The sequence below is a fragment of the Lutra lutra genome, chromosome 3, assembly GCF_902655055.1.
Source record: "Lutra lutra chromosome 3, mLutLut1.2, whole genome shotgun sequence".
NCBI classification, from domain to species: Eukaryota; Metazoa; Chordata; class Mammalia; order Carnivora; family Mustelidae; genus Lutra; species Lutra lutra.
The window spans coordinates 87075708-87147796 of NC_062280.1; positions in this window are offsets into that span (position 1 = coordinate 87075708).

Here is a 72089-nt window from a genome sequence, read left to right on the forward strand (position 1 = left end):
TAAACAACAAATCTACAGAGCAAAGAGCTCTCTGCAACCTCACAAACAAAAAAGACTCTGGCATGGGAAACAGTTTGCTTTCTGTATTTTGATAATTTAACAGTCAGCATGGTCACAATTTTGAAATTAGTCTGATTTTCCACAGACTGGAATGTTTATCTATAAATGGGGAGTTTCAGAGAGAACTTGATGGAGATAAGAATATGCTAGGGAAACACCTAGTTCTCGTGGGGTGACCAGTAGGGGGACTGTTTCTAACTTCGAAGAAATCATCTAATTAGAATTTTAAAAATTCAGGCCCATTGTCAGAGAGCCTGATGTGATAAGTCTTTTTATTCCTTAATGTACTTTCATGGGAAATACCATGGCATGACACACAAATACACCCCATAAGCATTGCCAGATAATGCCAGCTCTCCACCCCTTTTTGTCACATTATAGTCTAGGTTGCTATTTTCATATTTACAAGCAAATTGTTACCTCAAAATATGAAACGCTGGCATTTGGAGAAATACAGAAATTACTCACTTCCCTGGAATTCTGCATGACAAATGAGTACTATGCCTTAACTCTAATAAATGTAGCTGTAACAGTTTTCATAAACATTCTTGAGATGTTCTTCTGGAGTAGCTTTATTTTGGCACCCTACTTTTCCTGCTTAAACAAATGAAAAGGTTGGCTGATATTGTCAAAATACAGCACTTCTGGTGAACCAAGAGCCATTTATTAAAATAATGTATTGATGCAGTGTCATAAAATACAAAACCATATTTCTGCAGGAAAAACCTATTACCCTAAGCCAAGATTATTTTATTTTAAAAGAAAAATTATTGGAGTTGTGGATTCTGAAAGTAATATGATGTGGCTCAGACCTTGGCCTTTCATGGTGGCTTTGAATGCACCATCATACGTTATGTAAAAAAGATACCTGTATAATTAACAAAGCTTGTCTTTGTAGACTTGCATCAACTAAAAGTAGATTCTGAATATCGTGTGACTTGAAATTACTAACTTCAGAACACAAATGTGATTCTCTCTAGCTATAGTAAGGTTTTAAACTAACACACAGGCAAGTGTAACAACAACCAAAATACACACACACACACACACACGCACACACTCCTTTTGCAAGTGTAACAAGTAAAGCGCGCGCGCGCGCACACACACACACACACACACACACACACACCCCTCTTGGAGGGTCAGGGATCTCCAGAGCTGACCATTTTCCTGATATCATTTTAATCTCGTCCTTTGTCACAGCACTGCACTTTTTGCTCTAAAGGTTTCAGCACTAAAAAGTGGAGAGGTGAAGCCACAGTTCAATTCAATTTATTTTTATATTGCCTCTCATACAAAATCTCTCAAAACGCTTTACAGTAAGAGATAAAATAATCATATAACACTTGCCCATATTCGAAACAGCAGCGATCACCCAGATGGCAAGGGGGAAAGCTGTGCACAGTCATGGGTCAAAGTCCCTGGTGAACACCCCTCGTTGAGAAGCCATATAAATGAACATTGCAGCAGAGTGACGTGGCTATATAATATCATCCTTGGGCCCCACATTCTCCAGGGAGAAGTAGGAGGCTTCATTTTTCTATTCAAATAAAGCATTATCTCTCCTAAACCTGTGGTGATCACAACTAGTTGACCAGTTTCCCCTCATATGCAAAACTATAGAGCCAAAGCACAGGAACACGCTTTCTTTCTATTGGTGCCAATTACTTTAATCACACATGATTTATGGCTTCCTGGAAAGCAGTTATTCTGGGGCACCTCTTTTCCTTGTCTGTGTTCCATATTTTGGCCCCGAGAGGTAAAGGAGAAAAGCTGGTGGAAAGACTAAAATGGGTGGTCTTTCTTTTAGTCAACCTAGAGTGCACGCGTGCACACACACACACACACACACACACACACACGCAGGAAATGCTTGCACTTGAGACTTGAAAACTCAGAATGAATCAATGGCAGTATGGGGCAGGAAGAAGGAATAAGGGAGGATGATGGAGAAAGAATTTTTGCAAGATAAGGCAGCCCAAATTAAATAATAATTCCCACTGGGGGAAAAAAAAAAAAGCCAAAACGAATGTCTGAAAAGGATAATGAAAAAGCCAATCCTGGCAAAAGGAAATTAGGTCAAATCAATATATCAAGTTTGTGTAGCACTTTTAATTTACAGAAGGGTTATTCTGGACTTGATGTAAGGAAATTGGAGATGTTACTATTCTCTGAGAGTGATAGAGTTATCCAGCATGGGAAGAAAGTGCAGTCAGCAGTTGAAAGCTACCATATTTACAAAGATGTTCTGTTACACAGCAAATAGCAGTTTGAAATCACCAGACCCAGTGAAAGTAATTCTCAAAAAAGAAACTTCTCTTCCAACCCCACGCTACCAGCATCACATAGTTCTTTAAGTAGGGAGACACAGTGTTCTCTATCAAAAGAATCCTTTTTTTTTTTTTCAAAAAGTGCAAAAATCAAAAGAAGCCACTGGCTTCAGGAGAAATTGCAGTATTCATTTCAGTAAATAATCCAAAATTTGTTTAGGAAGCATGTCTCTAGAAGGATATGAACATTTTCTATCCTCTACTTCTTTAATGGAGTCATATCTTTATAATACATAATAACAAACAGAATATATTGTAACTCATTTCTTGACCTTTTAATATTTCTGTCACTGATTGTCAGAGTTGAGAACTACTCTCTATCCTGATGTGATGGATTATTTAATTAACCATTGACCTTTTCCCAACATTTGTTGACAATGAGCACAGTCCCATGAAAGCTGCCCGCTTTGGATATTGGTCAATTCTGTGTTGTTTATCAATAGGGGAATGCCATTTTTCATAACTTAGATCAAATAACTAGAATTACTTTTTGCCACTTATTTGTCCAAACCTATTTTCAAACGTTCTTATGTCTCTTTCCTTTTAACTATCTATTGGAAAAGAACAATAGGCTTATTATACCTCTCCAAAACAAATCCCATGTCAACAAGCAAACATGTCTGATGGAATTTAATTCGGTCAACCTACCAAAAAATCATGTTTTCTAGTTATGAATCTTTTGGGCAAAGTTGCAGCAGTGATTCATTGCTAGTGATATACACCTCTCCAGGTTCCATTTTTTCCTAGAAAATAAGATCTCCCAAGAGAGTAAGGCAGACTCTTTAGAAAATTCATATAATTATTTACAAGTTCCATTCATTTGTAAGGGAAATGTTCCTGCATTTTTCCAAGAGCTATTTTTCTTCCTAGAAGGTCAAAAATTTTGTGGAAGATTTTGGCTAATTAAATACTAAAATTTAGAATCTTTCATTCAAATGACTGACTTGTTTCTGTATTTGTAGTAAATAGCATCTTCTGGACCCTTTCCAACAGTCCCACACCTATTAACTTTTCTTCTAGAAAAGCTTTATATCTTGGATGCAGGACTGAAATGAGAACATTGCAAGCCCAGGACAGAGTTTTCATGGAGAAAGTTTCATGTCTGCATGGACTCCTCTAATCAATTTGACTTGTCTAAAAAGTGGTCATGAATCATACTATAGGCCGAATGTTAGTTTTCAAGAAAAGTTTGAATTTTTTGCCCTAAAAACATATATTCCAAATATATACACAAAGGAGTGAAAGAAATAAGTAACAAAATGAGTTTATTGTACTAATTTCTTTCAAAGAATTAAAAAAAAAATGTTTTACAAGTTTTCTCATCTGTACTCCCACGATCAAGTAATAGGATAAGAAGGGGAAAGTTTTCAGAGGGTCCAGATTGGCCATTTTCTCTGTTGGCCTAATTACTATGTATTCAGCTCTCAAAGATTTGTTTCAATCTTAGAAGTTTGATTGAGGGCATAACATAGTGCAAAGGAGTCCGGAGCCAAATAGTCCTGAGCTTCAAATTTTAGTTCTTTTCCTTTCCTAGTAATATTGTGCACCTCTTTTATTTTCTTGGTGCCTCCATGTCTACATCTATAAAATGGGAATAAACACAGCCACTTCCCTCACTCACTGTAAAATTGAATGAGATAATAAATGCAAAGCTCCTTGCAAATAATAAAAACCCAATAAAACAAGGCTGTTCTAATGTAATACTGAATTTTCCAGTTTGTCATGTAGACGTGGCCATTATCTCTGCAGAGTGGAATACGATATATTAGAGATGTTTCAGCAACAACTAAAGTCCATTTTCATCTCCCTGGAGTCTACAGTGTTTAAAGACTTGACATTATGGAAGTATATTGTCTTCATTAATTTATGTTAATTTTTAATGTTAGTGTGGCAGTATGATATAATATATACAAAAGCCTGTGTGTGTGTGTGTGTTTGCTTATATATACGAGCACACAGGCACATGCACAGATATTGCAGAGGGAAAGAGTTCTGACCCTAAGAAAGCAGACTTTTGTTAAAGCCTAAACCTAGGACATAATATAAAGCATTAATTGTAATAGCAGCTATTTTTTTTTTTTTGCCTGACAAGAATAAGAATTCTTAAAATGAAAAATGTTTTGAAATTAGCAAAAGTCTATTGTATCTATTGATCTTTTATGAAAATGTTACCCAGAATTAAACTGTAGAGCTTTATAATTATGTCCAAGGAAACAGCACATGCAAGCTACATTTGCGTTGCTTTCTTATATATCTGTTAATCGTGTTACTTCCCTCTGGCATCTATCAGTTTCCCTTCGACGTCAAGAGCTTATCTCCTGTTAGAACAGAACTATATGGGCCTATCTTCAGATATCTAGATGGCTCAGTTGTACATTTGATACATGGGTGACGTTAATGTAATATTATGATGGATATCTATTAGCACGTACATCATGGAAATATAGACTCTCTAACGTCTTTGACAGTGGCTGCCCTTTCCATGTCAGTGTCAATCCACGCCAGAATCACAAGAATGAACAAATGTGACAAGAGAGGCTGTACCAATTATAGATGAAGGGATACTATCTACTCCCACCATTTGATGTGATTTATTTGGCGGTCCTTCTGCATTTGTAGGCAGCAGATTGTAGCTGTTTATGAAGTGACAAATGGTACTCAATGACACTGAATGACTCCTCTAATCAATTTGACTTGTCTAAAAAGTGGTCATGAATCGTACTATAGGCTGAATGTTAGTTTTCAAGAAAAGTTTGAATTTTTTGCCCTAAAAACATATATTCCAAATATATACACAAAGGAGTGAAAGAAATAAGTAACAAAATCAGTTTATTGTACTAATTTCTTTCAAAGAAGTTTTTAAAAAAATTTTTTTACAAGTTTTCTCATCAAGGATTTTCCTTCAGAGAAGTTTTTTTTTTTAATTAATTTGAGAAAGATGCTCTTTATGTTGGTCAGTTTTATTTTGGGGAAGGGGTAGCCCATGGTTGTCTACATAAATGCATAATTCCCTGGTGGAAAAGTAACACAATTTAATTGGAGTTGTCAGTGAAATAATTGAGGCTGTTATTATGTAAAAAGCCTTTGGGCCTATGAGTGCAGATATTGACTCAAGTTCTCAATTATTTTTTAGCCCTTTTGAACAAAACTATTTTGGTCTAAGTGATTTCATTGATAAGTTTATTGAATTAATTATAAAATTTAAAAAAATAATTACCTCTTCCTCACAGATTTGATCATACAAGCAGAAGTCATTTCCCTTAAACACTGGAGAAATATAGAGATACATGCATTTTTAAACTTGCACATGCTTTTGTCCACACATATAACTAGTATAATGGAATCAAGTAACAGGCCCCGCTAACCTCACCCAAGTGTATTTACATATTTATTTCAGTTTATTAGACGTAGGTAGTCTTTTACATACTTAATTCAAGCCACTACTGCTATAAGCCAAGAATGATTTTTTCCTATCTCTCTATTATTCAAATTTATTAAACAATATTTCACATTTGTTTGACACCATGTCAAACTCAGGACTCCTAAAGTACGGCTGCAGCTTTGGAACTGTTATGCTTTCTCGGACTTTAATCATTTTTGGCAAGGCTCCACTTCCTGTCAGAAAGTGAAACAGCTTTGGAATGTCATTTTCACGAAAGAAAACAGAGAGAATCCGAGAGGAAGTTCTCCTCCACTCCAGATCCCCTAAGATACTCAAACACGCTCGCAGGAGGGCTGGAATACATCAAACATGAGCGGAGGGAAAAGGACACAATTTTCCCACATTAAAAATACATGGATAAAGTTGAACTTCTGCTAAAAATAGTTCCCATGACTAATCCTATTAAGTTTAAAAAATTGGGCAGTATCTTCCTTGAAGCAGAATTCCTCTCTGCCATCACACTGTGCTGCTGCCCGCACCCCCAAAGCCAGCACCCCTCAGTGTTAGGCCCTCATCTTTCCCTTTGTAATCACATTAGGGGAATGAGGGAGAGAGAAAGAGATCAGACAGTGCCTTTTATTCAGGTCTCAGATATCAAAGGAAACCAAAAAGGAGATATACAGCTCAAAATTATCTCAAGATACCAAAACTTCTGACGAGCAATAGACTGTCCTTATACATCTGCAATGTTTTCCCACTCACTCTTGGATGCCCTGAGTGTCCCCCGGGACCAATGAGATTGCAGAAACAAATTAAGATTGCTTTGAGTTATGCCACTGAGGCCTAGACAATGTTGGATGCAAAAATTGAGCTGCAACTGGTGAAAGGTCTGTACCATTTTAGACGCGCAAGTCCCTGGTTTTGGCCTGATGTGGCAAACAACGTTCATAAGATAGGGATTGGAGAGGACGAACACGGATCACAGGAAATGCCTGACAAAGCTGCAAGATTCTAAGCCAAGCATGAGAGGGGAAGCCATCAATGCTCCCACTGTCCTGCAGTTCACACTGATAATCAATGCTACTTTAGGGTTTTAGAGGGGAGGTATGGGAATATAAAGTAGTCACTGCAGAAGGAGTCATTACGTACCGTGATATTGGCATATGTTAGCTAAGTGATTAGCAATGGTGAGGTTCAGCTGCAATGAAACCTAAACCCGGCTGACGCCATTAACACGGTGGATCTAATGAACCCCACAGACCACATTAAAGCAGAGAAAGCAAAACGACAATTGGAGAATGGCTTTTAATGAAATCATCAATCCAAAAAAGAGGGGGGGATAGATGTCATTTAAGAAGCCTTTGTAGAACCACTGGACAATCACTTACTCAAGCACTGGTTTTAAAGGCCAGCAGGTAAACTATTCTTGATGATTCAGGAGATACTTTGGACATCTTTTTTTAAAACAACTGGTCCATCTTTTTAGCTTTGTATTTGTAGCAGAAAATGAATTGCCCAGCAGATTTAGATTTTTTCTACATTGTTGCCATAATGTACAAAGGCCTATAGCTACATAAGTCATAAAGAAAAGATCCTTTGTTATAAGTTTCTAATCGAATTGTTCAGGCCCTTAAATATCGGATATTTCCCTGTATAGATGAAGTTCTTTGAAAACTAGGATCTAAAACTCCATCTATGTGTAGTTCTGCCCAGAAAGGATTCATTCACTTTCAAGCTAACCATTTTTCAGTTTGCCTCACACATATAAAACGTTCTAGCATAATAACTACCAAAGAAATTAAGAGGGAAATTTTTGTGAAGTTTCCCAAAGGAAAGTAACTGTCAGGCTAACAAGCAGAACAGTGAGTAGTAGAGAACGTGGGTGCCAGAGCCACGTGGCCTGAATTTCACTCTCAGCTCTGCTACTTACTAATTTTAAAGTTGTAATTTCTGGGGCAATGTTGGGCCAGCAGAAAAAGCAAAAAAAGTACATAAGGAATTAAGACAGACAAGGAACAACCGAGAGTAGCAAAAAGTGTTTTTTCTTCCTCTTTTGAGCATCAACCCTATAATTTCCACAATGCTGAACTTAATATCATTAGTTACTTACTTACTTAGTGAGTTTATGAGTTAATGAGTTTTAACCATGGCCTTCAATGGATATGCATGGTTTGTCCTCTGCCTGAACCATCTAACAACAAATCTGCATCACTGCCCCCCCCCGCCCCCAGGGCCAGCAAGATACAGAAGGCTATGAATTCAAACTTTCAGAAACTGTGTACAAAGCTTATATGTCAACAAACAGCAACAATTAGCAAGGATAACCCATTATGTTTTAAAGCAGAAACATTCCACATCTAGAAAGTTACAATTTTATAAGCCATTTATAAAGTTTCAGGGCAGCATGACCCAAACTCAGAGAACTCCAGGTTCCTATTTAAGGAGACAAGTTACAATAGATATTTTAATTTTAAAATTTTAAATGGACAAAGGAATTGTCATTTTAAAACAAAGAGTATAAGCCCAATCTCAGCATGTGTGGTTTCAAGGTTTCTCTGTGCCATGTGAAAATATAACCCTATTTGTCTAGATTTAGGGGTTCAAGTTGTGATTCAGATTCTTATGTTCTAATTCTATTTGGCCATTAACTATGTAGCTACTTAGTTAATCTCTCTCTGCTTCAGTTTTTTTTCCCCCATGTAAAATCAGGACAGTAATCATGGCTACCCCATGAAGTTATCATAAGAACCAAATGAGATCATACACATTGAGCATGTAAAACACTGCCTCCTACACACAAAACCCACAATAAACATTAGCTGCTGTAATTTGTTGTGCTAGATAATACTGTACATGTTTATCATGTTATGTGAAACACACTCAATTCCAGATTCCTAGGAATCAATTCTCCTTCCTTTGTGCCTATACCCACATCAGCTAAACTCTGTTGCAAATTCCAGCATGAAATATTCTTCTTCTGGGACCCTTCCCAATTCCTCTGCCTCAGTAATGGCCCTAAATCTTAGGAATCCAGTGAAACCATCCTCTCTTGTTCTTCTCTTTCCTACTTGCTCTGTCCTGATTCTCTTCTAATTCCTTTGGTGACTGACTCTGAGTCATGGTGGTCCCTAAACTCAACAGGCCTTACAACCTAGGAGAACGTTTCCCACACGATGAACTTGCTCAACTGAGTCCACCAATAGATGATTCCAATGGTACTCTTAATTTTTCATGGTTGTTTTAGTGTTGGCTTCTCTACAAGCCCAGTACACGGCCTAATCCCAGATTGCTGAAGAATGCCTGTAGGGGAACAGTCACCAAAGATGACTCTGATGAACAGCTTGCTGCAGCTCTAATGGTGAGACATATAAAATGCATCATACATTAAATTTAATGTTGCCTCATTAGTCTTAATTAGATTCCTACATTACACCAGGATTATGGTTTCTCCGTGTTTATGTTTTCTCCTAAAAATGAGTCTACCCTGGATAATACTTCAGTGTACTTTTTAAACCTTTCAATAAAAATGTCCAATAATGGATTAATATCAATAGTACCCTTGATCTTATAAACATAATATCAAAATAAAGGCAAACTAAATTATTATGTGTCTAAGGAGTTTCACGTCTTTCATAAAGCCTATAAAAGAAGTCTTGTAACTCAGGAATAAACCTAAAAACTGCAAACATTTGTTCACTAAGAAAAGTAATTGGTCTATTATTTCCTTTATTCCCCTTTCTATCATTATGCATAATATGGAATATGTTTTTTTTTCAATCAAAGAATAGTTGTCTCCCTCCTCCTCTTCCCCCATTTCATAGTTTAGTTTCTTCTTTTATTGGTATCTACTGTGAAGACATAGAACACTCGGTATCATCAAATAGCTATTAAAGAAGAAAGGGACCTGAGAAACCATAGAGTGCAACCATTTTTAATAATAAAGAAGTTGTGGCTTAGAAATTTTGAAGATTTGTGGTGGCATAGAGATAATGGTAGTTCCATGACCAGAAGTCAGGTTTCCTGGCCCAAAATTCATCATATTTGTGATCAGCTCCATAAGGCATCTGAGAATATACTCTGCTACCATGGTGCCAATGTAGCCTGCAGTGCAGGCCTCCTAATTCCTGACTCTAAGTTCATATGGTCATGTAGCTGCACACCTCGCCTGTTGTTTGGGTGCATTTTACCAGTAATCACACACGCATAAGATGAAAAACCAAGGGAAATACAATGTAGGTCAGGTCTGTCAAGAATTCTTCAGTTCTCTGTCACTGGATAGTAAAGGGGTTGGTGGTATGGAAGTCTTAAAAGACTACATCTCATCGCATCTATAAGGAAGTAATTTAAGGATCTTAACTGACATTAAACAATGGATTAAGAAATCCAGTCCTGCTGTAGTTTTGCTTCCTGTTGGAGATGGACAACATTATGTCTCATCTTGCTCTCATCCTTGTGTCTTTGGGTTACCCGCAACTACTCCCCAGCAACTGCTGAGATCTGGTCAATGCCACTGCACAGTGAGGTTTCATCTGGGAGGAAAATATCAAGCACGGAAAGTATTAAGATTCAGGGGCTGAAGAAGGAAATGAGAGAGTGATGAGAAGAATTGAGAACCAAACAATATTCTTGTACAACTTGAAAACACTCAGCTTAGCATGGAAAACGTTTAAAGTTTGCTAGTCCCTTGAAACTGTGGGCATGAGGAACAGTTAACCATGGAGAGAGCTGGGAGGCTTGGAAAGAACCAGTGAGCAAAGCACATTTTAGGCCAAATAGCTTTCAGATCATATCTTTATATTCATTTCTGTAATCTACAAAATTTGGAAATAAAGGCCTATTTGCAAAACTAGCAAAGTTATCTATATGCTTATCCAGGAATTATACTTGACAATCATGGGTCACTTTCCATCATTTTATGCTAACTAGTTGTTAATTTAATGACCCTTATAATAGCCCCCTGGATACATATTCTAAATCCTGGAGTTCCTTAAAGTTTGAGTATTTTTTTTTTAAGATTTTTAATTGATTCATTTCACAGAAAGAGAGAGAGAGAGTATAAGCAGGTGAAGCAGCAGGCAGAGGGAGAAGCAGATTCCCCACTGAGCAAGAAGCCCAATGCAGAACTCAATCCCAGGACTCTGGGATCATAATCTGACCTGAAGGGAGATGTTTAACCAACTGAGGCACCAGGCATCCCAATCCTGGAGTTCCTAAAAGGATTTTAAAACTACTTCCAAATCAATGTCAACATTTTCAAGTTAAATAAACAAATTGTATTTTGGTGAATAAATCTGCTGATTAGATAGTGGAATATGAAGGTAAAGGATATCTGAATGTTTTCTGAAATATAGAAATTTAAAGATGAGGACATATGTGGTAACCACTCATGATCCAAAATTATGTCATTCATTCTATAGTCGTAACACTTTTATTGTTCATATTCTACAATATAATTAAAAAGTTAATTGTTAAATGCTCAGGAAAAAAAGTCTCGTGAACTTTGAACAAATTTATGCTAGGAGAGCCAATTCTATAGCCATGCAATGAAATGGACAGTAGCTCTGCTATTAAACTTTTGGTTTAGTAGCAAGCTATCAAGCCACCCACAAAATGTCAAAATATTCTATACACCTCTGAGTTAGAGATGTCTGACTCTCTATGATTTATGGAAACATTATTTAAAATGTATTTTCTGTTCGTTTCTGTCCAGAGCTGCACCTTTTATAAACCTACTGATTAATATCAAACAGTGAACAAATCTGACAAGCAGGATTACCAATCTAACAAAACTGTTTATAGTGTGAATGAAAAAAGCACACCATTTCCAGGCAGTGTACTTAATAATAAAATCCTGTTGTACTTAAGTGGTGAAGGGATTACTTAACTGTCAGAGTTCCTTTAACTGTTAAGAGTTGCCACATTAAAGACATGCTATTCTAAAGCACCAGAAGAATATTTCATGCCAGTTTATTCATCATTATTATATTTTTATATAAATATAACATAATTGATGTGTATAGAAATAAAATAAATTCAACTCTTTGAAATTAAATTAGCTTCCCCTAAGACATTTTTTATGGTAGAGAATAAAAAAAGAATTTTCTTATACAGATTTAAACTTACTTTTTATAAATATTATATAATTTCTGTCAAATAGTATGATATCAGTATATATTATGGTTTATGTTTGAACATTTTTCCTTAAAAAAAGAGCTTTTATATCATAAGCCTCATAACTTCTGTGAGATATTTCACAAAACCTTTTCTTTAATTTTGAAAAGACATTCTAGTCTACTTCTTTAGTGTCTTAGGTAGAATTATAGAACTTCAGTTTATAGAAAAAAATAAAGTTTTTAACTCAAGAATCATTAAGAACTACTGGTAAGCAATAAATAATTTGTATGACTAAAATAAATTATCAGAAACAAACAAGTCTGATAGACAAGTGAAGAGTTTAATGATACTAGATTAAAACTCTCTAATACTATAAAATTCCCAAAATAACAAGAAGAAAATCATCACCCTATAATAATTTCAATAACATGATAATTTCAAAATTTGTTCTTGTTAGTATAAGACTAGACATTTTTTAATTTCATTTTAACATGACTATTTCTGTTAAATTACTTATTTGCTTGTTTGTTTGTTTGTTTGTTTGACAGAAAAATAGAGTACAAACAGGGGGACTAGCAGGTGGAGGGAGAGGGAGAAGCTGGCTTCCCACTGAGCAGTAAGCCTGATGTGGGGATTGATCCCAGTACCCCAGGATCATGACCTGAGCCGAAGGCAGATGCTTAACCAACTGAGCCACACAGGTGCCCTGTTAAATTATTTTTAATGAACTTAAATGTTAAGTCTGTGGAAGTAAATGAAGCTATAGGAGCTTTAAGAGGCCAAAGCATTAACTATTATTTCACAACTACATGTGGATCTTGAGCCTATGCACATGGAAATCATAAGAGAAAAGATTTCTGTAAACTGCTACAGTAAGAAGCAAAAAGGATATGAAGAAATAAAATCTTAGGGCTTAATTCATTTTCTCTTAAAGTGAATAAAATAACAGCTGGCAAGGAAGAACATCACTAAAAATGGTGGAGTAAGGCACTCCATAGATCCATCCCCTGTAGAAGCAAGCATTAAGTTGGCAAAAAGTTTCAGAATCAAATCTTCTGAAACTCTGAATACAAATACAAATCTTACAACAACCAGGGAATACTTAATGAACATAGAATCTGCTAAATTTTGGCATTTAAGGAAATCCCTGTTAGGTCACTCGTGGATGGTTGAGATAATGAGACAAAGACTTCAATTACCACACATGACAAAGGATACAGTCTTACAAGAGTAATTTTGAAATTTACTAAACAAATAGACAACTGTGGTCCACAACAAGATATAATAGCAAACTCTGGGGAGAGAGTAAAATCCAGATTTGCCATATTTTAATATGCAATGTTCAGTTTTAAGCCAAAAGTTATGAAACATGCAAAGAAATAGGCAAGTATGGCTTACTCACAGGATAAAAAGAATTATGCAGAAACCATACATGATGAAGCCCAATGGTTAAACATACTAGAAAGAAATCAAATTAACTGTCTTCAGTGTGCTGAAGGAGTTAAAGAAGCCCATGGACAAACAACTAAAGGAAACCAGGAGAATGATATCTCAACACACAGAAAATATCAACAATGAGATAAACATTCAAATAGAATTCAAATAGAAATTCTGAAACTGTGAAGTATAATAGCTGAAATATAAAATTTGCTAGAGTGATTCAACACAGATTTGAGCAGGAAGAAGAATCAATTATCTTGGAAATATGTCAATTAAAATGTACTAGTCTGATGAACAGAAAGCAAAAAGAATGAAGAAATACCTGTGGGGTGTCAACAAGTACAATATATACAATATGGGATTCCCAAAAGAAGAAGAGAGAGAGAAAGGGGCAGAAAAAAATACTTGAAGAAATAATGGTTGAAAACCCCCAGTTTGATGAAAGATGTGAAACTATACATCTAAGAAGTTCTACCAATTCTAAGTAGGATAAATGCAAGGAGATCCACACAGAAACACTTTATAACCAAACTATTGAAAGGCAAAGAGAGACTTCTGAAAGTGTCAAGGGAGGGATATGACTTGTCATGTACAAGGGATCCTCAGTAAGAGAAGGAGCCAATTTCTCATCAGAAACCATGGGGGCCAGAAGGCAGGGGAATGACTAGTAAATGGCTTAAAGGAAAAACAAAACAAAACAAAAAACCCCTGCCAGTCAAGAATTCTATGTCTGGCAAAACTATTCTTGAAAAATAAAGGAGAAATGAAGACATTCCCAGTTAAACAGAAGTCAAGATGGTTCATCACTAGTAAATATTTGCTGAAAGAAAAGTTAAAGGAAGATTTTCAGGCTGAAATTAAAAGTCATTAGATAGTAACTGAAAACCATATGAAGATTTTTTTTTAAAAAACGTCAGTAAAAGAATGCTCAAGTTTCATTCTTCTACACATAGCTGTCCAATTTCCCAGCACCATTTATTGAAGAGACTGCCTTTTTCCACTGTATATTTTTTCCTGTTTTGTTGAAGATTATTTGAACATAGATTTGAGGGTCCATATCTGGGCCCTCTACTCTGTTCCACTGGTCTATGTGTCTGTTTTTGTCCCAGTACCATGCTGTCTTGGTGATCACACAAAGATAAACTCAAAATGGATAAAAGACCTCAACGTGAGGCAGGAATCTATCAAAATCCTAGAGGAGAACATTGGCAATAACCTCTTCAACATTGGCCACAGCAACTTCTTTCAAGATATGTCACCAAAGGGGCGCCTGGGTGGCTCAGTGGGTTAAGCCGCTGCCTTCGGCTCAGGTCATGATCCCAGGTCCTGGGTTCAAGCCCCACATCGGGCTTTCTGCTCAGCAGGGATCCTGCTTCCTCCTCTCTCTCTGCCTGCCTCTCTGCCTACTTGTGATTTCTCTCTGTCAAATAAATAAATAAAATCTTTAAAAAAAAAAAAAAGATATGTCACCAAAGGCAAAAGAAACCAAAGTGGAAATGAACTTTTGGGACTTCATTAAGATCAAAAGTTTCTGCACAGAAAAGGAAACAGTCAACAAAACAAAGAGGCAATCCACGGAATGGGAGAAGATATTCGCAAATGACACTACAGACAAAGGGCTGATATCCAAGATTATAAAGAACTCCTCAAACTCATCACACACAAAACAGATAATCACATCAAGAAATGGACAGAAGACATGAACAGACAATTCTCCAAAGAAGACATACAAATGGCTAACAGACACATGAAAAAATGTTCATCATCACTAGCCATCAGGGTAAGTCAAATCAAAACCACATTGAGATACCACCCTACACAAGTTAGAATGGCCAAAATCAACAAAACAATAAACAAGAAGTGTTGGAGAAGATGTAGAGAAAGGGGAACTCTCTTACACTGTTGGTGGGAATGCAAGTTGGTACAGCCACTTTGGAAAACAGTGTGGAGATTCCTCAAGAAATTAAAAATAGAGCTACCCTATGACCCTGCAATTGCACTACTGGGTATTTACCTCAAAGATACAGATGTGGTGAAGAAAAGGGCCGTCTGTACCCCAATGTTCATAGCAGCAATGCCACAGTCGCCAAACTGTGGAAAGAACCATGATGTCCTTCAATGGACGAATACATAAAGAAGATATGGTCCATATGTACAATGGAATATTATGCCTCCATCAGAAAGGATGAATACCCAACTTTTGTATCAACATGGACTGGACTGGAAGAGATTATGCTGAGTGAAATAAGTCAAGCAGAGAGAGTCAATTATCATATGGTTTCACTTACCTGTGGAGCATAAGGAATAACACAGAAGACATTGGGAGATGGAGAGGAGAAGTGAGTTGGGGGAAATTGGAGGAGGAGAAAAACCATGAGATACTGTGGACTCTGATAAATAAATTGAGGGTTTTGGAGGGGAGGGGGTAAGGGGTTGGATGAGCCTAAGGAGGGCACGTATTGCATGGAGCACTGGGTGTGGTGTATAAACAATGAATTTTGGAACACTGAAAAAATAAAATAAAATAAAATTTTTAAAAAATCAGTAAAGGTAATAACATAGGAAAATATAAAAGCCAGAATTATTATATTTTTGGTTTGCAATGCCTTTTTTCCTATGTGACTTAAAAGACAATACATAAAATAATAATTTCAAATCCATATGAATGGGCACACTATGTAAGAAGACTTAATTTTGTGACAACAACAACATAAAATGAAAAGGAACAGTACTATAAAGGAACAGAGATTTATACGTTATTGAGGCTAAGTTAGTATTAATGCAAATTCAATTATTAAATATTTAAAAGGTTAAAGGCATTCTCAAGAGTAATCACTAAGAAAGTCACAAAAAGAAACAAAAGAAAGTGAGAAGAAAATCAAAAGAGGACATGAAAAAAAATCAACAAGAAACAAGGCAATAATGGAGATATTGAGGAGCAAAAAACATGTAAGGCATGTAAATATCAACTTAAAACTGGCAGAAATAAGTCCTTCCTTAGAAATAATCACTTTAAATGTAAATGGATGAAACTCATCACTTAAAAGGCAGAGATCAACATAATGGATGTTTTTAAAAAGGAAGCATGGTCCAACTATCTGCTATTTACAACAGACTCACGTTAAATACAAAGAGAAAAGTGTTTTGAAAGCAGAAGGTTAGAAAAAGATATCCCATATAAAGAGTAACCAGAAGACAGCCGGAATGGCTATATCAATATCAGACAAAGAAGATTTTAAGTCAAATATTGTTACAAGAGACAAAGAAGGACTTTACATACTCATAAAAGTTCTAATACATCAAAAAGATAAAACAACTGTGGACATTGCTACAAGAAAGCAGAACTTACAAGACCCACATTTCTCTATTTAAAATGCAACATTAGCTACCATTTTCTTGATGGCAGCCCCAAAATTACCAATGTGTATCATTTAGGAATGATTTTCTGTTTGTGTAGATCTGAAAGAGGAAGATCATTTAGAGAAACAGCATTTCTGCTTTCTTTTGTTTTTTTTTTTTCTTTTTTTTTCTCAAGACTTATACCCCAATTTACTCCCAAAGGTATCACCAGCCCCACATAATCCTCTAGTCTAGAATTCCTTGGTAAATCTACCCAAAGAGTTGACTGATTGTGACAACTGAGGTTTTATTTAACTTATTTCATGATTTTTTTAAAAAATTGTTCTACTTTAGTAAAAGGCGAAAGATTTATGCGATCTGAAGAGAAACCAGAGTATTAAGAAATTTATTATAATATTGCCATATTTACTAATTTTGATCTCTGTATTTATGCATTGATAACCATAGAACTAACCTTCATACAATTTTTAGCATAATTTGTCTAGTAAGTCATTCTATACTTATTAGTAGAATACTCACAAGTGGATTAATCTGAACAAATATACATAAAGTAGAGGATGTAATTAAATTGTTGATGAAATATTACATCTCAGTTGAATTGCCAATTAAAGGAATAACTTAGTAAACTTTTTTTCAGTGATGTTTACCTTCAGTCAAATTTGAAGTTTGCTTCATTGTTGCTCATCATTTTACAATAGATTCATGAACATTATATTACTTGATTTTGTCAAATTTCTTGGACAAGTTACCTGACATTTTATTTCATTTTTTCTTCTTTAAGCATACTCATTAAAAACCTCTTGTAGATGATTAAAAGAAGAATAAAATCAATCCCCACCCCCAAAAAGAATCATATTGCTTGAGGAAATATTATAATTTAAATTTGAAAGAAAGACTAAATTTTTCAATTTTAATTCTCAAATGTTTGGTCTACCTCTCCTTTTCAATGGAATATATAAATGGCATTTATAGTTTGCCAGGTTCAGGGTTGGCAAATATTATATTTTGATTAGTTCTTAAACTTGTCTTAAATAACCTCAATTTTATAACTTTGAACACCTCAGTAATGTAGACTATACTAGTCAGTATTATATACACAGTAATATGCAGTAGCCAAAACTACTTGAAAATCAGATCACACAAATTAGGATTAGAGACAGAATGTGGCAGAATTACAAAGGGATGGATGAACTAATCTACCACAAAACAAACTAAGTCCACACAAAATGATTCAATTACATTAGGAAAAAACAATCCAATTAGGAAACAAGTTACTGAATTTCAAAATTTAACACAAAAACTGAAGGTGGATATGTTACTGAAATTTGAAAAAATTGTCTTGAGAGATTAAGTACAGGAAATATCTCAAAACACAGAAAAAATCAAAGACATGGAAATCCTAAAGAAAACTCTAGCAAACTTAGAGGATTTCCCCAAGAGATATAACATACAGATAATGCTATAAAATATATTCCATATGAATTAGAAAATTTAAGTGTAAATATAAAACAATAAAAGTCATAGAAAAAATTTAGAATGCTATGCATTTTACATAATGTTAGGTCAAAAGGATAAAGGGGGAAGAATTTGACTCTGCAAACTTATCTTAGGTTACATAGCAAAAGATAGCATGATGAAAGCCAATATTCACATGTTAGAGTTGGAAAACGATCTGCAAAGAATATGAAAATTTATAAATAACCAAAATGTAGTAGTTATTAACTAATGAGAAAAATTTAAGAACCCTACATATAGCAATTATTTATTGTTGCATAACAAATTGCCCCCCAAATTAAGCTTAAAATAACTTTCACTTTTTTTTAGTTTTTGTGGGTCAAGCATCAAGCAGTGCCTTAGCTGGATTCCCCTTGCTCTAAATGTCTCATATAGTTGCAATAAAGCTGTTGCCCATTACAGGCTCTTGAATTCTCAGTTAGGGAGGACAGCCCTGCATTCGGGCTCATTCACATGGTTTTTCGCAGGTTTCATTCCCTTGCTACATAGGCTACTCCATAGGGCTGCCTCCTGGCATTACAACTGACTTCCCACAGTCAATACAAAGTGAGCAAAAGAGAGCACTCAGAAAGAAGACTGCAGCCTTTTGTAACACAATCTCAGAAGTCACACCCCATTGCTTCATCAGTATTCTATTTGTTAGATGCTAATAACTAAACCCAGCCTGTATTTAAAGGGTGAAGTATACATGAGGATGTAAATATCATGAGGCAGGAATCATGGAGCCCATCCTAGAGGGGCACTTTCCACGCTGTAGAAAGATGGGCAAAGGAATCATGGAGAACTTACAGAAAAGTGAATCCAAATTGAAAAATAAATAAATATATTGTATTATAGATATATAAAGATTTTCAAAGTGCTAATAGAAGAACTGTATATTTAAAGTATTTAATAATGAGTTATCACTTTGCACCCATAAAATGGCAAACATTTTAAAAAAGAAGTGTAGTTCCTACTAGAAATTTGAATTTTTATAATTAAATATTTTTAAAATCTATATGTATCTATCTATCTTTCAAACAGAAAGTCCACTTCTTATATTCTATCTTGTTGAAATAAAATCAACAGTAATTAGAGGAGTATATACAAAGACATTATTTGTAATAGCTCAAACCGAAGGTTGTTTGGACTGGGAAGAATGATTATTTACAGGAGCAATGGCTAAATAAATTGTGATGCATCTTCTCCATAGACTATTAGGCAGTCTTTTAAAATAATGAGTTAGGGGAGCATCTGGGTGGCTTAGTCAGTTCAGTATTCTACTCTTGATTTCAGCTCAATTCATGATCTCAGGGTCCTGAGATCAAGCCTTGTGTCAGGTTCCATGCTCAGCGGGGAGTCTACCTGAGAGTCTCCCTCTCCCTCTTCCTCTGCCCCTCCCTCCCTCTGAAACAATAAATAAATAAATAAATAGTTAGATATGTACTAGTTGTCCTGGAGGGATGTCTAATAAAATGTTATACAAACAAGTAAACATAATGTGATTTCATTGTTATAAAATAAAATGCAATAATATCAATTATTATATAATTATATAAAATTATACATATAATCATATATAATTATATTGTACATAAATTATATAATAACATAATTGTATTATAAATTGTACTATCATATAATTATCATAGATTATATAATTACATATATTTTTAAATATATTTATTATATGAAAAGGGAGAAATGTATGGATGGATAAATACTAGGTTGTTTGCACTGGTAACTCTGGGCTAAAAAAAAAGTTTTATTTGGAAAAGAGTGGGGTAAAAGCCGAAAAAAAATAGCTGTATTTTATATGTATATTTAAAGTCAATAGAAATTTTATATGCATGTAAGTATGTACATATTTAACAGTATATATTTAAAGTTAACAGAAATTTTAAAGGTATGTCTGTGGTTACATTTATATAAAAATAGAGAGGCACAGATAGATGCCTATGTATTTATGCATGTATTTGAATGTGTACATGTACATAGAGAAATAGATGAAAGGATGGACAAAAATAAAACAAGAACATGTCACGCTTATAAGCTCCTTAGAACCTAAAAAAGAAAAAAGAAAGTTGCTGTATCTACCACACTGTCAGTCCAGCAGCCCTTTGTGACAACACCTTAAGCAGGGGAGTTCAACCATTAATCACATGTGCACACTCCATCAGAGCTAGTACGTATTGAGTGGGCGAATCATATCTGAGTAATATGGCTGAGACACCTACAGCATAGATCTGAGCACTTTGCCCTTTAGCAGATGAGAGTTACCCACAGTTTTCTGCTTTCCTTTATGCAAAATCACTCCAGTGTGTTTTGGCTTATGAGCCGACTGATGATACGGTTTTTAGAGTAAACCAGACTTTGATAAACAGGAAAATTGAAATAGCCAGAAAAGGTATGTACTGGATTAGGCAAGCAAGAAAAGAAAACACAAACAAAAATATTTCAAATCTGTATTGTTGCTTTTTTTCTGGAGAAGTAAAGTGTTTTTAAATCATGGGTAAAAGGAACCAAGATAATCCACACTATATAGCGTAGGTCTTCAAAGCCCAGCCATAAGTAAAAAAGACCTAACGTCCTTATGTTTCATATGAATTAGCAAATAAACACGAGCCACTTAAGGGATAATACCAAAAATTTCTTTACAAAGCGTGTGAAAACTTAAAAATAAACAAGTAAAAGTGAAGGCTGTTTCTAAATAGCAATCTAACCTCAGAAAAGTTTCCCTGAACACGTCGCCTTCAGATCATCTCAGCCATCTTTGGAGAGAGGCTTTGAAAACCACAATGCTGTAAAACACCGAGAAGTAAATAATATTTTAGCATCCAGCTTGCCATTAAAAAAGAAGATTTCCATCTTAACATATGTCAAACTCCCATCGACTCAACTGAAAAGGGCCCTTTTACTGGTGCTATTGTGGAAGCAATTCCTGGGTCTCAATTCATTCTTGAGCACTCTGCTCTTACGTGCTTTTACATTATGCTATCTTCTTTCAACACAGCCTATTTACAATAGAGACAGAGCATGGTAACCAATTCCTGAATCTTTCCCAGAGACAAAACACTCTCTCTAACAGCTTCCCCTGCACTTGACACTACATCACACCACCATCTTTAATGACAGGCCACACCTAACCCTTTCCCATAGACTGCGGTTCCATTTGAATTACTGTTACTTCACACTGTGGATGAATGGAAGAGCTAAAATTTATACACATTCTAGACACCACTTCCTATGCATCCATTCTTCAGGAAGGCCTCCAGAGTTGTTAAGAAAGTCTAAAATGAGTAAGTATTGACCATGTAAAAAACTTCATTACATACGTCACGCACTAATAAAAGAAAAGTTCTAGGAGATAAGTATAACCCAGAGAAAAATATTTCCTGAGTAAATGGAAAGATGACTAATTCCTAAAGACCTTGCAAACTTAGAAAAATATCCATCAATGATTAGGAGATTTAGAAGCACACAGCCTAAGTAATAGAGGGAGGAAAAAAATTAAATTTACAGAAGTATGGTTAAGCACAGGTATTACTAGGAAAAAGGATTTGTGGTACATCAGAATGGAAGATGAACTTGTAAATAATGCTTTATTTATAACATTGTCTAGATTTTTTAACACAACAAAAAGAATACAATATAAAAAACATTATAAAATATATACAGAAAATTCTTTATTGAGAAACAAATTATAGAATATTAATTCTTAGTTTTGAAGAAATCCTGGGAAGTGCTGAGAATTGAGCCTTGAAAATGATAAAAGCATTAAAAATGCCATACAGGTAGCAAATCACAGAACTAAGATTCAAATCTATCTCTGCATTCCATGCTCTTACCCACTCTTTTAACTTGCTCTGCCCTTTGGGTCCTGCCAACAAATAAGTTGCAATGTAGTAGGAAGATAAAATATGGCTATTGGTTTGGATTTATTAATTTGAATTTCTAAATAAAGGAGGAATAATAGTTTAGGAGAGTTTTAGAATTTTGAGCCTGGGTGAGTGAGAGAATTATCATTCCCTGAAAGGATAATGGAGAAAAAGAAGTGATTTGAGGTAAATGGCCACCTGCTTTTTCCCCTAACTTTGCATAGGCCCTCTGCTCCCTCAAATTCTGGCAATCACTTTTATACATTCCACGTAGGAGAATAGAAGTTATCTCTCTGGGAAATACACCAACTCACAAAGGAAGACCTGAAGATTCTGATATTGTGTTCCCCAAAGAAATGTCCCAGCCAGATATACAGAAGGAACCACAGTCAACAAATACCATCCACATGCTCAGAGCTTTCTAGAAACAATTTAGTGCCACATTATGGAATAATAGCAAATAATTTAAAAATCTGAACTTCTAAAGAAATAGTCTAACATGAGAGAAACTGAAATAATAACAGAGATAAAAGGTGAAAGCACTTGAGATTTTATGCAAAAGAAACTTTTTTTTAAAAATTTCTAATCAATATTCTCAAAAAGATAGGAGATTCTGCATTCATGAAACAATAATAAATAACTTAAAATATTAGGAACATTCAAAAAAGGAATATTCTGATTGAAAAGTGATCTTGAAAATTAAAAATGTGATAGTAGAAATTAAACAAAAAAGTGTAGAAGATAAAGAAATTTCTCAGGAAATAAAAAAGGACAGAAAGTAGGGGAGAAAAGTGAGAGAACTAGAGGGTCAGTCCAAACGATCCACTATCCAAGTCATCAGAGTTCCAGGAAAAAGAGAACAAAGGGAAGAAATTATCTTCAACAAAATATTCACAAATAGGAGACATGAGTTTCCAGATTGAAAAGACCTACTATGTGCCCACCATTATAGATGTCATTAAATACACAGTAAGGCAAACCACTATACTACAATGGGAACCAAAGTAAAGTTCTAATCATCCACTTAAAAATTTTATCACTAAACTCCTCATTGAATTTTCTGCCCTGAAACTGCATACAATGGGTAATGAATTGCTTGGGCATACTATTAGCACAAATAAATGAAATATAGGCCCAGTTTATAATCACTTCAATTTATATGAGCCTCAAACCAAAAACCTTGAAAATCAAAAGAACTCCAATACTTTAGAAACTGTAACTGGTGTGAATTGTACATAATTTTTATTTTAAAACATTCCAGGAAATTGAGAGTAACAGAATTATTTCAAGAGGGTAATTAGAAAGATATAATAAAATGTTATTTGAGTAAAAAGAGAAATGTATGCTTTTAACATTACTCAAACTTTTATAAACTCTTGATGGATTCTAACGGCAGTCCTCTAAGATAGAAGAGGCAAGATAGACACCCCGCAGCCCATTTATGGATAGTTTTCCCTCTTTGCCTGAGGTCCTTGGCTGGTCATAAGAGCCAGAAGAACCAATAGCCTGATTCCCAGCCCAGAGCCCATACCTCTCATTAAATAATAGACTTTTATCCAAATTTCCAACCAAGATGCTTTCTCTATTCTCTAAAATATGCTATAAATTTGGAAAACAGAAATATAAAAAGCAAGAGGATGGCACCAATTTTATTTTATGAAAAACTATGATAATATTAATTCACTAATAATGAATACTTAATAAAATAAACAGAAAATAGAAATTAATAGATAACTGTACAGTATCCAGTGGTTCCATCCTTAGTAATATCATAGAAATACAAAGAACACAAAAGATACAGATTAAGTGGGCTCAATATTTCATACATGTATTTAGTAAAGTCATGAGAGTTTATATACATCCAAAACTAATATTCTCCACCTTTGTAACCATTGACTCTCACAATGACCTATTATTTTTTCTGGATAATAAATTTTTATATGGAGAACTGCATTACTTTAAAGAAATTTAGTATTATGTGTAAAGATAGAAAACCACCAAAAAAGCACATATGTCACCGATTTAAGTATATTTTTGTCTTTCAGAGAAACTTTAATTCATTTTAACTTTCTTTAACTCAAACTGGTTTAGTATTCTTTCCTTCAGCATATGCTTTTTTGAATTAGTAAAGTGAAAGCATAAGAAAAAGAGCTTGATATGGTTAAGTATTTTGAAAGTAATAGCATTGATCATTTTAGCAATTAATAACCTACATTTCAACTTATATTATCATATTGCTTTCCAGAAACAACTCAATCTCTAGAGACTTAGAATGTAAAGGACACTGAAGAATTAAACTATAGTATAAAACAAAAAAAATATTTCAAGAGAACATTTAAAATGTGTTTGAGGGGCTTGATAACTAATCAATACTGTTAATTCCCCATATTTGGAATTTCCCCCATACACACACATATGCCTACACATTTTTGATAAGCCTTTACTATGATTATTGCACAACAGAAATTGTAAGAAACAAAAGAGTAATATCAGCGAGAGAGAATTTCACAGAAAATACTGATTACATTTGATATGGTTTGAAAACTGGCTTTGAGTGAGTATCTGCTTAGAGAAATGCTTGGAGAAAGAATGTCCTTGGGAACAATCATAAACGGAAAACTCTATAGACTGGATTTACAAAGAAATAAATATATACATAGTCTATAAAGGCAATGTCTTGAGAGCTATGCTGGCAATTTTCCAGGAGCTCTGGGAACATGCCTAATTTCCATCTAAATTTGCACACATCTTTATTGCAATCTCATACCCTGTGAAGATTTACTCACTCTCATGTCCTTTGGCACAAGGGGAGAAATGAGATGTTTCTCTCTTTCTCTCTCTCTCTCTCTCAGAACAGTCAAATCAGTGATGTCCTTGTAGACCATCAGGAGTCTAAATTGCATTCCTTAAGACCTCTCCTCGGTATCACTGATATTTAAAAAATGGAAAAAATTCAGTCACTGCACAACTGGGAATGACTACAAATAATCTCCATCCTGGGAATTGAACTGTACAAATGAAATACTGAATGAGACTACATCCATTGTAATCTCTCTGTAACTCATCCCACCTGTGCATGAAAAACCCATATTATCAAATAATTTTGTGATGAGGTTGCTAAAGTCGACATTCCTTCAAATGGATCACTTCTTGCATGTCCATTTGAAAGTGCATTCCATTCAGTTACTCCTAACCTCTCTTCTGTTTTCTTCCTCTCAGAGTCCAATTCCCAATTCTAGAAAAACCCTCCTGGACTAATCACCATTGTGTCACAGCCCTCTGTTCTCACATTTACTGCCAATTTTTGAGAAAAACTTCAGGGTTTCTTTCTCTACTTCTTTGACTCCTCCCACCCTCTTGTAATCTGTTCCTGTCCCATAAAGGGTGGAAACTACTACTTAAATGTCACCAAAAACTTATGAGTCATCATTCCAAGGGTGTCCTTCAACTCTTATCAACAATGATGATGGTGAAGATCATGGTGCTGCTGATCACAATGACACTGATGGCTAACCTCACTGAACAGGAACCGAATGCTTGCCACAGCGCTCAGCACTTCCCATGTGTTAGCAAATTTGTTCCCACAATAACCTTTCCCTTAACAACATTTTTTTAAGCAGCATCTTGAAAAAAAATTGCACCTTCAAGAAATGGACTGATTTTCCCCGGGGTTGCCCAGTAAGTACTTGACTGCTTTGCAGCATTTTGTATAGTTTCCATTTTCATGAATAATTCATACTTTCTTCCTTGTTGCCCTCTTACCCCATCCTGCCTGGCTGTCCTCCTGGCTCATTCTCCCTTAGTTAATTCCCTTCTTCCACGCATCATTCTCATGTAGGCTCATCCACCCCTTGATATGATCATTTCATACCATATCAATCATCTACTCCAGATGACTTCCAGGTTTTGGATTCTGGCCCAGAGTTTCCTCCTATTGGAGGGCATATGTGGCAATGGTGCCCTTTTTCTTTTCCCTTCCCTCCATAGATCTCTTGCTCTCTCTCATCATTCCCAGCCAGTCAATCTTGGAAACACACAGTTTCTGTATAAACACAGTTTACACTATGTCTTATGTGCTTCTACCTCCCTTTTCATTTCAGCTGTCCAATTGAAGAATCGCAGTTCCTACATGATACGAGAAAAAAATTAAAACCAAGAACTTAGAATTAGAAAGTCCTAAATATGAACGATGGCTTGGGAACTTACTGTGTGTTCTTGAACAAATTATTTTATCCTCGTATATTTTGGTTTTCCCCTTGATAAAATGCAAATAATACAGTGTTGTTGTGTGGATTAAATGAAATCATAGATGGAGCTCAATAATATAATGATTCCCCCCAAAAAAGCCTTTATTATATTATTAACCTCAATTCTTGACCCCGGATTCTTCCCCAACCCACTTGTCATAAAGCAATTCAAAAAATTTTCCTGATTTCTTTTCATGACTAACTTCCCTTAAGCTTTCATGATTTTATTCTGGCCTTCTTCTCTAGGTTTACTTTCCATTATAGTGTCTATCATTTCTCCATCCCACCACCAATGCTTAATCCCTATGGCTCATTTGACACAACTTTTCTTATCCCTCCCAGGATTTTCTTAAATATTTCTCTCTCCTCAATAGTTCTTTCAATATACTTTGAACTTAATATTCACAAATCAAAATTCAATCCTTCTTTTAGGATAGAGATAAAATTTCAAACAATCTAAACTATTGTTTCCTAGAATCAACCGGCTAAGATGAATGTGTCCTCTATGTCCACATACCAGCGTAAGTTCTATTTATCAAAATCTGCCCTTCATTGGTATTACTTATTTAAGAGTCCGTCTCACCACAGACAGGAGGACACAGGCCCTGCTGGTCCTGTTTCAGTTCTCTCATTTTCCCTATCCAGTGCTCTGCACAGAGTCAGCCCTTGATAAATATTAGGTATGTTTAAATAACTCAAATCCTTTCAGACTTAATATCCTCTACAAGTAGTAACAGGGAAAAGTTTCAATTTTCTTAATATCAGGGTCTCCTGCAGGAAGACCTTGGTCTTTCTGGAAGGTCTACTTTGCTGTGCTTATTGGGATGAGACATCCATACAAGGAATATGAGACCCATAAGGGGGCATATTTGAAAAAAACAAAAAGATGGTCTAAAAAGTGCTTCCTAAAGATAGTTGGTTCAGCTAATTGCAGCCTTTGTCAATGATTGAGGCATATGAACTTGAAAAGGGAGCTGAATTTCTTAGGACAAGAGAGTAGACTTGAAGGAAAGATGGTTTGATGTTGAGGGAAGACAAGGAATCTATGTCTGTGGGAAAAACAAAGATATCTAATGGGCATTTTCTTCACATGTTGCCTGGTGCAGTCAAATATAAACTACCTTTCCAACATGCCCCTACCCACCCACCGTGAAATTGTCAGTTAAATTCTACATTGCCTTCAAAGCACTGTAAAGTTCAAACTGGTTCAGGAAGGATATGTTGAACTGAGGTCTTCTTCAAAATGGACACAAGATAAGAACTTGAATGGATCAACCATTTGGGGATGATATTTATATAATATTCTATAAATATAGTGTGTTTCCAGGAGATGGGGATACAATAATTTAGTGTGATGACCATGATCTGGTCTCTTTTTTTACTTTATGCCCCAAATTCTATGTATGCCTGAGTAAGTGTCATCACCACTCAACCAAACATTTATGGAGAGTCAACAGAAGATAGTATTCTATTAAATAGAAAAGAGAAAAAAAAAAAACTACTGTTTTTACCAATAATATCTCCCACTGACAATATCCAGGTACTGTTCTAAAAGTTCATTATCTCATTTAATCCTACCTATAGCTCAATATTACTAGTATTCCCATTTTACAGGCTTAGAAGCTTTGAGTACTTGAGTAATTTACCAATAATCCCACAGCTAGTAAGAAACAGGGTCAGAGGTAAAGTCTGTTTTCATCTACCTGAATGCAGATGTTTTTAACCATAGTATTTACAGCTATTAAGGGGTCCCAAAGGTGTATAACATATAAAATGGTTACAACTTATTTAGGCAGATTAAATAAATACTCCTTGAATGATAACCCAGAATGTTTGGATTTGATTCCTAATTTCAATTTTCAGAAATAAAAAATAGACATTTGAGACTTAAAAATTCAAATTGTCTCAAAGTCCACATGTAGCATTTTCAACCAAGCCTGGTGGGCCTGACCATCTTTAGACAAAAGGAATGCCAGATTGACCACTGTGCTGAACAGCACTAAATAAACCAAACAGATTGGTTGCTTTGGTGAACCAGGTAAAGACAATCTGAACAGGTATCCATAAATATTACTAAAAAACATTCTTTGAATCTTTAAAAATTGTCTACTTTATTTTCTTGGCCTTCTAGTAGCCTTTTAATTAACATCTTACTTGATTTAGAATACTTTTTCCCCATTGCCTACAAGCAAATACACTATATAGTCTAATATAATTTTTAATTTCCTCTGCTGTTCTGGGTTAAATGGCTATTATATTTTCACAATTTCATTTCGAGGTAGTCCTAAATTGTAAGCCAGTAAATTGTTGTGTTTCTACATTATGAATTTCCTAAGACAAACATCATAATTGTGTTCCTTTTCCTACTAAAAAAAAATCACAGTTTATTCTTGGGAATCATTTTGATGAAAGAAAATCCCTAGGAATTATGCAGAAGTGAAGTTAAAGTTGATGTTGTTCAAGTAAAGAAAAATAAGAAATTTTGATTGGGAATTAACACAAGAATTGCTCTCTCAATAGAGACTTATAAATTATATAAATAAATAAATATTAATTTGAATAAGGCTCAGAGTTCCAGGAGAACACATAGCAAGAAGTTCAAAGTTAAAGTAGACATTAAATACTGCTGTAGGAATAACACAAAGGCCAAATGATCTGAGATAAAGGAATGCCAGTCATATATTGAATTTAAAAACAAATAATGTCCTCTTATTCAATCTGTACCAACCCTAATTACATAACAGGATTTAAATTTATGTGACAGACATAAGTGAATTCACATTTTTTTACCTTGTCACTTTATTCCATAAGTTAATATGGGCTTCACCTGAAGGAAAGAAAGTTACCAGAATGCACTATCGGAGAATGCAATCCTTTACATGAGAAATCTTAGTGGTTTATATTAGGTTCTCGGTATGTTGGTATGGTGTATAATTACATGATTAGGTAGGTTTGTTCTTAATCCTCTTCTGTGTGCCCAGTAGACCAGAATGTCTCTTTTGGAGGTTAAGATACAAATTACCTAATTAAGACTTACACTCTGTATAATAAAAATCACATATATGAAATTTATGTAGTACATAGATGGTTATCCTGTGTATTCCATTGTTTTGTGTTGTTTTTTATAGAAGGAACAATAAAGTAACATTTTGAGAGCTATTCTATCAAATTTTACTTTTTATTTTGAATTTTAATCTAGTTTACTTAAAAATATATACTTTTATGTAGGAGACATGCACCTTAAATATATATTACATAGGAGACCATTTCAAGAACATTTGTATAAATGCTAAATATGTAAGGATAATGTTTATATGGGTATGAAGAATGAAGAAAAAATGATTTGCTTTATGTTACCATGAAAATTTATTTCCTCCTTTATTTGAAAGAGAGAACTAAATAGTTTATAAAGGTGACGTTTTTATTGTAATCTGCTTCTGAAAAACATTCTAGCTCTTCATCCCAGTCTCTCATCCTGCTCTTCTCATCATACCCTCTCCATCTATTTCCTCTCCCAAAACTCTAACAAGTAGCCTTCAATTTAAACTTTGAGCCAAGCATTCCACTAATGTCTTTTTGCTTGGTGAGATACTTCGTGTCCACAATTCTGTCAAAAATGAATCTATTTAACAGAAGTCATTATTCCATTCAGTTATTAATAGCACAAATAAATGCACATCTGCTATATATCAGATTCTGTTCTAGGTTCTAGAGAGACAGCAGTGCATATCAGATAGAAAGATCCTTGTCCTCACCCATCCTGATTTCTCATTATGAATTATTTCCTTTGAGTTGATCACGTAAGCAAGCCAAACCCACATCTACACTCCTGGGTCTCAGGCCAGTCCTAACTGTGTCAACATAAAGTAAATTTAAGCTTTTCAAGGTCATTTGAAGGGCCTCTATTCATTTTGGAAATACATGAGAAAGATATAAGAAAACATGTGCTTTCTTTGGATGGCTTAAGGAGAGTAGAGTAGTGGTGTGGAAGTGGAATGAAGGGCGGACAAGCTCAGGGACCTTCTGACTGTGGAAGCCTGCTGCCCCATTACCAAGCCTCACAGCTGGAGAACAAGGGGACTGGGCCCAATATCTAGAGAAAGTGACGTCAATAACCACAAGAGAGACTTCTCCAGGAACAAGGTAGAAGACTGGATTGGTGGTTCTAGCTCTATGAGTGAGCCTCACGGATTCTGGGGGAGGATTGATTCTGACAGAAGACAGAAAGAGAACTGAGAGCTTGTCATGGGCCAGCCCCAATAGTGGGGAGTTTTGCCCTGGGAAACAATGACTGAGGATATATGTGTGAGGATATATGAAGTCAGACAAGGAATGCTCTGGAATCCCATCATGTAGCACCACTGTAGGCTTTGCAGGGGTCCTGACAAATGGGGCCTAACTAAATGGCAAGTAGAAGTCTCAGACTTTTCTCTCAGCAAAACTTTGGGAAACAGAACACCGAACGCACACCACTTTTCTATCAGCCAAGCCCCTGGAGTTCTCGAAAAATTCAGAAGGTAGGAGGAGGCCTCTCCCTATAGTAGACTTCCTGTTAATAAGCATGTGTGGGGGTGGAGGGATGTACTGAAATAAGGAAATTATTACCAGACTTGTACTTTAGGATATTGAAGAAGTACATTCAGGTTGCATTAAGTTAATATCTAATTAGTATTTATCATTTGTTTGACTTCTTTATATTTACCCTTTATACTGAGGAGGAGGAAAGTTTGAACAACAACAAAAAGATGCTTAAACTCTGAATTGAAAGGGGACATCCGATTTTTGTAACAACTCTTCTTCCTAACCCTATAAATAAATATAAACCAAGACAGAAAAAATTGAAAAAAAAATGTGCTGCTTCCTGGCTCTACTCAACTTCCTGCTGCATTTTACAACTACTCCCCACTGTGCTATCCTCAGAGGAGATAAATGAAAGCTGTTTATTACCAGACTTTTCTCAACCTCCATCTTCTTATTCCCTTGGGTCCATACACTTGAAGACTGTAATTGTGTCCTAACTGAAATAAATCTTATATGGAATATCTAAGTTCAATAAGGAAGCTAAAACACCACCATACCACTTTTTGATAGAGTGGACAAAATAACTTTTGCCTCTGAGGACTTCTGAATTACAAAGGAGTAAGAGCATCTAAGACAATAAACTCATTAACCTTGCTTTCAAGGCCCTGCAGGATCAGGTCCCTACCCACCTGCACCCTATCTCACTCCTTTCCCTGCACATCCTTGAGTTTGGATGCTTTGTTCTTCTTTCAGGTCCTTGTACACAATATGCTGCTATATGCCACAAAAGCTTTCTCCACTACTGCCTCTGCACAGAAACCTCCCTTCACCTTTTCCACTAGTTAATTCATCTTTCAGATGAATTAGAGACAGATCAAACTCCCTACTACATGTTCTTATGATGGGAGAAGCTTCCAACACAGTTACTATTTTGCATTATGATTACATTTTAATGCCCTGTCTTCCTCAAGATTGTAAGTTCCAATAGAGCTGCATTCCAATAGAACGGCTAAGATCCTTATTTTCTTATTCTCCATTGTATATCTATTCCTTGTACAAGGTAGTTATTTAATTAGCATTTACTCAATGACCGAATGAATGGAGGAAGTGAGGATCTCAATAACCTGTAATAGTTCTGTCATCAATAATAAAATCATATGTTAAATGAGTAAATTCAAATTCCAACATTTATAACCATAGAACCAACAACACAAGCATGGAAGGGGGAGCATGAAACATAAGGGTAGCTCATACAAAATATGTTTCAGTGTTCTAATTAATTATAACTTCCTATGAATCAACAGTATGACAAACAAAATCACTGGCAGTCTAGTGCCCAAAATCATAAGAGATTTTACCTTTACAGTCCAAATTGATCCACATGTATCAAGAAAACTGTGGAATGTTATTTTTATAGGAATGCCAATAAATTGGAGCATATTCAGAGAAAAGAAATTGCCATGAGGAAAGATGGGGAGCCATTACAGTCACTGAAAAAAACTATCTTGTATTTTTTAATTCATTCATTCACTCATTGAATTCATTAAATGAACGTGATTAAGAGTATCATACAAGGCACAAATCTGGGTAGTTGGATATAACAGCAAGCGAAGGAGACAATGATCCCTGCCTCATGTAGCTTGTGTTCTTTAATATAATAAACAATAGAAGTAGAAATTTGAACAATTAAAGGGATCCAGCATGCTAGTGTGGGAAAAGGGTGGGGTGACATGTTAAAGCATTAGTACTGTAATGAGTACTAATGGATCTATTAATCTAATGAGTACTATTGGATCAAAGTATGGAAGTAAGGAAGAGAGGCAACCACAGGGATATTTAGGGAAGAATGTTTTAGCCAAAGGAAACAATCAAGTGAAAGTCTTACTTCAAGATAGAGATTGCCTGGCATATTGGAGGGCCAGTCACAAGGCCAGTGTGGCTGAGGCAGAGCAAGTCAATGGGGAGAGTTCAGGAGAGGCTGCCTGAGAAGTAGCCAGAAGCCAGATCACAGAAAACTTTGTAGGCCATGGCATGATATCAGTGTTTTCTGTGAGATGAATCACCCAATGAGACTGGGTAAAAATCTATGTAAAGTGAACCAAAGCATGGAAAGTATAAGACGGTAAAATGTAACTCCATTTTAAAAGCATCACTAAGAATTAACATCATGAATAATAGAATGGGCTATCTCACCCATGGGCAAAATTATTATTTTTTAATTCATAACTTTAATAAAATAGGTGTTGAATGTATATCCTTTAATCCATGTCCAACTTATTTGTGGAAAAATGGAGGCAAAAGACAAGAAATACAAGTGGAATGAGATTTCAGGACCTCATAAATTCTATGTAATTTTTCATTTTATCACATTCTAATGCAAATATTCCCTCATGGTGAATCAGAACTTAGGGGAAAAGTCCCCAAATAACAGAATTTTAGTGCAGTTAGCATGTTTTAAATAACATGTAATACTATATAACATTTTTTAAATATTATGCTAAAATACATAACTATAGGCTTATAATAGGAATATATACACTATATGTGAGTGTATAAAAAGAGAAATATTACACAAATATTAAATATTGTAATATTAGTACATAATATAATGAACACTGTGTCACAGATGTGAATATATGTCATTTAAGACGGAGCATGATTTGCTTCTTACCATTTTTATCCCCCTGGAGCAGGTCTGTTATATAATGAAAGCAGTAAGATTTCCTTTTTCAATCAGAAGATTTTACAAAGTGAGATTTTAAAAATATATCTTTTGAAAACATTTTTAAGTAATTTCTAAGTGTTACATAGTTTCTATATGTTATCCTAGTTGAAAATAACTAAAGGAATTTAACTTGACAAAAATGCACCTCAATACACCATTCAGCTTTTTAAAAATAAAGCTACTTCCTAATTTAAGCTGTGTATCCATCCTGTGAATTCTTTATGAGGGAAAAAAATATATACAAAAGAACACGCGCGCACACACACACTATACCATGCCTCTGCACCCCCATACACACTTTCTTAAAAATGTTTCCATTTGCTCCTCAGAAGTCACCAAGTAGCAAACCTAAGTGATTAGACTAACTCATCCAGCTCACTAGTCAATTTAGAAAGAGAAGAAGGTCTTCAGAGTGAAGTAAGTGGACAGATTGAAGAACAAGGAGGGGGGTAATGTTTTCTGGAAGTAGCTCTTAGAAATCCTGTTCACAGCCTGGAACTGCATAAATTTTCTCTGCATATGTTATTGCTACCTTGGGGGCCATGATAGCATATGCATTTTGGTTTTTTCAAAAAATAGATATATGTACATGAATATGTGTGTTTAATGCATAAATATTATGATGATTTTTCTTTCATGGGACTCTGTAGTCCCTTCAGACTATACTATAGTATATACAGTAAATAAACAGTAATCCATTGAGAATGCATATATTTTTTAAGAAACTACAATGTAGGGTTGAAATGGGGGCTGAATATTATTGCCCAATTTAGAATATCTCAGAAGTGAAAAAATATCAAGCAAAATAAACTCAGCAAGACAATACAGACATTTGGTGGCAACACTGACTCCAGCAGAAGAATAAATATGAATATATAAACTGGAACACACAATCTCGGAAAAGCAAGAAAATCACACTTACGCATCAGTGTAACAGCTAGGAAAGTTAAAAAAGCAAATTAATGTATTGTTACACGACATTATGTAATACGCTTAGAAGAAAATATAACTGCTGGTCAGGTGATTTTAATAAAACCAGTAAGTTTAGTTTCTTGAACACCTGTAGGTTATTATTGTAAAAAGAATGTTATTATTTGAATGTAAATTTAGTCCTTGATGTATTTTGTTTTTTCACGAAAGGTGTATGTTCAACATACTTAGTCTTACTATTCTTTGTATACATGATAGAACAAGATGATAAAAGCAAATGATTGTAATATATTTGGTTTCTCAGTAAGTTTCCTCAAACATAGACTGACAAATCTAATATGAATCCCCAGAATTTCAGTTACTTCTAAGCATCAGTACTCTGGAATATATAAAATAAATATATGATCAATGAAATGAAATATGACAAAATGTTTCATATTGATGTTTTCTTCCTTCAAAAAATGCCTTTTTGGTTAATGCCCCAAGTCACTTTTTCCATACATTTCTTTTTCACAATGTATAGATTTCCTAGTTCTGATCTCAAGTTCAGGGAGCCTGGGGAGAAGTGGGAGATTTCTTCAAACCAGGGCTGTTCCTCAGCCTTTCACATGAGAAAATTGTTAGGAGCATTAAAGTATTTCTGACTATGCTGCATTCCTTTGTTCAGAGTGAGTTTTGGGAACACATCCTTTTCTCATTATATTTCCATAAAATATATTTGATCTATTCTATTCTTAGAATACCTCTGATGTGGTCTGTGAGTGGAGTGCAGTATAAAAATATTTCTTTTTTATATGAGACAAAATGTTTCCATTTCTTAGACACATAAAAAAAAATTCACTATATAGCACTCTAAGAAAGTAAAACTTGTCCAATACATTTTCGTACTACTCAAAACAGACCACAGAGGCCCCCTCTTCCTCTATTGTAGTTCAGAACCTCACCCAAGGCATGGAGCCCTCTGCAGAACAAAAGGAAATTGGGAAGAAAAGAGGAGCCAGAAGAACCAGGAAAGATTCTGGATAATCTGACTAGGAAAGCAAGTTTATATTTAGAAGAACCGAAGTAAGTTAACCCTCTTCCTTTAAGACTAAATGAGCTCAACTAAATTTGTATTAGGAACTAAAACATTGTCAAAAATTTTAAGTTTAATGTGAACAGTTAACGTTTCCAACTGGCGGCAAATAGTTGAAATGTTTGCTTGGTTAATTCAATTTAGAAACCACTAGAAGCCAAACAAGCCTTTCTTGCAGTTTTCTACCACACGCCCTGGGTACACAGCACCAGGCCACACATCTACAACATGGCCTGGTTAGGGTGTTGATCATTCTTCCAGGAGCAAGCCATTCTTTTTGAGAACATTTTCTTCAAATACTTGTCTTTGGCATTCCCTTCCTAAGAGAACAACTATCTAAATCTAGTTTGTCAGGGTCCATTTGAAACACAACATTAATCCTGAAGGGGTGCCACCCACAAACTCACTCCAAAACCAAAGACTTAAGAAATCTACCGCTAACTTTCTTTGATTACTCCTGTGATTGCACATGTACAACGTTTATGGTAAATACAAAGGTCTGTTTAAGGCAAGACTTTGGTGTCTCTCACCACAACATCCAGCATGAGCCGATCAGTGAATGATATGGTAGTTATCCAATAAATACTTGCCAAAAACATGAATAAGCGAATGAGTTGGGAAACTGGACCTCATTCTCTAGTCCCTTAATCGCTGAAGGGAAAATATTCAAAGTAACAATAATTGGTCCAGTTAGACTGAGAACTTGCTGATTATCCAAGAAGACCCTATCCTTTCCAGATGAGATGATTGACTATGTATTTGAGAAACAATGGCTCCTTGCAAAAGACACTAACATTGCAAAAGTTACAGACATGTCTGAATTCTTTTTGTAAGACATAAGTGCAATGTTTCAAAAAGTCTAAATATTTCTGTATTGGAGTAAAATAGTGAATATTGCTATAGTGTTAGGCTTCCATATAGCCTCCCATGTATCACAGATTCAATGTCATTGATACTATTGCTATTGATAATAGACCAAAATAAGCAGACATATGAACATGAGTTCTGCTAAATTGAGATAGATGCAAAATCATGCAATAACATAACAGACTTATGAAGAAAATGACAGTGGGGCAAAATACCCAAAAAACTTATGAGGGACTCAGAAATCTCCCATCCAAGTACTAACCAGGCCCGACCCTGCTTAGCTTCCGAGATCAGACGAGATCGGGCGCGTTCAGGGTAGTATGGCCGTAGACGGGACTCAGAAATCTAATGAAAATGGTAGCATAGTTTAGACATGATAAATGGTTAATAAATGCATAAATATTACAGCAAATGTCAATTTACCTTGAAAAAGACCTGAATTTTGCTTGTGGAAGTGAGTCTCAGAAGGATTTAGCTCATGTCTTATGTGAAGATGTGAACATAGGACTACATGAAATGAGACAGAAGGGTGTGGCTCCGACTACACGAAGCAAACATGGTGGCTAGCAGACAAATGAGATGTGTGTGGGTGTGTGGGTGTGTGGGTGTTGTGTGTGTTCCTAAGCAACTTGATTCTACGGCTTGTGGTTTTCTGTTTACTCACCTTTTATTTCTCATAGACAAAATTGTGCATAAGCGAGAGCAAAATTTGCATTATGCAAATTGTTCCCTAATATATTAATCACATTGGAACAAATTCATGTCTTCAAAATGAGTGTTACAGCAGAACTGCCTCTACCATATTCCAACCGAATGAAAGAGAAACTCTGACATAAATCTCAGCCTAATCAACACAGGATTATTCTAGCAGTTTGCATTTGATTCTTACACCCTAAATAAAATCTACTTTATCTAGATTTTAAACTCTTTAAGAGCAACAGATATTCAGTTGTATAGCCAAGAGATCTTTCTCCAACTTCATTTAATATACTTAGATTCAATAAAATATTGTTTAGTGAAAACGCCAGAAAAATCATTGCAATATACTACTCCAATCTGACTGCAAAGGTAGCAGAGGTAAAGCATAGAAATTATAGCATAAAACAAAGACATTATAAGGTCACTGTGGTTTTAAATGGAGTTTGGCCCTTGAGACCTCAAAACTGATAAATACACATATGTATTCAATAAATTACACCCCAGCTATGAATCTAATAAGAAAATAGGTAATGCTAAGTTCCCACCATTCTATATAATACTGAAATTTACTGAATTTTAATTTTGAAATTCTTTTGAAATTTGATTAACCTAAACTGATACTTTGTTTCTCTGCTTATTGTAAGTTAAATGGATATACAGATCTTGACATAGTTTCATGTTCTGATTATTTTGGCTTTTTAAACACAGGTCTGCAGAAGGGATTGCCTGAGAATTAACCATTTATTGAAACCTCCAGTATGTGAATCGTTGTTCAAAATCATACCTAGTATATTGTTTCAAAATCTGCTCCTCCTTTTATGTTCCCTATGTTAGTTAATTAAGCCATTCTCCACTAATATTGAGATGAAAGTCATCTTTTCTCTTTCTTCCACCCTAACCACTGTTTCTTCCATTTTCACTGAAAATTATTTACTTATTTAAGTAGAAAGCATCTGAATCTCCTTCATCCTGACAAAGTTTACAAAAAGAAAAATGTTATGTAATTGAGACAAAATAAATTTTATCCACATGCATACAAAATAAATGTCAACTGAAAACAATATTCAGAGACTTTAAATTAAAGAATGCAATAATAGAAAAGGTACTTGTCAGAAATCCCAATATTTCATAGAGAATAATCTTGAAATCAGTTTACAACAGCATTGTTTAAATAGATTATTAAATTTGAAAGTACGAAGTTCAAATCAGGTCATGTAAGGTCAGTAAAATCGTGGATATTTTCTTTTTTCCATTATATTCAGAGACATTTTTTCTAATTATATGTGATATTCAGTCTTTAAGTATGAGAAACTGTGCATTTTTGCCCTGTTCAGAGCTTACCAGTTTCTTTTTAGTGCATGTTAAAGAAGTGTGTTTTGCTAACACGATTGTGTAGAAATTAATAGAATAAATAAATATTTAATTCTTTAGAATTTCTATTTTTTTTACAAAAAGGGAGGAAATAAAGTTGGTTCTTCTACATGGTAAAATTTGTTTCCCCAACTTCAGTTATTTTTACCTCCCCTCTCATGTTTACTTCAAACCCACTGACCACTGTGTATTGTTTTCACAAATGTTTCCACATCTGCCCATCACCCACCTTATTACTTACTTAATGCTTTTCTTTAACTATTGGTTCTTGAGTAGATTCTAAAAGCAAACTTCTTATGACTATGACAATGGATAACCAGAATCATACCTCATATAAAGGGAGTCACTGTAAAATTTGCCTCAATGAAACCAAAAAATCTTATTAAATTCCATCTAGAAATGGTGACCATCTAGAATGGCTTATTGCCTGAGTCCTGATGGCTTATTTGATTTTCTTTCAAAACGGATATTTGCAATTGCTAGACAGGAGCTAAAAATATGGAGTTGAAGACACAGTAGCACCAAACAGAGAACTTTTTCTTCTGCAACCAAAAGGAATGAAAGAGAATTGGACAGAGATTAATTTTCTCTCCATGTGAGTCTTTAGAATTTAAGGTAATAGTCACATCACACCTAAAATCACCTCCCAATTGCCATCGGTACACATTCCAAATTTGGGAAATCACCAGTGTAGGGCAAAGAATATACTATTCCAGGTAGCAGCTATCCACTCTGGAATCAACTCTGTCTACTTCATCTGAGACCACATGCAAGCACTATGACTTCATGAGCCACAGATTTCTCAATAAAATTGAGAATTTGGATTTTGTGGGCTAAGCTAGGCTGTGACAACAACCTCCCCCACCCCCGCCATCTCACTGGCTATATTGGTATTTGTTGGTTGTATTTGCAGTTCTTGTTCAAACAACAAATTTATTTTTCCTTTCCTCTTCTAGTTCTGTGCAAATCCACGGGGGTCACTTTCCTACCACTATCTGGAATAGCACTGGTTATAGTGACAAAGGGAAATCACGCACAGCCTCTTAAAGTTTTTGTCCAGGAATAACATTTGTTACTCTGCTCACATTTCATTGGTGAAAGCATATTGTGTGGCCACACTGAGTTCAAAGTCCATAGGGAATCTGACCATCTCCTATGGTCTGAGAAGGTGGAAGTGCCAAAATATTTTGGACTAGTCATAGCAGTGCCCATCAACTTAATGTTCTCTATAGTCCTTGGTATTGATTAAATTCTGTAGTGACAAAAAAAAGGCTTATTTTGCATTTAATGTATGAGATCTCTGAAATTAGTCAAATTACTTAGTTTGAAGGTTTTTTAAAACATAAAATTGAGGGGCGCCTGGGTGGCTCAGTGGGTTAAGCCTCTGCCTTCGGCTCAGGTCATGATCTCAGGGTCCTGGGATTGAGCCCCGCATCAGGCTCTCTGCTCAGCAGGGAGCCTGCTTCCCCCTTCCTCTCTCCCTGCCTCTCTGCCTACTTGTGATCTCTCTCTCTCTCTGTCAAATAAATAAATAAAATCTTTTTTAAAAAAATAAAAATAAAACATGAAGTTGATATTATAGTAATAGACCACATATTATTCTTCAAAGATCCATTATTAATCACAGTAAAATTATCAGGAGATTAAAATCTGATAGAAACTATCCAACCAGGATTTTAATGATTAGAAGTGAAAAAAAAAAAAAGGATTTTTTGTTTTGGTTTTTGAATGCTATTTAGATAACACAAAAAACACATGACCCAAATCAGTTTGATGCTAGTAGGAGTTGTACAGAATAAAAGAAAATGAATGTGTTTTAAAACTGGTAAACGTTAGGAAAGTTTTATAATCATTAAATAGCTAAGGTCTGAGGTTAGTGGAAAAACATGGTATGATCTCCATTAACGTGCCCTCGTTCTAAATGTACAGGCTCACATGTCAGCCATGGGCTTGCCATGCCTGGTTAGATTTGTCTTCTTCAGTTACCACTCAGTTACTAACATAACCAGGCTCAGTGCCTCCTCCCCAGCATGGCTTGGCCGTCACATGTAAAAGTGATCTGGTTTGTTTAAACAGAATATTTTCTTACTGTTCTCTTTGCTATTATATATCATAGCAGAAGGCTTTGAGTTAATAAACCACTGCCCACATGTCAAAATAGGTCACAGAACCTTCAAGGGAACATCAAATCAAAAGATCGATAGTATCACCATAGCTTGTGCCATACACTTCGGAATGTGACCACTCTGCCTTTTGGTCCATTGCCAATATATTCAGTCTTTTGTGAGTCTCAGATTCTGTGAGTATTGGTCTTCTCTCTCCAACTTGATTAAAAACTTCTTGAGCACAGAAACCAAGCTGTGCGCTTCTTTTTGGGTCAACCACAATACCTAAAACAGCATTGAGCACATAGTTAATGTCCCTAAAGCTTTTTTTTTTTTTCTTTTCTTGGTGACACCTATTTAAAACACAAGGAGGACAGAGGATTTTTATGTCTTCATTCAAAAAAAAAATCTTTGAGCAGCAACCGCATAGACTGGACTGTGTAAAGTTTGGGTAAACAACAGAAAAGAAACTACAAACCCTAGAGCAGCAGTTCCAGTCAGGGTCCGTTTTGTCTGCTACGAGACGTTTGGCAGTGTCTGGACATAGTTTTGGTTGTCAAAGTTGAGGCAGGGGCGCTGCAGGCATCTAGTGGGCAGAGGGCATAGAATGTTGCTAAATAGCTTCCAATGCCCAGGGCAAGCCCTGCACCCAACAGTTCCCCAGCCCAGGATGGCAATTGTGCCCATGTCGGGGAAGTCTGGCCGTAGACTAGTGTGGCAGTCAAGAGTGGAAAACAATTTAATACAAATTTAATACAGGCTTACTAATAATGGTATTGCCTTTCCTCCCAAAGTTCTTAGTAGCAGCAATTTTAATACTTGTATCTCATTAAATAACGCGACCCTGATAAGGACAACTCCAGAGGCAGACACATGACAAAAACTGTATAGAGGAGTCAGTAAGAAGAACTTTGTTATTGAGAAGACTTTTGTGGATAGAGATGTAAACAGTTGTTTCCAGTATTTCCATAGTAGAATTAGCATCTTCCTCATTAACAGAAGAAAAAAAAATAATAAAGATAATAGTACATGAGGTAAAGTGTAGAAAAGCTGTATTTATACTACAGTTGTATTTCTGAATCCCTGATAACTACTGTGGCTACACCACAGCTTCCAATGTAGTTAATGGTCTAAGACTCAAATTCTCTTTGTTCAAGGGTTTTGAGAAGAAAAATCAGTTCCTATGTAATAGTGAATATATAATACAATAATAACATTTCAAATGGGTAAGCAATATCCAGTTCACGTACAGGGATTTTTTTTTTTTTTAACGAGATAGAGAGGAATCATCATAAAGCAGAATCATTGGAATTCTGCAGCCTTACCTTCTCGCCAGTACTCCAAAGTTCAGTTTCAAAATCATGGGCTCAGTAGTTTGATGCAAACTCACATTCATTTGACAGTAGAATCTTCACTAGGAGAGGGCTAGCCTAGAGTTAAGGTATGTCCTGCACGTGACCTATTTGTATCTAATCTGTGGGGCAAATGCCAAAAGCTAATGCCCCATTTATATCCATTACCGCAAAACTTCAATAAAATGTTAACTCTTCCCCATCAGAGTTCCAAAGAATTTTAACAATAAAAAGTTTCAAAGATACCCATCATACCTTCTTTCCCATATGAGAGCTGCTAGGAAACCTATTTTTCTTTGCATGTTGGTATCTGATTCTTCTCTCTTTCTCTCTCTCCTCTTACCTCTCATTTTTCAAGTGTCTTAGAGAATATAGTAGATGGCACAACTGCTGTTTGTATCTCTTTTTCTTTTCTACCCCACCTAGAGTATAATTAGGAAACTCTTCGTCTCTCTGTCTTTATATTTGTTGATCTGTTATTGCATTTCACCTTTATTTTGTTCTGTAGCTATATGTCTCTTTCATTCAATCGACTATTCTAAAGAACTAAACAGATGCCTTCCTTGTTTTAGTAACTGAATTGCCTTTCATTTTAAAAGTTCATGCATTTATTTACACAATTCTTTAACATATAATTATTGAATACCTATTTATATTCCTGGTTCATGTTAGGAACTGAGAATATGACAATTAAAATACACATTTCTTCTTTTTTCATTGCTTCTACCCTCATGTGTCTTATAGTCTTTGGAGAAGATAGACAAATAACTGGGCAATGATATCACAGTGTGATAAGCTCTTTGACAGCATACATAGATTTCTATAAGAGAAAACCAGAAGCAGCAACTAAATTGGTCCTAAATGAGCTAAGTCTTAGGGAAAATCTGCTGGAGTTTTTGACATCTATGCTAAAATGTGAGGGATTAGGCAAAATTACATTACTGGCAATGGAAGAGTGGTCATTCCAAATGGTGGGAACAGTATACAGACAATGACATGATCAGGTGTGTATTTTCAAAATATCCTTCTCTATTCCATTCAATACTAAAGTAGGGGAAGGATTGGAGATGGAAGACCAGCCAGGAGCCTGTTGTCATTGTCCCTTTAAGAGTAATATTGGCTTGAGAGAAGGGAGACAGAAGAAATTTAAAGAAATGGATATAATTACTGTTAGTTGAGGATAAGGATGAGAGAGGTGAGACTCATGTCATGGTCTCTGACTTGGTCAATTAGTAGATGCTGGTAATGTTCCTTGACCTGGAGAACCAGCAAAAGGAGCAGGAGTGCAGAAGCCCAAAGGGAGATAGAATAAATTGAGTTTAACTGTAGCCACATTCCACATTCCACTTGAGTTACCTAGGGGGCATCCTCATGGGGGGGAATCAGGGTGCAGTCGGCTATTTGAGTCTGAAACACAGGAGCAAAGTAAGCATGGTAAATAAACTTTGGAGATAAGATTTTTTCCTTAATGGAATGAATATACTGTGCATATAATAAGGCCATCATTTCCAATATAGATAGAGAAGTAGAGGATCTCTAGTCCAGTTCTTGATCACTATCATCAAAGCCTTCGGCCATTTTCACTTATAGTCATACACCAGCTTTCCTTATTGGTGTCTTTGTCAAAACGTTGGATCAAAATAATTTTATTGATCTTTTATATTTGTATAGACTTTCACAGTTTTCTAAAGTTCTTTCCCATACAGCTCTGGACAAGCTGGCATTGGCTAAACAGCCTAGGGCCAGGAAATCAGGATGGAACCACAGAGCAGGAGTTCTAATGAGGTTGCTGCAACTATTTATTCTGGGGTCACAGCCAGTGTTCAGAACCAGAAGTCACAGAGTTAACCAAGCCAAGGCCCAAGTTCCAAGCCAAGAGTCAGAGCCAAGGCTATGGGCAAAGCCAAGAAGCAGTCATAGGATTAGCACATCGGAACAAGCCCCAGAACTGCTGTTGAACCCATGGTCCTCCCTCAGGCCCTGTGTCCTTTGGAGGCATTCTCTTGCCACAGACTGGCACTCTCAGAGGAATTCCGTGGATGAAGTGGGAATGGGACAACTGAGGATTTCCCCAGCTTTTATAGGAACTTCACCTTGGAGAACACAACCAGAAACCCATCAAAACCACCTTAACTACCTTTTGCACATTCTCTTAAGACAGGTAAGGTTATTCAAAACAAAACAAAAACTTTAAGTATTATTTATGAATTTATTAAAATTCCCAGATGCAAAAAAAAACCCCACATTATTTTACATTAAATTAAAATCAACAGGAGAAAATAATCTAAGTTTGGTTGGATTTCTTTCAGAGAATCTTAAAAATAGAAAATCCCAGACTTCAGTTTCAATAATTCCCCATGACATCTTATGCTAGGTCTTCCTTTATTTGCCCTCTTCTGAAGAAATTCAGTCATAATCCCTAGATTATTTCCTTTATGTTTCTCTCAACTTTGATGTAACCAAAAGATCCTATCATACACCCAGGTAAGAAATCTAAACTTTTACTAAACCTTCATTCTCAGTAATAAACTCAACAAAATAGATGTCTTTTTAAACATAATTTTAAATAGAAAATACAGTCAGATGGGTCAACGATTTGAAAAGTAAATTTTAAAAGTATACGGTGAAACTTCCATTGTCAGTTTGCCTCCTCTGTTTAGTTGCACACCACTGTCCACAAAGGTAATCATTGTCTTTAATTTCTGGTTATTTCTTTAGAGCTTTGTTATGTACACATAAGCACAAATAGACACATGTTCTCATTTCTCCCCCTTATAAGCAAAACACAGCACACTAAGCACATTGCTGTGAACTCTGTTATTTTTCCATGTAAATTCAGAAGTTTCTCATTTCTTTTCAGAGTTGTGTAGTATTCTATTGTATAGATGTACCATAATTAATTTAATTAATTTAGTTCAGTTATTTAGCCTAGACAATTAACAAAGACACTTGTTTCCAGTCTTTTATTATTACAAGTAATACAACAATGAATAATCTGCTGCCTACATCATTTTGCATATATGCAAATACATATGTAGAAAAAATTACCAGAAGTGAAATCGATTAATTTTAATAGATATAGCTAAATAGCATTCTATTGCATCATAATTTTCACTTTTCTGAAGCCTCACCAACACACTTTTAGACTTTTGCCAATCTGTAAGTGAAACACTGTGATCTTGATACGCTTTAGTTTTTCTTTTACTGTGGGCATTATTGAGCTTCTTTTCATATATATAAGAGCCAACGGTATGTTTCATTTTCACAACTTTTACCCACATATAAGTTGTTGGTATTTTTTAATCATTGATTTCTACCATGTTTTTTAATTAAGGTATAATTGACATATAACATTATATTAGGTACAGGTATACAACCTAATTCAGTGAATATATATATTGGGAAATGATCAACACAATAAGTTCAGTTAACACTCAGGACTACATACAGCTACATTTTTTTTCTTATGACGAGAACTTTAAAGATCTAGAGTATGTTTGTGGCATTTGCCTTTTCCCCACAATGTGAGTACTTTTCCCAGAGTTTCATCTTTCAACATTTATATATTGGTTTTGGCCATGCACAAATTTTAAAATTTTTTGTGTCAAATATATCAATTTGGTTTTGGCTTTTAAAATAAAATTGGAATAAAAGTATAAAAATAAAAGTATAACATTATAAAAATATATCTATTTCTTCTCTCAGTCTAGCATCATACTTATGTTTTCTAGTGAATACACTAGATCTGGGCACAAAACAATAATGCCCAATCAATACCACTATGATTAACATTGTATGAAATGTACTGACCAACAAAGTAAAAAAGAGAATAATGAAAGTGAAAGTTAAAGACATGCCTGGACATAACTAAAAAATAATTTTTAAGACTCATATGTAGAAATCTTGTAAATGCTACGGAATGACAAAGAAAAGAAGACTTGAGCTAATGGAAAGAGATACCATGCCCTTGGACTGAAGACCCAACCTCATAAAGACACCAATTTGCCTTAAGTTAACTCATATATTTTTATGTATAACCCTCCCCAAAATAACAATTGGGTGTTTTTGTGTTTGTCTTTGTTTGTTTGGTTGGTTGGTTCTATCTTGCTTTTTCCTGTTTTAAGAAATAGACAAGATAACTATAATATTCATATGGAAAAATAAACACATTAGAATATCCAGGAAACCTTCGATACAGAAAATCAGTAAAGATAAATTAGCTCTACAATATATTAAAATATATTCTAAATCCTCAAAGATGAAAAGAGTATATTAGTATTACATGAATACTAACAGAGTAGTAAAATAGTGTAGTAAACTGAAAATAAACCTAATATATGCAGAAATGTAGATTCTGATAGAAAGGGCATCTCAAATCAGTGGATACAGGTGAATTATTCCACAAAGGCTGCTGGGACTCATGGAGAGTCATCTAAAAAAACACATTGGACCTATACTTCATATACTCCAAGCACCAGGTAAATTCAAAAATATTTTTCAAAAGAAGAAAAAGGAGGAAAAGGAGAAAGGAAAAAAGAGAGGGAGAGAGGGAGAATTAAAGCACTAAAAGTACATCGTAGGTGTTTAACAACCTTGAAGTGGAAAAGACTTCTATCTATGAAACAAACATACATTTCCTAAATTTTGTGAAGTTTTTTTCTAAAAACATTTCTAAAGTTTTTTTCCTAAAGTTTCTGTACAATTTTCCTGAAGTTTCTGTACAATTCAAAAACCTTAGGGAGACTTTTTTTCTTACATAATGTCAACTGATGTCAAACCCGAGGCAGACATTTTTGAGAAAACAATGAATAATCTCTTTTTTTTTTTCAAGCAAAAAGATATACACTGGACTATCAAAGGACTATAAACGCAGGGAATAAGACTTTAAGGTTGAAATGCAGAAAAAAAATTTTAAGTGATCTTTCAAGTTAAGTATGTTAAGCCTATATATATATATATATATATATATATATATATATATATAAACTCTTTTTTTTAAGCAGACTTTTAATTATAAAGATTATTTATTTGACAGAGAGAGAGAGATCACAAGTAGGCAGAGAGGCAGGCAGAGAGATAGAGGGTAGCAGGCTTCCTGCTGAGGAGAGAGCCCAATGCGGGACTCGATCCCAGGACCCTGAGATCATGACCTGAGCTGAAGGCAGAGGCTTAACCTACTGAGCCACTCAGGCGCTCCAAGCCCTTGTATATTTTTAAAAGAACATGGACAATAGTGGTTTAGAGTCAGAAGATATAGTCTTAAGTTTCTATTCTTTTTCTTACTGACCATATGACCTTGGAAAAATTACTTAATCTTTCTGAAACTTAATTTTTTAATTAAAAAATGGCATTAATAAAGTAATTCCATCAAATTCATCAAGTTACTGCTTGGATCAAATAATCTTATCTGAAAATACTCCATAATCTGTAAAAATGATATAAATGTTCATTGTTACTTAATATGTTATATATTTAAGCACCGCAGATGTATATCTATTTTAATATAAGAAATTCTGAGTAATCAAGCATATGGAGATACTCTATACAGCATCCTAGCAATCTTGAAATTTATAGGGTACAAGTTAGAACAAGTTTATTACTGTCTATGAAACTCTACTTTATTGATTTGAGCTTTACTATTTAAAACTAAATTAGAAGAATATGTAGAAAAATCATTATTCCAAATGGCATACTGTCTTCTGCCAGAGATCAATGGATAGGAGCAATAGCAGGTGTCATGAGGAATTGTGGCAGAAGCAAATGTTTGATGCCCATCACTGAAGGCAGTCACATACCAGAGTACATAGCAGAGTCTTGGCAAGGACACCTGAGCTCCAGAAGCAGCAAAGAAGGCAGCATCTCCTCTCATTCTGAACTACCACCCTTGTACCAAGCCTTTCTATCAACAGCATCCAAAGGGTCATGCTAATGGCAAAACAAAAAATGATGGTTTCTTCTTCTAACTGGGTTTTTGTAACACAGAGGATAGAACTTTTAGATACAATGTGTGACTTGCATTTCTGACAAGAAAAAAAAAACAAACATTTTTAAGTAAGGATGCTGGAGAGGGGGAGTGGCTTTGATTTTGCTTCAGAATCTTAATCTAATTGGCAGGCAGGGCCAATTTAATCCAAGAAGTCTTATGTACAAATACCCAGAAGGAGTCTTGTATTTTAGAAAAAAAACATGATTTGCTGAGAATGATTAGTGACGAAAACAATTAATGATGAAAAAGATATATAGGTAGCTAGAAATACTTATATACTATAAAGGACAGACAGTATATTCTGATCTCATTGTCAGTTCTCAAGAACAAAATATATTAAAAATTAAATAGATAAATAAATAAAAACTTTCCCTTTCCCTCCCCTGTAAAGAAAGAAATAGAAAAAGAAAATCTATTTGGGGCACCACATAGATGTTTGCATGTTTAATGTTCAAATAGAAGAAGAAAAATTATTTGGGGCACCTAGGTGGCTCAGTGGGTTAAGCCTCTGCCTTCAGCTCAGGTCATGATCCCAGCGTCCTGGGATCGAGCCCCACATCAGGCTCTCTGCTCAGTGGAGAGCCTGTCTCCCCCGCCTCCCCCACCACCTGCCTCTCTGCCTACTTGTGATCTCTGTCTGTTAAATAAATAAATAAATAAAAGAAAAAATATTTGTTGTAGGGGGGCACCTGGGTGGCTCAGTGGGTTAAGCATCCAACTCTTGATTTCAGCTTAAGTTCATGATCTCATGGTCCTGGGATGAAGCCTTGCTTGAGAACCTGCACTCAGTGAGGAGTCTGCTTAAGGTTCTCTCTCCCTCTGCCCTTCCCCTTGCTCATGCTCTTTGTCTATCTTCCTGTGTGTGTGTGTGTGTGTGTGTGTGTGTGTGTGTGTGTGTGTAAAATAAATAAATCTTATATTGTAGGAGGGAAGGAAGGAAGGGATGGAGGGAGGGAGGAAAACTTTTTGGCCAAACTAGTCTGAATCCTGTCACTGTTTCTCAGCTTTCACATCACACAGATGGTGCCTTTCTTTTTGGTCTACATTACTAACTAGAAAATTCTTCCATGTTTTTTTTCCCAAAGATAGCTTTCATCAAGTGTCTTAATTGAGTGGTCATCAGCAAAATGCTGTATGACATTAAGCTCCTCTGAATATACTCTACAGGTTGTTCATGCCTATGTTTCCACCTAGAATGATTAGATGGAGACCTGACCTGAGCATTCTGCCTCTTGGTTCCACCTACTGCCAATGGTATCCTGGAGCTGGCTTGCACTACTTGCTAGAGCTGATTATGTACATCTCTTCAGAGCCCTGAAACCAGGGATGTCATGGAAGTAGCTTGAAATTGGCTATGGCAGGAATATTTACACCATGGAATTAGCCAACTCTCCTCTACCTCAAGAAAGCCACCATTAGACATTTTCTAACACACCAGACTATCTACTTTGTTCTTTCCAGGAGACCACTGTTCTCTGACCAGCATGATGAAGGAGGGACCTTAACCACATTTTGGTAGAATGATTTGTATCCTACTCGCAGTACAAACTGAAAATGAGTGCCTATTCATACTGAAACACAGGAACCATGTTGAGCCAGGTATAATACCATTTGACGTCCTCCAGAAGCAGGACTTTGAGTGGTTAACTATATAATCACTTCATGGCACTATTAAGAACCTATTCTTGACAGGCATTCATATTTCTTGCTGACACAAATTGACTCCAGTCTTTTTTGTAGTGAGTGGTTTGGTTTTTTAAAACTTCTCCAGTGCACTAAAATCACCAGGATTTAATGGTAGCTTGCTTAGGCTGAAGTAGATCAACTAAGTGAGTACAGCCACATAGGAGAAAGTAGCATAGTGTGACTATTTTCCATGCCCCATTACTTTCAGCAAACCAAAAGTTTAAATTATAACTTTCAAGACTTAGAGTATGGAGGGTGAGGAAAGGGAGGTGGTGGAAGAAAGACCACTGGTGTTTAGTGATCAGCTCACGAATTAGGAACCATCACTCTGGGACAACAATAGAGGGGAAGTGTTGGTACAGAGAAGATTCTTTTTTTTCATACCTTACCTCCTTTATCTGCTTCTGGCTTTCAGTAAATATGGTGTTAGGATGGCCCAAAACACTTCCCCCCCAGATGGCAGACAATTTGAAATCTTCTTTAAACAGTTGTCTCATAGCATTGTCATGAACTGAATTTTGGAGCCCTGAAAATTTATACATTGAAGCCCTAATCCCTAATGTGACTACATTTGAAGATAAGGGCTTTAGGAAGATAATTAAGCTTAAAAGAAGTCACAAGGAGGAAGCCCCAATCTGATAGAACTGGGATCATAAGAAGAGGAAGAGACACCAGCAATTTCTTTCTCAGCACATGTGAGGATACAGTGAGAAGGTACTATCTATAAGCCAGGAAGAGAAATCTCATCAGCACCTTGCCAACAACTTAATCTTGGTCTCCCAGCCTCCAGAACCATGAGAAAATAAATTTCCATTTTTAAGCCACCCAGTGTGTTGTAGGTTATTATGGTAGCCCTCTCAAACTAATATACTCTTTCTTTGCATGTTTAATGTTCAATAGTTATCAGAGCATCCATAAGTGAATGCAGTTCCCTGTGAGCCTCAATCAAAAATGAAATTGGTATGGTGCCTGGGTGTCTCAGTCAGTTAAGCTTCTGACTCCTGATTTCAACTCAGGTCATGATCTCCATATCAGGCTCCATGATCAGCAGGGAGTCTCTCCCTCTCCCTTTCTACCTCTCTCTTTCCCTCTCTCTAAAACAAATAATGTTTTTTTAATTGAATTGGTGGGACACCTGAGTGGCACAGTGGGTTAGGCATTCAATTCTTGGTTCCAGCTTGGGTCATGATCTCAGGGTCATGGGATACAGCCCCACACAGGGCACCATGCTGGCTGTGAAATCTGCTTAGGACTTTCTCTCCCTCTCCCTCTGTCCCCTCCCCCAGTAATCATATTCTCTTTCTCTCTTAAAAAAAAAATAAATAAAAGTAATAATAAAAAAAAGGAACTGGAGAAAAAACTAATGCCAGTTTGTTTTCCCAAAACTTCAAGTCTATTTCAAATAAGAAATGAATACGAAAAAGTTACATATAATACTTCACTAGCCTATGGTTTTCAGCTTCTAAAGCCTTCATTCCCCAAATTAGAAACATAAAGATTAGAGGGACATTTAGTTCCTGGTAGACAGTGACCCTAAAAGAGGCTGCTTATTCTGCTCATGAGGCGTAATTCTTCACTTAAGTCACCCAGCAACACAGTTATTTAGGGGAAAACACGAACACTTCCTGACCACTAGGTTATCATGTGGTCTACCAATGTCAGAGTCATCCAAATGTATGGTGAGTCTCTATGATGCCCCCCTCAGACTCTACACTCTTGAAGACCCTCTACTGGATCAGGCCTAGCACTGTGAAAGAAACTGGAAAGAGAGATTTACTGGCTCTGGATTCTTAGCCCTCCTATTTCTACCCTCCCCCTTTTCAATCCTGCCTGGACCTTGGGAAGTGACCAGTGTGTGAAAGGCATCAACAAATTACCTTCGCCCTCCAGCTTCAGGTTTACCAGCCGAGTTTATCTAAGGACTAGAGGGGAGTGAAGCTAAGGCATTTAGCCTTTACCCCACCTTCCAGATCACTGAGGATGGACTGTGTTCCTTTATTGCAGACCATACCTCCAGTGGACGGCACTCTCCACTTAAGAAGGCTTGCTGAGCCTAACCTCTCTTTCTAGAAGCCTGGTTGTAAAGGCTCCCTCTTCTTCCTAAGTGACTAGGTATTACATCAGTCGTTGTTTGTTTCTCTAAATAGTGCCCACAGGTTTGTAAACAACCTGCTAATTAAATTCCCCTGAATCAATCAGTTTGAGTGAACCAACTTTTTTCTGCCAGGACTCTGACAGATGGCAGAGCCAGGAGAGGTCAAGAACGTAGTTGAGCCAGATTAAAGCATCAGCAACAATAACATAAAAAACAAACTTCTGCACAACCCCATCCCAAATGACTATGCTCTAATACATTCCCACCCCTCAAGTCTTGGTGCTTAGTGTTTTTTCTTCTGAAGAGCTTTTTTCCTTTTTCTTCACATGGTTGGCTCCATCTCATAATTTCAGAGAATCTTTTCCTCTATAAATCTTATCCTCTATTTCACTTCCTTCTAGCATTTATCAGAATCAGAATGGATCTTTATTTATTGTCTCTTACTCACCTTTATTCCATAGGCTCCAGGAGATTAGAGATCATGGCTGTGTTACAATATCTCTTATGCCACAACTGTCTGGGATATAGTAGGCTCTCCATAATTACATACAACCACTTATCAATAACTCCCAATCCCCTTTTCTCTTCATGCACACAAATACACACATCTACACATAAACTTTTGTGATTATTCATAACCCATTTTTTTAAAGATTTTATTTATTTATTTGACAGACAGAGATCACAAGTAGGCAGAGAGACAGGCAGAGAGAGAGAGGAAAGCAGGCTTCCTGCTGAGCAGAGAGCCTGACTAAGGGCTCAATCACAGGACCCTGGGACCATGACCTGAGCCGAAGGCAGAGGCTTTAACCCACTGAGCCACCCAGGTGCCCCTCATAACCCATTTTTTATACTAATTTCCACAGACTGCCTTGGATACTATGTTAATTAGATTGTTTATAGAAGAACTGTTGAGGATACCACATGATTGCACTAAATCTAGGTCTTTTAGGCTCCTTAGAAATATCCTTTGACTAAGGTAAAGAGCAATAAATTGTTATTAACATGAAGTGCTTCGCTCCCAGGAAGGGACTTGGGCACTGGGGAAAATAGTCTCAATCATTGCCTAGTTCAGCCAATTTCTATTTCTTTAAATAAAAACTGGTACATCAATAGAAAGTTTAAGGATAATGATAGAACACTTAATATTAAATGAAAGAAAAACTGAGGAGATGTGGATGAGATTTGAAAGAATTAGAAGTCCACATGAGGAGGGATCTGGTCTTTTGCCTTTCACCTAGAATACATAATTAAAATGACTTTTGCTCCAAGGGGGCACCAGGGGACTGTAGAAGGATTGAGCATTTTAAGGATTTAGAACGTGTCTACAGTTGTCTCTGCCTTAATTACATAAAGGCAAAGCTTTTATTTTAACTCAGTCCAAGGAAAGCCTAGTCATAAAACTTTTTATTTGATGAAACGTTTACTCTCACAGGAAAGAGACAGAGCCGTGCGCAGTCGATGAGCCAACCCTGCAGTGGTTATACATGAGCAAAGAGAGAGATCCAAGGAATGGGCATGGAAAAGTTGCCAAACTTATTATGACATCAGGGTCATAGATCAAATCCATGACCTTCTTGCAAATCCTGGGAAATTCGTGTTTACAAAATACATGGCACAGTCATGAAACTTCCAAAGACTATTCTCCAAACAGTCACATATTCTAAAATGCCGAAGTGTACATCCCAATGAATAAAATGTAAATGTTGCAATGACTTTGAAAGCAAACACGCTTCCATATGCACATTTCAGTTACAGAAAAACTCTTGTCCTAAACTCTGCATACCGTTTTTGGTATAAATTTTGCCACATAAATTGCAGCCAGGCAGCTGAGAGATAAAGACAAACACTGAGAACAAAGCACAGCACTAGAGCTAAGAGTGACGGGATTCATGTTCAGAGGGTCCATGCCACTTCTGACCGCTCTGGGGTGTTTACTGTACATGAAGGACAGAGGGAGTGCACATTGATTATGAGCATTTTCAAAAGCCTCTCACACCCAATAAACTGTGTTGCATTTAGAAGATCTGGTTGGGAATGACTGAGACCTTCCTATCAGTATGACTCCTCTGGAACTTCTAAAAGAATCTTGTGTGGTCACAAATATTATTATTACTTGATCAATAAAAACCTCATTTTGCAATGCTAGATGGATGAAGATAAATAATACATGCACAGTTAATGACCACGGCAAAGGATGGCATTCAACAGCCTTAAGGTCTAGTCTCAGTCCGCCTTGTTTTACTCTGAAATCCAGGACACTTAAGTTCTTTCCCTCCATTGACTGATTCAACTTCCTTTACCACCATGTACCAGACATTTTGCTAGAAGACGAGAGATACCAAGAAAAATAAGAAAGCCACCATGCAATGAAAACTCTAGCCCAGTCACAGTAATACAAGTGAATACCTACAGAATGGGAAACATTAGGATTAACTATGTAAGGAGTCACCAAGTTTTCAAGCTAAGTGAAAACAAAGGATTCGTTTGTCCAAATCCCCTGTGTTGAGCTCATGGGAGACATTACAAGCTAAACATTTGTTCTTGCTCTTGATTTGTATTAATTGATTTCTCACATATGCTTGACTCTTTCGTGAGAACTGAGTTTTTCTCCTTACAGAAATGTAGCTCTAAAAAAAAAAAAGAAAGAAAGAAAAAGAAAAGAAATGTAGCTCTACAGAAAACCAACTTGGATTTCCAAGAGGTATAAGCCATACCATTTCAAGAAATAAACATGATTGAAATTGTACAGCAAACAACACACTTAACGCAACCTTGTCAATTGCTACTATGATAATTTGTACTTCTTTCTCTTATGTCCCCAAATATAAGTTCTTAGAAGACAAAAGTCTGAGATTTACCCTGATGAGTTAATGACATCCAGCACTGAAAATTAAACAACCTGCCTGCTCCAAAACCCTCTTCCGTGGTGTTGGGTTCTCCTGTGAACCTACACACACCAGTGCAATCTCGATTAAGGTAAAGCCAAGAAAAAGTGTTAAAGTAAGTCAAAAGAAACTGAAAGAAACTGAATGAATGTAGAAGGGGAAATTAATTAAATATTAAGAAACAAGAATAAAAACCCTGAACAATATTTATATGCACATCACTGGGTCTTTAGCACCTAGAAGAGTGGCATCCTTTAACTGTTTATTCAGTGAGGTAACGAATCGTTAGCCTCCCTCTATGACAAAATGGTGAACACAAGGGGCCTCAGATACCAAGTAGTTTGGCCACATCCTATGAAAGGAATCACATGATCTGTTTGGCTCCAAACGACGATATGAAGTCATCCAGCCCTCACTCACATATCTAGAACAGAGGGTGAGTGATGAGGGGAAGCAAATGGGGGGAAAGAACAAACTTTATGGAGGGAGGACTTATGCATCAAGCAGTATGCAAGGCCCTTTATACAAAAGGTCTTACTTAATCCTTAAAACATCCTATAAATTAGATACTATTCTTCATTCTATAGATAAAAAACTTCAGTATTAGGTGTCATAAGCAGACTCATTCAAGACAAAAAGGGAAAAATAAAACACAGTGCCTTTCAGGTCAGGGATATAAAGCATCAGAAATTAAATTCTTTTTTCTAAGTGTTGAAATATTCACACTTCTATTAAAATAATAAAATAAACCCTTACTTAAGAAATGTACGCATATGTACATTTCCACTGGATGATAAAACTAAAGGAACCCCTTGAAAAAACAGAATGAACAAATCCAGAAAACTGTTTTACCAAAACCCTCTATAAATGATCTCAGTTCTGTTTTGCAAGGAACTGCTCTCTAAGGAGGAATGAAATAAGTTTTAGACATTCAGTCTTTTGGTGCCGTTCATGAATAAATTGGGCTAATTGTTGGATGAGAGAAGTGACGGTTTTATGATACATACTACTGGCCCCAAATTATTGGTTGCTAAATTCTTCATCTTTAACCAACCAGTTAGGCTGAATCTAGAAGACAGAGATAATCCTTAACGTGGAGTCCCCGATGCAATTTGCAAACCCCCATGTATCTGAAGCAGGTAACCCTGTTATCAAGCACACAAACTTAAAACACTGAAGGAATTTCCTACATCACATAGCATTTCAGTGTTTAATATGTATTTTCAGCATATCAATTTCTGCATATAAAGAGTGACCGGCACATCATGCATTATGTTGTCATACTAGTTCCGAGGAACAACGGCTTTCAATTTAAAGAATAAAACACCCTCCAGCTGAAGAAAATTCTCACATTACAATATGTTTAAAGGAATCTATTCCAGTTGTGGTTGGTTGTCTATGAGAAATCTTTTTCACAGGGGGAAAAATTGAACATTCCCATGTGAAAGTCTTTCTTGCAAGAGAAAAGAACTCTACGTTGCATTTTACACAAACTAGGTGAATTCAAAATGATGGATCATTTCAAAAATATTCATTATACTATTTACTTACATAAATGTGGTTGTATAAAAAGTAAAACAGGAATGCATTCACAATTGGTTTAAGTAATTTTCTCTTGGCAAACCACCATAGCAAACAGGGGCGTCATGGCGCCACAGAATTCTGAATTGTGGTGGAGCATCATCAGTACACATGGCATTAATCTTTGTCTCGTTGCAGGAGACACCCTTGCTTGCATTAGCAGGCTGCCTCTTAAATGTAAGATGGTGTAATGTAACTCAGGTTTAAATAACACAATAAATAAGGTCTATTTCTCTTTAGTCCTTCTCACCAATCGCTTCCAAGTCCTCTTTGTTAAAGTGCTTCAATTGTTTACAGATTTTAATGTAAATAACAATGGGGGGGATCTCTTCCAAAAGAGCATGGTAAAAGAAGGAGCTCAAGGTGTTAATATCAATTCTTTTAATTTAATACGGTAAGCAATTAAAAGACATTTTTTTAAATCAACATATGTATGTGAACATAGCATAATTATTTACCCTACTTTCTTACTTGTCTTTTAGCAAACTGACAGTTCCAATATTTTGGAAATCTCACTGTTTTGTATCACTTCATGCTCCCCATGACAAGGGGAACATTTAGCTGTCTTTAATGTCTTCTAATTAAATATTCAAAGCATTCTTAAAGTCTTCTTTTTCCAAATATAGATATATTTTAAAATAACAGACTTTTCCAAATGCATTTTTCTATTGAACTGAGAAGCTTTCAGAAACTGTCCCCACTGAATATAATGACTATTTAAGGAAACAAGCTATTTATGTGGAAATATTAAGAGGGATGATTTTGATAACCCACACTCAAGGCCAAAATAAGGATCATTGGGACTTTTACTGAAGAAGTTAATGGAGGCGAGGCCATTGGCAAATGACCTTGAAATCCCTCGATGTAGCCTCAAATTGGCTTCAACACAAGCTTATTATTAATGCAGACAGCTAGTTTATACCATGAAAAGCACATGGTATCTCTCTTTGAAACCATAGCTGTCACTCAGACACCCCCAGATAAAATGTGAGCCTCACTGTGATAGCAGTTCTACAAGTTTTTAAGTAAATATCATAAATTTATTAATCAGTGCTTTATGTTAAGAAAATTAGACTCATCTGCTTAATTGCAGCCTTACATATACATTAATGAATTATTATATAAAGGTATTTAAACAAAACATATTATAATACTTGAATCAGAGTCTAAATGGCATTTTCCTCTCTGGTTTGTAATGCCCCAGAGACACATATCCAAAAACCTTTTATTTTAGATATCTCAACATGTTAAAAAGTGTTTTCCCTAATGTTTTTGAAAATTGATATGATATAGTTGAGAACTTGCACACACACACACTCACTCTACCCAGTCAGAAAGGAACTGTTTGCCTGGTTTGCAGATATGAAATCATTAGGGACCAGCTTTTACTTTGGGAAATTTGAGTACCATGTATTGTTAATGTAAAATAAAGAAATAAAGCCTGGGAAGTTAGAGGATTATTTTTTTTGGAAATACATGTTTAGAACTTTAAAAAAATCTAATGGTAAAGCATTAACAAATACTTTTTCATATGAATAAAATCTGTAATCAGTTAGATAAGAGCAATGTGCCTTTTTTTGGCATTTAATCAAACAATGAAATCATATACACATTTCCTGACACAAAAGACAAATGATGTAATAATCTGAAGGAGTTTCTCTATCTCCTTGGAACTTTGCATACTTGACTTGTTTTCCATATTTTGTGACTTTAAATGGTGGGAAAATTATATTAAAATGCTTGTAGCAGTTCCTCTAAACTAGCATCCTTTTTGTTTTATTGTATTTAATATAAAAGCAGCAATTATTTGATTTCAAAGTTATGAAAATATGTACCTTATGAGAAAACAAGCAATTTAAGCTTTAATTGGTGTCATTTTTCACAGAACTGGCAAGATTCTTGCATCCCTGGCACGTTGTTTTTCTATAAAAGTGCAGAGCTGCCTTCAATGAATGTTTTACGAACGCAAAAGTTGTTATATGAAGGTATATGCATAGATGCCTGGAAATATAAGATTTCTGGTGGGAGTTATTTACAAAAGATGTATTTCATTTGTTACTGTGCGTGTAACAACTCCTATTATTCTAAATGTTTCTCTCTTCTCAATAAGACTGTTCTCAGCTCATGCCTATGCAACGTGGGGGCTTGTGTCAAAAGTAGAATAAAAGGCAAGGCTTTGATGAAGGGAAAAATAATGCTTGTGAGAAAAGAAAAAAGAAATGATCATTTTTAATTGAAAAGAAACCAAACTGTAATATATCGAAAGGCTAATTCTGGTTTTAATCAAAAGAAAAATGATACAGAATATACAGTGGGAGGCTTGCCTTATATAAGTTACATATATGAACCACAAAACTTTCTATTTTCTGAAACATTGGCTTGCCATAAATACTTTGACTTACTCTGCTTAGATTATACATCTCCCACATTTTTCAAAATTATGATTTACTCTGAAGGACAGCAGTTTTATACATATTTTTGAGATATTACCTACTCTAAGGATGTTCATAGTTTTCACACTTGGGAAGGTATCTGTCTATCTGTTTGTTGTGTTCATTGCAAATTCCCAGAGCTATAGCCAAGGGTTTCAGAAGACCAGAAAAAAGATAAAGATCTGTATTAAAAGAAAAAAAAAAGGTCTAAATGGTTCCTATGATCACCCAGATGTTTAGGAAAATAGCAGATTAGTGTACTTCATGCAGGAAGTCCTTTCTGGGTAACTGGAGATTAGCATAGACAAATATTATTTATATTCTATTTACATCTTTGAATTTTGTTTTATATTGCCAATATTCATTAATAACAGTAGCTAACATATACTCAGTGGTACTATCTGCCAGGTACTGTGCTAAGCTAACCACCTTAAATGCCTGCATCTCAACAGCCCTAATGAAACAGAGATAACCATTCTCTTTACAGATGAAGGAATTATGTGTCAGGGAGTGATTTAGTATGGTATATGAACTAGTAAGGACAAGTAGTGAACACATAGGTACTAGAATGCAGGTCTGTGTGACCCTAAAGGTCATTTTTCTAACCACTGCTCTATGTTTAGACATAACTATAGACATAAACAGGACCCTGAGTGTTTTGAAAGCCTTTTTATGTTGGCAACCCAAGTTAAGTATTAATGCCACTAGGGCTGATGTGACCCACACTATTGACATCCTTCTCATTATTATCTTTATTGGTTTGGTTCAATTTTTATTCAAAATGAACCACCCAACATGGATTGAATTGCATCAGAACAAGCCTTCCATTGCTGTGACTTTCTAGGAATGTCAATATTAAAAGGTTTTAAACAGTGGTCCAATGGGAACAAAAGCATGTTCAACCCATGTGTAATAGCCCTCTATTAACTCATTAATCCATGACTGCATCAAAACTCTACCAAAACATGACCAAAGTACTGGCAGGGAAGCTAAAAAGACGTTTTTCTGGGAAAGCAACATATTCATTATCAAATGGATATTGATAGATTCATGTCTTTGAGAGATGTCCTCTGATCCTGCAAGCTTTCCATGACTCTTTATAAGTGTCTCCTTGGTTCCTCCCAGGTCTCTGTGCTCCCTCCTATCAGAGCACTAGCCTGTGAACCTCTGAGGTGCTCAGCTTCTCATGTTCCCTGCCTCTCCAGATGGGGGCATATTGTTCTGGACATACTCCAAGCCATGATTGACAATTTTTTTCTATAATGGGCCAGATAATATTTTAGGCCTTTAGGGTTGTACAACATCTGTGGCAACTACTCAACTCTGTTATAGTAAAGGAAAACCAGTGATAGTACATAAGTAAATGGGTGTGGCTGTGTTCTGATAAAGTTTTACTCATGGACACATTGAAATTTGAGTTTCATACAATTTTTATGTGACACATTTTATATTCTTCTTTTGATTTTCTTCCTTTTAAAATGTAAAGATATTTTTGGCTTATGGGCCAAATAGTCAGCAGGCCAGATTTGGCCCATGGACCATTGGTGGCTGTCCCCTACTCTGGGCAATCATACACGTTTGCTGACTGGTTGAATGGCTAGGTAATTGTGGGCAATCATCACATACTGTGTGTGTGAGCACACAGTAAGGCTAAGCATATGATAAGTGAAAGCCTGTGGCATGGCACTCAATTTCTGATTTAGAAATAATGAGAAAGGACTGAAAAAGTGCTTCTGAGGTAGTAATTAGTAGGCATAGACAAAGAGATACAGGACCACATCACTCACGTCAAACTAAAGATCTCTGGACAAAGCCAGTTTGCATGTAGTCTGACACAATATAAAACTATTGCAGGCTACCTTCGCCGGCAGGCAAGGTCTTTGGTGGCTTTTTGGCTGCTTCTGTGCTTCTGCTTGTGCCCTAACTGATCTGCCGTTGGGGATCAGGAACATCCATTCCCACAACTGGCTTTCACTCTCTGTGCTCCTCATCCAGGTCATACCGATTATTTAATTATTTGGGCACACTGGCTGCTTTGCTTTCAAAAGTCCAGTAGTGACTCTTTGAGGAGATCTGTCGTCTTTCACATATAATTGCACTGCTAGGCTCTGGCATGTTCCATGTTACTGTTTCAGCATTTAAAGTAAATTTTAGCTTGTGCAGAGATAACATCTTACAAGACACAGTCCATCCTGGTTGATCTAGAATGGTAACCGCAGAGCTGTCCTAGAGCCAAAGGTGAGGGTGAGCCTGAGGCAATGGGAGAAGTGGGTGCACATTGTCCTTGCCTGCTTTCTGAAATCCCTAACTTCTGGAGAAAAAGTCATGCCTCAGACCCATTAATCCTTTTTTAAGAACATGGACCAGTAAGACTTTATATTAATGCATTTCATGACTTTCTCATATGGGTTTCTTACAATTGTCAGTCCTGACGGTCGCAATATCCTTTTACTCTGACATTGCCAACATGCCTAACATCTAGGAGATGGACAGCCAAGTGCCTGGCCATTTCCCTGTTAGCCAGGCTGGGGCAATCCCATGTGCTCACATGTCATCACTTCTCTGCAACCCAGATCATTCATAAGCAGAGAATGCATAGAAACTTACTTTGTTTACTAGTTAGGAAAAATGATGTGCCTTATTTTAGAAGTTGTTCTTTGAACTTTATGAGCTGGCATCTGAATCTGTTTACAAATAAAATATTTGCTCTCTGGCCTAAAAGTACTTGACTCCAAAAGGAAATGTTAGATGGCACCATGATGCGGAAGATTCAAGAAAGGGGCTCATAGGTGATCATCATAATAGGTGATCAAAGATTTATTTGTTGAAGTGCTTGTTTATTGTCACCCTTACTAGACTGTGCACCCCACAAGAATGAGGACAGTGCCTGTTTTCACAAAGTGCAAAGCAGGGCCCAGTATACAACAGATACTCAATTAAAATCATATTAAGCAAGCAAATATCATTCTCAATGAGGAAAAACTGAGATATTTTGCCCAAGGTCAGGAACACAGCAGAGATGTCCACTATCACCCCTACTATTCAACGTAATACTAGAAGTCCTTGCCTCAGCAGTCAGACAACAAAAAGAAATTAAAGGCATCCGAATACACAAAGAAGTCAAACTCACTCTTTGCAGATGATACGGTACTTTATGTGGAAAACCCAGGAGACTCCACTCCAAAACTGCTAGAACTCATACAGGAATTCAGTAAAGTGTCAGGATATAAAATCAATGCACAGAAATCAGTTGCATTTCTATACACCAACAGCAAGACAGAAGAAAGAGAAATTAAGGAGTTGATCCCATTTACAATTGCACCCAAAACTATAAGATACCTAGGAATAAACCTAACCAAAGAGGTAAAGAATCTGTACTCAGAAAACTTTACTCACAAAAGAAATTGAGGAAGACACAAAGAAATGGAAAAACATTCCATGCTCATGCATTAGAAGAAAAAATATTGTGAAAAAGTCCATGCTACCTAAAGCAATCTACACATTTAATGCAATCCCTATCAGAATACCATTGATTTTTTTCAAAGAAATGGAACAAATAATCCTAAAATTTATATAGAACTAGAAAAGACCCCAAATAGCCAGAGGCATGTTGAAACAAACAAACAAACAAAAAAAAAAAGTTGGTGACATCACAATTTCAGGATTCAAACTCTATTACAAAGCTGCAATTATCAAGACAGTATGGTACCGGCACAAAGACAATGGAACGGAATAGAGAGCCCAGAATTGGACCCTCAACCCTATTGTCACCTAATCTTTGACAAAGCAGGAAAGAATGTCCAATGGAAAAAAGATGGTCTCCTCAACAAATGGTGTTGGGAAAATTGGACACCCACATGCAGAAAAATGAAACTGGACCATTTCCTTATACCACACATGAAAATAGACTCAAAACGGATGAAGGACCTCAATGTGAGAAAGAAATCCATTAAAGTCCTTGAAGAGAACACAGGCAACAACATCTTCAACCTCAGCCACAGCAGCTTCTTCCCAGAAACATCACCAAAGACAAGGGAAGCAAGGGCAAAAATGAACTATTGGGACTTCATCAAGATCAAAAGCTTTTGCACATCAAAGGAAACAGTCAACAAAACCAAAAGACAGCTGACAGAATGGGAGAAGATATTTGCAAATGACATACCAGATAAAGGGCTAGTATCCAAAATCTGTAAAGAACTTATCAAACTCAACACCAGAGAACAAATAATCCAATCAAGAAATGGGCAGAAGACATGAACAGACATTCTGCAAAGAAGACATCCAAATGGCCAAAAGACACATGAAAAAGTCTCCACATCACTCGGCATCAGGGAAATACAAACCAAAACCACAATGAGATACCACCTCACACCAGTCAGGATGGCTAAAATTAACAAGTCAGGAAACGACCTGTTGTGAGGATGCGGAGGAAGGGAAACACTCCTGCACTGTTGGTGGGAATGTAAGCTGGTGTAGCCACTCTGGAAAACAGTATGGAGGTTCCTCAAAAAGTTGAAAATAGAGCTACCCTATGACCCAGCAATCACTCTACTGGATATTTACCCTAAAGGTACAAATGTAGTGATCCGAAGGGGCACATGCACCCCAATGTTTATAGCAACAATGTCTACAATAGCCAAACTATGGAAAGAACCTAGACATACATCAACAGATGAATGGATAAAGATGTGGTGTGTGTGTGTGTGTGTGTGTGTGTATACACACAAACACAATGGAATACTATGCAGCCATCAAAAGCAATGAAATATTGCCATTTACAATGACATTGATGGAACTAGAGGGTATTGTGCTGAGTGAAATAAGTCAGTCAGAGAAAGACAATTATCATATGATCTCTCTGATATGAGGAATGTCAGAGGCAGGACGGAGGGTTGTGGGGGGTAGGGAAGGAAAAAGTGAAACAAGATGGGATCGGGAGAGAGACAAACCATAAGAGACTCTTAATCTCACAAAACAAACTGAAGGTTGCTGGGGGTTGGGGAGGAGGGATAGGGTGGCTGGGTTATGGACATTGGGAAGGGTATGTGCTATGGTGAGTGATGTGAAATGTGTAAGCCTGACGATTCACATACCTGTACCCCTGGGGCAAATAATACACTATAAATAAATAAATAAATAAATAAATAAATAAATAAAATTTTAAAAGATTATATTAGGAGTTAGAACAACAATAAGTAGGAAAAAATGTATATTCAAAAAAATCATATTAAGCCAATAAATCACAAAAGGTACCTAAGAAAGGATCATAGTTGTTTACTTGTAACAGGAAATACAAAGACACTTTCAATCCTACACATTCCACAGTGGCAGTAAAACACTCAATAAAGGTCTCTGCTTTAGTCCAAGGGCTACTCTTCTCCAGCACAAATGTGTCAGCTTCTGCTCAACTCATCTTGCACATGATTCTGACCTTCGGCTCCATCCCTGTCATATTCCACTTTCTTTACCATGTCCACACTACCTCACTGGCTTCATTTTTCTTCCTTCCTCCATCTTTAGGTACTTCTATAGCTCCCTTAAGCCTAAATAACACCTCCCTCCTGAGCTAACACTTCCATGGTGTGTGCCATAGTGAGGACATTACTAGTCATCCTAACTGCCATTTCTCTTAGCCTAAATAAAAAGGATGATACAGGCATATATATATATATATATATATATATATATATATATATATGCTAATATATATATATATATATAAATGCTAAAATAATGCTGTCACCTGATGGAACGTGCCAGAGATCTACCTGTTTCTGAACATTGGTCACAAGGTCTAAATATTCTATAATGTGACAGGAGATCAGGAGTACTGAGAAGTGATGACTGGATAATTGGGGAGCTCATGTCTGCGTTAAGAAAGCATCCCTACAAAAATGAGGGTATAGGGGCGCCTGGGTGGCTCAATGGGTTAAAGCCTCTGCCTTCAGCTCAGGTCATGGTCCCAGGGTCCTGGGATCGAGCCCCGCGTCGGGCTCTCTGCTCCGCAGGGAGCCTGCTTCCTCCCTCTCTCTCTGCCTGCCTCTCTGCCTACTTGTGACCTCTCTCTGTCAAATAAATAAATAAAATCTTTAAAAAAAAAAAAAGAGGGTATAAATACAGGGTGGATTGTAAAGGAAAAAAAAAACTCATTTGCCAACTAATCCATTACGTTACATGAAAGTAAATTAGTTAGGACACTATGCTCAACTGTCAGAAACCCAAATCTAATTACTTTTTACAAAAATATAAACAAAAACAAAAACAGTTTATAGGATATAAGGATACTAGGCTATCTTGTGAAACCCAAGACTAGAAGAGTGGCTCAGTGTCAGGGAAAGGATTCAGGCAAGGACTCTATTTTTTTTTAAGATTTTATTTATTTATTTGAGAGAGAGAGAGAGAGAGAATGAGAGGGGGAGAAGGTCGGGGGAACAGACTCCCCATGGAGCTGGGAGCCCGATGTGGGACTCGATCCCAGGACTCCAGGATCATGACCTAAGCCGAAGGCAGTCGCTTAACCAACTGAGCCACCCAGGTGCCCCAAGGACTCTATTTCTTGCTCATCTCTCTTCTCTGCACACATGTTCAATTCTCTGTTTCTCTGCTCGCCTCAGTTTCTTACACTGTATGGCCTATTTTAATGACAGTAGAGAAGCTGGTCCAACTACTTGAGGTTCTAAATCCAAATTGCTGAAAAGAAATTTCTTAATTGAAGTGCTTATCCCTGGACTAATTTATTACTAAACTATAGGCATGTGGAAGAGGGTAGATGAGTAGAGGAAATTTTTTGGAAAAGGCACCAGGTGTGTGCTGGCTGGCTGACAATCTCGAGAAGGTTGTACTACAAAAGGATAAGTATGAGGTAAATATGCCTTCAAAACCCCTGACTTTTATTATAGAATTCCTCATGTGAACGAAGAAAATAAGAAACAGAAAAGGTCACAAGGGACAGACGTGTAATTCTCTCACACCCATGATGAAGTGAAGGGGAGTTCCGATATTGTTAGGTTACTCTAAGGTATCAAGAATTGTTATCGGATGACTCGTTAGACTTTTATGTGCTATGTCCTCATCTCTTCTCCTATTCTAAGTGAAACCTAGAAATGATGGAGAAACGAATATTAACTGCACTAAATGAAAAACACTGAGTCAATCTAGGGAGCTTCTTATTGTGTATTAAACTAGACAATGAACAGATACCATTTATTGGTTCCACCTTTAAGGGCCATGTTCAGGCACTGTCCAAAGAACTTTGCATATCAAATTAAATAATATGTAGCCCCTTCCCTAAAGAATCTTAAGTCCAAAAAAAATCTATGAGACAATATTATAGATACAAGGAAAATATGTTTACAGAGTTATGGGTTCTTGGGTTCTTGGTGGAAGGCAATTTAACTCAGGTGGACTATCTAGGAAGACTTCGTAGAGGAAGTGGCATTTCACTCAAGCCTTTGCAAATGAGCAGTAGTTTACCGAGAAAAGACAAAGCTAAAGGACAAAGAGGAAAGAGCCTCTACGTAAGTGGTTCAACTCCATGTTTGACAATATCATGCTTTCCAGTTTTGTTCACTCTGGAGACCCAAAACTTGATCAGGAATCATTAGATCTGGCCTATTTAAGGTGAGATATCAATCTGCCAGAGTTGGTAGCACTTTAGGAAGATAACAAAATCGTTGATGAAAATGATTGAAACAATTCCATGGAACCACAGAAATACAACTCTCTGAATCATTATTTTATACAACAATCTCAAAGGGATAGGCTGGCATTTCTGGCATGAATGCAAAAGGATGTATTCTTGTTCTGGGCTGGACATTTCTGCTTCCACCTGTTTATTGCTGCCAATACTGTATGAGCCTCCAGTTACCCTTGACCCTCCATAATACGCATGGGTCTTGTTATCATTTGTTGTTATTTAGAAGAAATTTCTTATTCTTTGCAGTGCTCCCATTTCACCAAGTTGACCATGGCATATTAAGGAGCTCAGGTTCTTCTAAGACATTCTGGGAATGATTCGGGCCTAAAAACAATGTCCCTCCTTTGGGGCAACCCCCTGGGGCTTGTCAGCTCTGAGTCTGTGTACTGCTATCTATTTGCTCAGGCAGACACTCTGCACCCCACCTTGAGAAGGCAGACTCTATTCTTGTTAGTCAGGATTTTGTCCCTTTGTGCTCCATGTGGCAATAAGTTCCTGAAATAAAAACAAAACTCCCACTAGGCAGAAAAAGGACTGCCACCTCATTTCTGGTTAAATGCTATTAAAAGTTCTACCTGACTGCTACATTTCAGCTGTATATTTTATTTATAGTCATGCATCCCCCTTAAAGGTATAAGAAAGGGAGGCATACACATGTTTTGTGGAAAAATGAGTAATTATAATATTTCTGGGTGTCTGTGGGTGCCAGAGGTAGCAGAATGTCTCAGGATGGGCAAGAAAGGTAAAGGATGTGAACAGTGGTATTCAAGTATGGAATCAAGGGACAGTGAGAGGAGACTTCCCACTATCTATAATATGCTCAACAAACATACTATCAGAATTGACTAGCTCTGAAATTAGATAAGAAAAAAAATGTATGATTTCTGTGTGTGTGTGTGTGTAAGTGCATGTGTGTGACCACAAAGAAAATTTTTTTTTTTCATTTCAAAGAATTTTAAAATAATTTCTCTTACACAGGGAAAGTTCTCATTTCTTGTTAGATGATCCATAGGTTAAGAGGAATAAGTTTTAAATTTGACATTAACACTGTTAAAGAATTCCATGAGACAGAAGCAATGGACTAAAAAGCATTGCACTGAGATTTACAAGAGTAGGAAAAGATTTGAGCTGAATTCTGTTTTGTTGTATTTTTTATAGTCATTCCTTTTCTATAATCACTGCCATGAATCTGTGTGCATCTACAAGTGAAATGCTGTATATTTCCAAAGCACTAAAAATTCCTCGAAATAGCTCCAGTGGTTCAAAATATGCATGATGATCAAAATAGCCACCTATAAATACTGTGGGTCTATCACGTGATAAATAAACATTATCAAATATTTGTACATTCACATATGTATATATATGGAGTGGAAAGGAGAGAAAGCAGAGAGTGAATATTTCTGCTAATGCTTGCAAGTAGTTGGCAAATATATACTCCACAATATGACTACACTGCACGGGACTTATGGGAATATGTCTTTCTGTATTGTATACATACACATAAATGTTGAAATTGGAATGTTCACATGTACACATGCATAGATATTTTAAATAACATTTTAAGTGCTGTTTGAAAATACATATGTATATACATACTCACACACATGCTGAAATGCCATCATTCAACATAATTCATGATGTGTATTGAAATGTATCAAAGCAGAAACACATTCCAGAAAGAAATACTCACTGGTGCAATTAAATCATAAAGGAGTTTAATTTGTTCGCTTAGTAGCTAAATGCTTATTTCAACATTTTGGCCAGCAGTTTCTTTAATGAGAATGTACCTGGAATGAATTAAATTTGGTTATTATTTAAGTTCATGAGTTAAAGTATTTCTTCAGGGAGTGCACTTATACTTTGATGCATTTCAATGAATACTGTTCTTGAAAATGTGTTTCAACTACTCTAAACTTGAAACCTGAAAATCCTCATGATAGTCTGTTTTATGAAACTGATCATGAATATCTGTGGGATACACAGGCGGGATTTGCAACTCACTCTTTTTTACATGACAGCATTATTGAGATATAATTCACATATAGAATTTACCCATTTAAATTGTACAGCTTAGTATTTTTCAGTATATTCAGAGTTGTGCAGCCAGCACTGCGATCAATTCCTGGACATTTTCATCACTCCCAAAATAAGCTCTCTACTCATCAGAAGTAATTCCCCATTTCCTACCCTTCACCCCACCTGCACCTATAGGCAACTTCTAATCTACTTTCTATCTCGAGGTTTTCCTATTCTGGACATTTCATATCAATTGAACCATACATTATGTAGACTTTTGTTCTTGGCTTCCTTCTCTTAGAATAATACTATTTTTAAGGTTTATCCATGGAGTGGCATGTAATTTTACTTTGTCCCTTTCTTTTTTTTTCCTGAATAATATTCTACTGTATGGATTTATCGCATTTAATTTATTCATGCATCAGCGAATGAACATTTGTGCTGTTTCCAACTTGTGGCTATCATGAATAACGCTGCTATGAACATTTGTGTACAAATTTTTGCATGGACAAGTTCCTCTCGAGTATATACCAGTGAGTGGTATATACCAATTTCTGGGTCATATGGTAACTATATGTTTAACTTTTGAGGGACTACAGACTGTTCTTCCAAAGTGGCTGCCCAATTTTGCATTTCTACCAGCAGTGTATGAGGATTCTAATTTCTCTGTAGGTAACTCTCTTTGATGTCTGTCACTCCTCCTAATTCATCAAATAAATGTGTTTCCTAAATGCTGGGCTCTGTCCTGTCCTCTGTCCTTCCAGTAAATGTACATGGGTGTAACCACACTGATAAGATAGGACCTCTGTGATTTACTACTCCTGCATGCACAGTCAAAGCATTTTGTAGACCGAGAAATACTAGCCCTCCTTCAAGCACACCATTAAAGTTGTCCCAAGAACACTGTCCATACTGTTTAAGCAATTGTAAAATGAGGAAGACTGGTCCAGAGTGAATGGGGTCACTTCCATATTTGTTTATGGAACTGATTGCTTCCATTTGAAATGTATTTGACATATCCAGCCCCATGAGCAAGCCAGGTATGTAAGGAGGCACAGATTCTATTTTAGATCAATTTAATGCATTTTAAAATACAAATTTTAAAACTATTTAACCAATAGCCACTTGAGAAATACATCAATTCAGTGACAATAATCCTATAGGTTGTTTAGGTTCTTTTGAATAAGTACCCTCCAATGTTCTCAAAAGAAATTTCAGTCTTCCACTGCTAGAGTAATTTTAGATGCACTGTTGTTCTTTCCTAAAATTATCATATGGCACATGCTTTAAAATTTTGAATGAATTGTAACTTACTGGATTATGTGAATGTTCCAACCTGTGTTGCTATATCCAAACAACCTTGAATAGGGCCTAATAATAGAAACACTAAAGAAGGTCAATAAATTTAAGTTGCTGAACTGTTCATTTTTTTCATGTTTTTAGCACACTATAGACACACAATCTCAGTGAAGCATAATATATATGTTAATCCTTACTGTCATGGAAGAGAGAAGGTTAGGGAGTTGATAGTAACAAGAACAATAGTAACGATGATGACATCAGGAACATCCCTAAATTCACAGTGTGTGCCAGGAAACATGCTAATTATTTTACATTTATAATTCAGCTTCATCTTCACAGCAACCCAATAAAGTAGTTGTCATTAAATCTTTCCATTTTACAGATGAGAACACTTATGCTTGGGAAGTGACTCATACTTTGTTAGGTACGGAGTAATGCTGGGCCCCGAGCAGAACCCAGGTTTATCTGAATCCAGTGTAACCACCAGGCCATGCTACCTCTAAATGCCCCCCATCCAAGATAAAGGAGGATAGTTCTGAAATATATTACCTACAGCTGCAAGATTCAGCATATTAAACCCCCTTGAAAAGCCCATTATTTCCATGAGTCACTGGGAACAAGAAAATAAAACACTGCTTGTATGTTAATAAAATGATATATCTCTTACACATATTATTTTTCAAAAATATGTAGACTATTGTATGGGGTAAATAAAATTCACTACTACTCAGTTATACTAGACTTACTACTACTACATAATATTTCAATCAACAGATAATGAAAATATCAACATGGTAGGATCTAGAAAATTGTATTATATTAGGGAAAAAAAAGAGCTTCAAAATTGAAAATATTAATACCTATAGGGCTAAAAAGTTTTCATCACCTTAACAAATAAAATGTACTTCTAAGCATAAAGTCATTATATATGTCCATTAGGAGTAAAATGTTATTAAAAAATATATAAAATAGAGCCTGTGCTTAGAAATCACTGTTATTTCCATTTTATATACATGAAATCTAAAACTAAAAAACTATTTTTTCTTAGCTTTAACAGACCAAAAAAAGTCATTGTCATAACAACCACTTTTAGACTATTCACTCAGTGTCCAGCTCCTGGAACAAACTACACACTTAACCAGTATTTTAAAATAATTGTCCAATTTGTGACCTGCATTCTGTACTACCCTCCAGACAGCTTTTTATTTATTTTGTTAAAACTTAAGTGTCTTTCAAGTTTACTAAATTTAGAGTACCAGTATTAGCGTTGTCCTTAATTAAAATTCAATAAAACCCCTTAATTTAAAAATTATTGTGGTCAAAACTGTGGGTGAGCTACATAATCCAGAGATAAAGACAGTTAAAATAGATTTAACCACCTGTGAGGTATAATAATCATGCTGAAATGTGTGGCCTGGAGTGTTTTCATTGCTATTATAAAAAGAAATGTATACATAAAAGTAAGGGAAGCATTCAGATATGACCATTAGTAAATAATTATCACATAACTGACAGTAAATAAGGAATCACTTAGTAATCCAGTATTACCCAACATTTAAAAACAAATTCAAAATTATCTCTTAGAAAATGCAGGAATTTATCAATCATATGCATATAAGAATGCTATTTTCTCAATAACAGATTCTCAATATTAGAAGTAAAGGATCTAGAGAGACCATTGGGCCCAGAGAGGACCTGTATCTGAATCATTCAAAGGTATGTCATGCAGAATATAAGACTTGTACAAAAATAAAACCTTAAGTATTTCTACATTTTATTTTAAAAATCATATTCTACATAATTATCACATAAATTTAATCTATTGATAGTCACTCATCAAATATAATTTTATGCCAGATATACCCATATCCTAAAAATACTCTACTCATTCTTGAATAATATTCCTTGACTAACAAATATTTGTTGAAAATATATAGTATACTACTATGAAGTGAATGGTGTTTTGAAAGACACTAGCCTAGAATCCAAAGGTTTATCTCTATACATATCTCGTTTTGGGTATTCAAAACTTAAATTTGTTATAATTTGATTTTCTCATGTATAAAATAATGAATCCCACCCATCTCATCAGGTTATCTCAAAAATTAAATTAAATGAAAAACTGTAAGTGAAAATATCTTGTAAACTGTAAAATAAATCACAAAATTGGCCAAATCAGTTATCTGGCATCTATTTACATGAAAAATATCATTGCCTAATTTTTAAAACATTTTTTAAACATCTATTTTGGCAAACATAAACCCAAATATATTCTTAATGAGACAAAATGATTACTATTTATAAAAAATTATTAAAATTTATAGTCTTAATTCATATTAGTAGGGAAGAGTGGCTTTGAATCAGGTAATTCAAATCAAAATGTATCTTGAGTACCTACTTGAGTACCTACTTGAATACCTGCTACTACATATATTTTATACGACCACAATGGTA